General features: G+C 31.9%; 5 protein-coding genes and 3 pseudogenes across 17 annotated transcripts; 3 read left to right on the top strand and 5 right to left on the bottom strand.

Annotated features, from left to right (window-relative positions):
- Positions 1–15921: 15921 nt before the first annotated feature.
- On the bottom strand, positions 15922–19341 carry LOC107624828 ((+)-neomenthol dehydrogenase). The gene is made up of 5 exons (XM_016327295.3): positions 19201–19341; positions 18383–18623; positions 17520–17594; positions 17069–17245; positions 15922–16462 (listed from the first exon to the last, which is right to left on the bottom strand). Exons 1-5 carry the CDS (start codon positions 19218–19220, stop codon positions 16085–16087), a joined length of 891 nt encoding a protein of 296 aa, XP_016182781.1. The 5' UTR covers positions 19221–19341; the 3' UTR covers positions 15922–16084.
- Positions 19342–22765: 3424 nt separating this feature from the next.
- LOC107628169 ((+)-neomenthol dehydrogenase) lies at positions 22766–34477 on the bottom strand. 2 transcript variants are annotated; one of them, XM_088504771.1, is made up of 6 exons: positions 34460–34477; positions 34205–34318; positions 24744–24984; positions 24155–24229; positions 23846–24025; positions 22766–23275 (listed from the first exon to the last, which is right to left on the bottom strand). In XM_088504771.1, the coding sequence occupies exons 2-6, from the start codon at positions 34231–34233 to the stop codon at positions 22901–22903; spliced, it is 900 nt and encodes a 299-aa protein (XP_088360897.1). In that variant the 5' UTR covers positions 34234–34318; positions 34460–34477; the 3' UTR covers positions 22766–22900. The 2 variants fall into 2 exon arrangements, with proteins under 2 accessions (XP_088360897.1, XP_016186447.1); XM_016330961.3 differs by lacking the exons at positions 34205–34318; positions 34460–34477 and adding an exon at positions 25177–25330.
- Positions 29993–32875, top strand: LOC107624831 (zinc finger CCCH domain-containing protein 48-like). The gene is made up of 7 exons (XM_016327298.3): positions 29993–30712; positions 31426–31611; positions 31695–31796; positions 31919–32065; positions 32156–32335; positions 32504–32601; positions 32734–32875. The coding sequence occupies exons 1-7, from the start codon at positions 30041–30043 to the stop codon at positions 32873–32875; spliced, it is 1527 nt and encodes a 508-aa protein (XP_016182784.2). The 5' UTR covers positions 29993–30040.
- LOC107624835 ((+)-neomenthol dehydrogenase-like) lies at positions 33006–37575 on the bottom strand (annotated as a pseudogene). The gene is made up of 7 exons (XR_015905121.1): positions 37434–37575; positions 37000–37240; positions 36423–36497; positions 36111–36290; positions 34930–35637; positions 34460–34502; positions 33006–34318 (listed from the first exon to the last, which is right to left on the bottom strand). The product of XR_015905121.1 is annotated as a (+)-neomenthol dehydrogenase-like (transcript).
- A 1371-nt stretch (positions 37576–38946) lies between these two features.
- LOC107624838 (type IV inositol polyphosphate 5-phosphatase 9-like) lies at positions 38947–49664 on the bottom strand. Of its 10 annotated transcripts, none has more exons than XM_088504774.1 (11): positions 48991–49664; positions 48528–48570; positions 48279–48392; positions 42311–42342; positions 41910–42017; positions 41525–41706; positions 40949–41001; positions 40724–40805; positions 40580–40636; positions 39678–39862; positions 38947–39413 (listed from the first exon to the last, which is right to left on the bottom strand). In XM_088504774.1, the coding sequence occupies exons 9-11, from the start codon at positions 40619–40621 to the stop codon at positions 39182–39184; spliced, it is 459 nt and encodes a 152-aa protein (XP_088360900.1). In that variant the 5' UTR covers positions 40622–40636; positions 40724–40805; positions 40949–41001; positions 41525–41706; positions 41910–42017; positions 42311–42342; positions 48279–48392; positions 48528–48570; positions 48991–49664; the 3' UTR covers positions 38947–39181. The 10 variants fall into 10 exon arrangements, with proteins under 10 accessions (XP_088360900.1, XP_088360905.1, XP_088360904.1 ...); XM_088504779.1 differs by lacking the exon at positions 42311–42342 and having other exon boundaries at positions 40949–41019; positions 48991–49124; positions 49241–49380; XM_088504778.1 differs by lacking the exon at positions 42311–42342 and having other exon boundaries at positions 40949–41019; positions 48528–48567.
- LOC148573007 (zinc finger CCCH domain-containing protein 48-like) lies at positions 43861–47727 on the top strand. The gene is made up of 7 exons (XM_088504782.1): positions 43861–44858; positions 45548–45733; positions 45825–45926; positions 46054–46200; positions 46291–46470; positions 46608–46705; positions 46807–47727. Exons 1-7 carry the CDS (start codon positions 44205–44207, stop codon positions 46946–46948), a joined length of 1509 nt encoding a protein of 502 aa, XP_088360908.1. The 5' UTR covers positions 43861–44204; the 3' UTR covers positions 46949–47727.
- Positions 49334–51486, bottom strand: LOC110262424 ((+)-neomenthol dehydrogenase-like; annotated as a pseudogene). Its single transcript, XR_015905122.1, has 4 exons — positions 51333–51486; positions 50498–50572; positions 50186–50365; positions 49334–49714 (listed from the first exon to the last, which is right to left on the bottom strand). The product of XR_015905122.1 is annotated as a (+)-neomenthol dehydrogenase-like (transcript).
- Positions 51487–53907: 2421 nt separating this feature from the next.
- Positions 53908–55309, top strand: LOC148573008 (uncharacterized; annotated as a pseudogene).
- Positions 55310–60948: the final 5639 nt, after the last annotated feature.

Genomic DNA, 60948 nt, shown 5'->3' on the forward strand with positions numbered 1-60948 from the left:
GAGAGGATGAAAGTCGCCAATCTGCTCCCCTAATTGCAGTGTGTTATAGCGGCCAGATATCCACATGTTAACCCATTGTTTGTTCCTCTCTCTCCAGTCATGGTTTTGTGCACCTGTCAACCGCCTGCAATGATCACGACCAAGGTCGAATGCCGGATTTGGTGCAAGTTGTTGCAACCCGAACTGTCGTTTAACTCAGTCTATCGGGTGCCACTCTATACACTCGAATGACACTAACGGCGACTTCGTGGAGCACATAAACAAATGTACAACGAGGTCATCCGGAACCATCACTCCCATATACGGCTGCCATATAAACAGCACATTAGTAATCACGAGGCCGATTAGATAAATTATTATTCTAAATAAAAACCTTGGACATAAATGGTTAAAACTTACATGGTTGACTCCCATGTCATCGAGTCCGCGCCTAAAATGCGCAGTAGGCTTCCGTATATATCTTATATGTCGGTGCCAATGACTCTACCTAAACAAAAATAGAATGATTGCAATAAGAACAATAATAATAATAATAATAATATAATAACAATAGTAAAAAATAATACCGTCGCGCAAGTGGAATACCAACATCACCGAGCTGATTGCGGGGAATAGGCTTTAGGATCGGCATACGCTCCCACGTCCAAACAAAAAGTAGTATGAGTAGCCCATCCATCTCTTTACAATTGTATTGTGATGCACGACACAACAATCTGTATAGATTTGCTAGACTGGCTGCCCCCCAACTGTATGTACCAATCTGGTCGAAATTCTGAAGTAGAGGCAGAAACTTCGAGTTCAATGAAGTGGTGGACTTATCCGGAAACACAACTATTCCAAGCACGCAGAAAATGTGAGCCCGGACGTACCGCTCAATGGACTCCTGCGTGTCACACGGTTCGGTATCTCTACACTGTTGGACCCATGCAAGATTCACCTTACCCAAGACGTGATCCTATGGACCTGGCTCCCGACCAAAACAAGCAATGCTGTTCTCCACCAGAAATTGGTGACTGCTGTCTATTCTACCCGTGACGGGCTCCCCATTAACCGGGAGGCCAAGTATATGTGTAACGTCTTTCAGCATCACTGTCACTTCGCCAACTAGAAGGTGAAACGTGTGAGTTTTCGGCCTCCATCGTTCCACCAATGTACTTAGCAGTGCAGAATGGCCTCTCATTTTGCCTACTCACGAAACGTGTTGAAACCCAGTAAATGCCAGTGACACTACAACTACTTCGTTTAAGGTATTTGGCGAATCTAGTTTTCCTGGACAACAAATTCTTGAGAGCCTGCAAAAAGAAAAATGATAATTATTAACAATAATAATAATAATAACCCTAATAATAACCATAACAACATTTTTAAAAACAATACTCTGTCAAAAATCTATTAATAATAACAGTTATTATTATATTTAAAAAAATAATAAGGACAACATAATGATAATTTATTAAACAGTATTATTATTATCTTAAAAAATAATAATAAATTATTAAAAATAATAAAAAATTATTAAATAGTATTATTTATTATTAGAAAATAATAACAATTTATTATTATTATCCTAAATAGTATTCTATTATTAAACAGTATTATTTATCATTAGAAAATATGAATAAATTATTAAAAAATAATAAAAATTTATTTAATAATAATAATAATAATAATAATAATAATAAAAATAATAAAATTACTAGTTAAAACACAAATACATAAAATACAAATAAATATATTTACTTATTGATCATAAAATTAAAAATAAAAAAACCTTAGCTATTGAGGATGATCCAAATATTCAATGATGTGTTCTCCAGGTTCAGTAAAATCACGCACCATTTTTTCTTCTTCCTTCGCTAAAACCCTAACCCTTCACCGTATTCTTCTTCCTCCATACTAACCCTCCCTTTCAACCCCCAACACAACCCTCGCCAATGTTTCACTCTTGCTTCTTCTTCACATAGACAAACACTTACCTGTGTTTGGGGTTTTAAAGACCGGATTCATCACCCATGTCAACACATGTCACATATGCAAGGATGGAGGCTGCCAATCGCAACCTGCGACTTGCCTTCTCCGCCTGCCAAACGCAAGCTGCATTTTGGGAACCCCAGGCTGGTCAAAGGCTACTCATGTCTGCATGCAGGGGGCCAAGGGACACGTTTCGAGACGTGGTTGCCCTTGCCTGCCAATCGCAGTCTGCGTTTTGCAGCAGGATGCAGATTTTTGGTATTCGCCCCCAGTAAAATGTTACCTACGTTTTGCAGGTGACTGAGCAACGCAGGTCCACATTTCTGGACAACACACCATGCACCCATATTCATGATTATCACCATTATTTTATCCATTACTAAATTAATTTTTAACATTCTATCTCCTTTTATTTATTTATTTATTTTTTATGGTGAATAGTGAACACGTGCAGAATTGGAAATCTTAGACATTCTTTCACAGAAATATTTGCTACCTTCTTTTGTTAGGAATACCATTAGGTAAGCAGGTCCGGTCAATTTCTGTCCATTTTTATTGAGCTGGATCCCAAAATTTATTATATCAAAAAACAATCATCTAATTATTTAAAGTAACTCTAATTCACCATAATTTAAGAATTATTGTTGATTTTTTATCAACTCCAATTTATACCATTTCACAGTTTATCTTTACCTTCCACCCACAACGGCGGTACCATCGAACGACGCCATTTTGTTGCTGCTGACAACACCGATTAGCGCCACCGCTGCTTTTGTTCGTGAGCAAATGCGCATCTTCAAAACTTAGCTTAGCGCCGTTGCTGCTTCCGACTCAGGTCACCCTCGTCGTGCCAAGTCATCCTCTCTAGAAACCAATGAAGTTGCGCCACCATCTCCATTCGACCGTTCGACCGTGCCTTCCCCTGTTCTGTCACATCCAAAAAAGACATATTTACTAAAGACATATCCAAAAAAATTTTAAACAAAAGACACATCTATTAAAAACCCATCCAAACAAATTCTAAACAGAAGATACATCCATTAAAAACACATCCAAATAAGTTTTAAATAGAAGAAACATCCTATATAGTTCGGTATAGAAGAACACGCAAAGTAAACCAATCGGAATTAACATGTAAACTAAACCACTACGTACCTTGTGAACACGTTGATTATCGTCACCAGTCAAACATCAATATTGATGGCTCCATCGACGAAGTAGGTTGGGATTCGGGGGCTGGGATGCAACCGGACTTGCGGGCGGGGCTTAGTGCAGGGATACGGGTGGAAGTGTGTGCGGGATTGATGGAAGCGTTGCACGCAACTATCCAGCAGACTGAGGAGGCCGTGGGTTGCGTTACAAAGGGCGTTGGGGGCGACATTCCAGGTGTACTGTAAACCCACAAAATTAGTAAATAATTAATTAATAAATTAATTATTATTTAAAGAAATTAGAAAATTAAAATTTATAGTTTAATGAGATAGAGCTAATTAAAATAAGAATTTTGACACTAATTTTAAAGAATTCGGCTCAAAATTGGGCCGAACCAGGCAAACCAAGCCTGTATTGGGATCAAGGCCCAACCTACTCCACCCACACTTAATGATTCAACACACTCTCTCTCCCTCCATTAGCATTTAATGCTGAAAATTTGAAGAGAGGAAGGGAGGCACAAAACATTATTCACTCCTCTCTTCCGGTAACCATAACTCGAGCTACAAAGCTCCAATCGCCACACCGTTTACGGCCACGCGATCACCATGAAGAGCTCTACAAAACCTACAACAAACTGGTGAGAAAATCTTGATTTCCCTTTCAGCCCTTTCTTCCATAAATTCGAAAATTTAGTGTTTGGGATTTTGAGATTTTGATGTTTTGATGTGTTTAGGATCAATCTAACTTGAGGAGATTATTGGGTTGAAATATAAAGCGGTATTAACTTGAAAGTAAAGAAATATTTGAAGTAATAAATTGTAGTTGAGGAAGTGCAGGATTGTTGATGATATATGATTAATGACAGGATTAAGAATGATAAGGTTTGTAATTATGATGTGATTGGGCCTAATGGGTCGAATCGTACGAACCAGGCCCGTATTGGGCCCAAGACCGAACCCACTCCACCCACACTTAATGATTCAGTACACTCTCTCTCCCTCCATTAGTATTTCACGCTGGAAATTTGAAGAGAGGAAGGGAGGCACAAAAACACTATTCACTCGTCTCTTTCGGTGACCATAACTCAAGCTACAGAGCTCTGATCGCCGCACTGTTTGTAGCCATGCGATCATCATGAAGAGCTCTACAAAACTCACCCAACAAATTGGTGAGAAAACCTTGATTTCTCTCTCAGCCCTTCCTTCCATAAATTTGAAATTTTAGTGTTTAGGATTTTGAGATTTTGATATTTTGATGTGTTTAGGATCAATCTAACTTGAGGAGATTATTGGGTTGAAATATGAAGGGATATTAACTTGGAAGTAAAGAAATGTTTGAAGTAATAAATTGTAGTTGAGGAAGTGTAGGATTGATGATGATGTATGATTAATGACAGGATTAAGAATGATAAGGTTTGTAATTGTGATGTGACTAAAGTGAGAGATGAATGATGAGATTGGCATTGATTGAGTATGGCCGGAATGGCTGAGATGGCAAGGTCTGGGTGTGATCTGGCCTGTGAGTTAATTGAAACCTTTATCGGGTGGCTAGCGGAGGATGGAGGATTCTCTCTCTTGTCGTGATGTGAATATCTGGCAAGTTGAGGATGGAGAATTCCCTCTCTTGTCGTGATGTGAATATGGAGAAGGTGAAAAAGCACTCTTCTTCGTTTTGTTTCTTCCACATTTTTCTCTAATTGCAAGGTGAAAAGACACACTCCTTCGATGTGGAAAGGCACTCTCCTTCATGATACCTCTAGGAGAAGGTGGAAAGGCACTCTCCTTCGTTAAAGTTCCTCTTGGGAATGCACAACCTAGAGACCATATCCGGGTTAGCTGCCGGATGTATTGGGTTCTGCCGATTTAACTGACACGTGAGCTCACGGCCAGTAGGATAGACATAAATCATATGTATATGTTTAAATTTCTTGCTTGTGCTTTAATTGGGAATGTTTATGTGAATTTAATATGCCTAATTGTTATACGTGCTATCTACATTACTTGTATTCTAATTGTGTTTGCCATTGTCTGCTTGCTTGTCTGTGTGGTTACACCAGAGTTGGAGGTTTAGGGGGAAATAGATGATGGAAGATTGGGTTTGAGTTTGGGTTAAGTTAGGAACCTTAGATTACCACCCCTTATTTATGGTTTTTTGTTTTAAATATTTAAGCTTTACAATTCAAATGTCGAAGTTCTAGGATTGCCTCTGCCTTTTCCAAGACCTTATATTTTATGTATGCGGTACCATTGCCATGTTGAGAACCCCCGATTCTCATTCCATATGGATATTTGTATTTTTCATATGTAGGTCTTGAGGCACCTCACTAGGCGTCTGGAGTCTCTGTAGCGAATTGGATCTTTTGGGACACTATGTTTTGTACTGTTTATATATGACAATATGTATAGAACTCTCCTATAGACTTGTTTTACTTTTGTACCTCATAGAGGTTTATGGAGAAATAAGGTTTCTATTATGTATTTTTGGGTTAAGGATCTTTATATATATATATATATTCTCTGGCCAGCTTTAGCTTTGCAGGTTGAGTTCGGAGCTTGAATATTTGTCTCCTTGACTTTTTACTCTCCTTGTGTGTGTGTGTGTACCTAAGCTTTCTTCATACGCAAGTAAACTTTATTCCCGAACGTTGCACTTTTAATTTTACAATTTTGATTTAATTATTCCTTCAAAGCTTCCCATATATTACATTCTTTCGATTATTATACGTATATATATTAGAGGTCATAATACCCCACCACCTCTCTTTTACGACTTAAGCGTAAATCTCTATGTGGTAGGATGTTACATTATGGTATCAGAGCAGTTCGTTCTTGTAGAGTCTGAGGGACTGACTGACTATGTTTCTGTGTATTCACTGTGTGTGTCTATGTGCTATTAGGATATCTAACTGATATATGTGGCATAAACCTTCATGAGCAAGCATTTGGGCCTTTGAAGCACTAGACATGCGATATTGAGACTGATCAACTTGATATCACTTGTTTGGTGTGTATAGGAACCAGATGGTGCCTCGTGAACACGATCGCGGGTGAGGCAGAGGTAGATTAAGCAATGCAAGCCCTGAACCGGCAGGGAATAATCCTATAGATCAGACTTTATGGCTGCCCTGAAAAATATGGTTGCGGCTATGCAGACAACAGCCGAAGCGCTAGGAAATCAGGCGAACCATGGAAATGGTAATAACGGGGATGATGGGTCGATGACATTTGCTGCTTTCCTAAAGGTGCATCCTCTGACCTTCGGGGGGACTACGAACCCTACAGAGGCTAACAACTGGCTCCAAGCAATGGAGCGGGCTCTTGAAGCTCAGCAGGTTCCCGAGGAACAGTGGGTGGAGTTTACGACCTACCAGTTACAAAGTGAAGCTCAATACTAATGGCAGGGAACACAGCGTATTCTACAACTAGATGGCACTGCGATATCGTGGGAGGTGTTTCAGACTGAATTCTATCAAAAATACTTCCCTAATTCAGTTAGGAATGCGAAGGAGCTTGAGCTGCTGTAGTTAAAACAGGGGAAAATGTCGGTTACTGAGTATACGAACAAATTTGAAGAACTGTGCCGATTTTTCCAAATCTGTCAAGGTGCTTCGGAGGACTTTGCCGAGTGAAAATGTATTAAGTACGAGGGAGGACTTTGGAGTGATATTCTGATCTCCGTTGGACCGATGGAGATTAGGTTTTTTTTTCTGAACTTGTGAAAGAGCCAAATCGCTGAAGAATGTGTGAGAAAGGTTATTGTGGTAGAGAATGGTAATCGGGAGTTCTACCGAAGAGACCACCATCAGAAATTGGCACCAAGGAGTCAAGAATTCAAGAGGACTGGGAACTACCGTTTGGATAGTCAGCATAAAAATGGACAAGGTCTGTGTTACCAGTGCGGATCACCAGGGCATCTGATTAGGAACTGTCCTAGTCCACGTGGGAAGACTCATGATGCAGATTGATCACAACCATAAGGTTAAGATAATTACAATAATCGAATTTAAAGAGCAATGTATCATTCTAGAATACCACAATTATTCATAGCCTAAGATAGGGAAGAAATCCTAAAACTGACATGTCAAGCTTAGTATTAGATTTAAAACCAAATCGAATCATTTCGAGTAGGGTATTTCCGTTGAAGTAAGCACAGTTTAGTGAGGCTTTTGGTTGGCATCAGACGAATGATCATGGTTCCTAAAAATAAACGAATTAGAGTGCGGCACTAAAAGCGCGTAAAATAGAAAGACCTTAGGACTACTATATATTGAATTAAAAGGAGGACTACCGACTATGCTCACGTACTCGTTGAGGCGGATAAAATTTTCGAGGGCGAAAATTTTTATTAGGGGGATAGGATGTAAAACCCACAAAATTAGTAAATAATTAACCAATAAATTAATTTTTATTTAAAGAAATTGAAAAATCAAATTTTATAGTTTAATGAGATAGAGCTACTTAAAATAAGAATTTTGATACTAATTTTAAAGAATTCGCCCCAAAGGCCAACCCACTCCACCCAAACTTAATTATTCACCACATTCTCTTTCCCTCCATTAGCATTTCACGCTAGAAATTTGAAGAGAGGAAGGGAGGCACAAAACACTATACGCTCCTCTCTTCCGGTGACCATAACTCGAGCTACAGAGCTCCGATCGCTGCACTGTTTGTGGCCACGCGATCACCATGAAGAGCTCTACAAAATTCACTCAAAAACTGGTGAGAAAACCTCGATTTCCCTATCATCTCTTCCTTTCATAAATTAGAAAATTTAGTGTTTAGAGTTTTGAGATTTTGATATTTTGATGTGTTTAGGATCAATCTAACTTGAAAAGATTATTGGGTTGAACTATGAAGGGGTATTAACTTGAAAGTAAAGAAATGTTTGAAGTAATAAATTGTGGTTGAGGAAGTGCAGGATTGATGATGATATATGATTAATGACAGGATTAAGAATGATAAGGTATGTAATTGTGATGTGATTAAAGTGAGAGATGAATGATGAGATTGGCGTTGATTGAGTTTGGCTGGAATGGCCGAGATGGCAAGGTCTGGGTGTGATCCGGCCTGCGAGTTAACTGAAACCTTTATTGGGTGGCAAGTTGAGGATGGAGGATTCCCTCTCTTGTCGTGATGTGAATGTGGAGAAGGTGGAAAGGCACTCTCCTTCGTTTTATTTTTCCCATATTCTTCTCTAGTTGCAAGGTGAAAAGGCACACTCCTTCGATGTGGAAAGGCACTCTCCTTCGTGATACCTCCAGGAGAAGATGGAAAGGTACTCTCCTTCATTAAAGTTCCTCTTGGGGATGCGCAACCTAGAGACCATATCCAGGTTAGCTACCGGATGTGTCGAGTTCTGCAGATTTAACTGACACGTGAGCTCACGTGAGGCACCTCATTAGGCGTCTGGAGCCTCTGCAGCGAAGTGGATCTTTTGGGATATGTATAGAACTCTCCTATAGACTTGTTTTACTTTTGTACTTCATAGAGGTTTATGGAGAACTAAGATTTCTGTTATGTATTTTGAGTTCGGAGCTTGAATATTTGTCTCATTGACTCTCTGCTCTCCTTGTATATATATATATATATACCTAAGCTTTCTTCATACGCAAATAAACCTTATTCTCGAGCGTTGTGCTTTTAATTTTACGATTTTGATTTAATTATTCCTTCATAGCTCCTCGTATATTACATTCTTTCGATTATTTTATATATATATATATATATATATATATATATATATATATATATATATATATATATATATATTATTTTAGTGGTCGCAATACCTTACCATTTCTATTTTACGACTTAAGCGTAAATCTTTGTGAGGTAGGGTGTTATATACATATATGGACAGAGATGCAGATGGGGTAGATGTCAGTGTCCGATGGTCTGAGGATAGGGGGTCGCGTGGGCAATTGAACAAAAACACGGTACCGTAAAAAAAATGGGGGACACGGTAATTAGAATCCTAATTTTTTAAATTTTTATTAATTAACAATTATTTAAATTTTATTTTTTAAAAATATAAAATTATTAATTATTAATTGCATAAAGTTTGCTTATTTTTAATTGGAAAAGTATAGGGTACCAACATATTATCTGCCAACTTATTACCAACAATAATTAATTATTATATTTTAAATATATATATAAAGAGACACATCCAAAAAATATATCGATAAAGACACTTTTATTAAATATAGCCATAAAAAAGACATTTTTATTAGACACATCCACGAAGACACTTCCATTAAACACAATTATAAATAAGAGTTGGTAGAAGTTGGTAGAAATGTTGTTGGTAACGTAGCGGGACCGTTTTTAATTTTACTTTTCCTTTTTTATGATACACCATCATTTAATGTTTATAATTTATTATTGAATTGGAATGAATTTAACTGAATCCACATTTAATCGATGATAAATAATTGATGAGTCGATATTGCGTTATGAATAAGTGTATAACTCAAATGAATGAATAAGTTTAGAGAATTAATTTTTAATTAGTTATATACTTAATTTTTTATTATAATATTTTTATTTTTATTTTTAGAGGAGTTAAAGTTTAGAATTAAAATTAATAATTTAAAATTTAAAATTTAAAATAAAAAATTAATTTAAAAAAGTTACTAAGATTAACCGAAAAAAAATTAATTTTTTAATTAAACTCTAAATGAATGAATGTGTGTCTAGCATAACTTTTTTATAGATACTTAGTTACATATTTCTTACCTGAGTAATACCTATTGTTGAAATTGTTCTTTAAGAAGGCATGTGAATGTTAAATTAGCTATTTTGTTTGATAATTATAATTAAATCAACTTGCACTATATTATCGCCATTGAAATTATCATGAATGATGACTAAATAAGCAAATAGTTAGAGTTGTATGGATACAAGAATTAAGAAACAACTAGAATATATGAGTCCAGAGCAACATGATTAATAGTCCAAATATATGTGCTGAAAAGTGTGAAAAAGTCAAAAGAATTAGAATTCAAATTGAAGAAGGCATGCAAGTGATATATCCACAAACTTTCTGTCGCCAACACTTAAGATAGTTTATTATGTTAGAAAGTACTTTAGTTACAAGTGTAATATAAAATCACAGCCTATAAACATCTATAAATAGGTGGTATCATAGTTTTGTAATGGGTGTTTTTCTTGAAATGAAAAAATATGATTATGTGAAGTTCTTCTTTTTATTATTTTATATGAGTATTGGTGAGTTTGAGAGATGAAAAATTTGATAGTATTATTTATGTGAGTGAGTGATTTTGGGGCCAACATAGTGTGGGTATTTTACTTTCATTTGGTATCAGAACTGGTTAATCTAATGTCTGGTGTTTGAGAGTTTGTAAGGTGTGGGAGAGTTCTCACATAGTTGTTGATTCATAGAGTCGGTATGGCAAACACTTTTAATATTGTGTGGTTCGATCCCAAGTTAGATGGAAAACTCGATTATAGTTATTGGGAGACTTTGATGTCTACCTATTTGAAGGCCTAGAACCTATGGAATTTCATTGAACCAGGTTTGCAAGAAGGAGCAGATGCTGCCCAACAGAGTAGAGATCAATTGGCGCTATCTCAAATTCATCAAGGTGTAGATTATACTGTGTTTGGCAAAATAACAAATGCCAAAAGTGCAAAAGAAGCATGGAACACGTTGAAGTTGTCATATAAAGGTGTAGATAAAGTTCAGAAAGCAAAACTACAGTCTTTGAGAAGAGAATATGAAAGATACAAGATGTCTAGCTCAGAAACTGTTGAGTAATATTTTACTCGTGTCACAGATTTTGTAAATAAGATGAGAGTCTATGGAGAAGATATGCCCGATAGCAAAGTGGTGGAGAAAATTCTTCGCACCATGCCGATGAAGTATGACCATGTGGTGACTACGATACTAGAGTCAAACGATATGGATACCATGACGATTGCAGAGTTGCAAGGAACCATGGAAAGCCACATCAGCAGAATATTAGAGAAGTCAGAAAAATCAACCGAGAAAGCCCTGAAAAGCCGAGTGAATTTAAACAATGTTGCAGAATCAAGCCGTACACAAGAAGGACGAGGTCATGGTTTTGATTTTCAAAGTAGAGGCAGAGAAAGTAACAGAGGTAGAGGTCATGGCAATTACAACCAAGAAAGTTACAATAATTTTGCACCACCTAATCAAGGAAGAAGTGGAACGAATTTCAAGCCTGTCAACAGAAGAAGAGGTCGAGGCAATTTTTATCAATAAAGAACCAATTTCAACTGTTTTTGTTGTGAAAAGTATGGACACAAAGTAGCAGATTATAGATTCAAAATAGTGAATAACAATCAAGCACGCGTTGCAGAAAATCAGCATTAAAATACTGATGATAATCTGGGTACTCAGACTTTATTTTTTACAAGTAATTCATGTGCTGAAGGTGAAAATATATAGTACTTGGATAATGCTTGTAGTAATCATATGTCTGGTAGAAAGGAGCTATTTTCTTCATTAGATGATTCAATTAAACTATTATTGAAGTTTGGTAATAGTACAAAGATCCCTATTAAAGGAAAAGGGCACATACCAATTAGATTGAAGGATGGATCTCTGAGTTATATTTCTGATATTTTCTATGCTCCTGAACTTGATTACAATTTACTGAGTATGTGGCAATTATCTGAGAAGAGATATAAGATGATAACTTATCATAGATATTGTACTGTGTTTGACAACAATGGAAGGTTCATAGATAAAGCAAAGATGACTTCAAACAGAATGTTTCCATTAAAAATTCAACATGTTAATCCCTCTTATATGAGTTCTCTGATACTTGATGATAACTGGTTGTGGCACATGCGGTTTGGACATTTTTATTTTTCTGGCCTAAACTACCTATAAAGAAAAGGACTTGTTTTTTGTCTACCACGGGTTCATATTCCCAATTGTGTTTGTGAGATTTGTCAACTGAAAAAGAAGCACAGAGATCCATTCCCTACAGAAAAGTCATGGAGAGCCAGAAAATTACTTGGAAATTATGCATTCAGATCTCTGTTCTATAGAAGTTCCAAGTAATGGTGGTAGCAGGTACTTTATCACTTTTATTGATGATTTTAGTAGATATATATGGGTATACTTTCTGAAGCAGAAATCAGAAGCATATGATGTCTTTAAGGCATTCAAGGCATTTGTCAAAAAATAAAGTGGCTGTAAAATTAAATTCTTAGAATAGACAGAAGAACAGAATATCTTGCGTGTTCAGATTAATTTAAGCAACGTGGAATTCAATACCAACTAGTAACTAGATACACTCCTCAACAAAATAGAGTTGCTGAAAGAAAGAATAGAACCATCATGGATATGGTCAGATGCATGCTCAAGTCAAAACAAATGCCTAAAGAGTTTTGGACAGAAGCAGTCACAACAGAAGTTCATATTTTAAACAGGTGTCTAACAAAAAATGTTCGTGATAAAACTCTAGAGAAAGCTTGGAGTGGAAAGTGGTCTCCCATTCATCATTTCAGAGTCTTTGGGTGTATTAATTATGCCCACATACCAGATCAATTAAGGAAGAAGTTAGATGACAAAGGCGAGAAGTGTATCTTTATCGGCTATAGCATAAACTCAAAAGCATACAAGTTGTACAATCAAGAAACAAAGAAAGTAATCATCAGTAGAGACGTGACGTTTGACGAGAAAGCCATGTGGGACTGGGACACAAAGATAGAAAAGCAACCGATTGTAATTTCAAATACATGTGATGATGAAAAAGAAAGACAACCGGACGCAACCAAATAACCAGAATCATCTAGAAGACCTCAAAGAGAGCGGAGACTGCCTGCTAGATTAGCAGATTATGAAGCTGGCAATGACAACGATCCGTCTGATGAAGAAATCATAAATTTTGTTCTATTTTCAAATTGTGAGCCGTTGAACTTTGAAGAAGCCTCTAAAGACAATAATTGGAAGAAAGCAATAGATGAGGAGATTCATGCCATTGAGAAGAATGACACATGGGAGTTAACAGATTTACCAACAGATAAGAAGCCGATTGGAGTAAAGTGGGTTTACAAGACTAAGTACAAACCCAGTGGTGAAGTTGATCATTTCAAAGCAAGATTAGTTGCTAAGAGATACAAATAAAAGCCAGGTATCAACTACTTTGAAGTATTTGCTCCTGTTGTTAGATTAGATACTATTCGTATTGATTATTTTACTTTCGACCCAAAATAAGTGGAAGATACATCAGATGGATGTTAAATCAGTATTTCTAAATGGCACTTTAGAAGAAGAAGTGTATGTTGAGTAACCTGCAGGATATGAAGTTTCTGGAGAAGAAGATAAAATTTACAAGTTGAAGAAAGCCTTGTACAGGTTAAAGCAAGTACCAAGAACATGGTATAAGAAGATTGATTCTTATTTCACTCAAAATGGTTTCAAAAGATGTCCATTTGAACATACTCTTTATATCAAGTTTGTTGAAAATGGAGATATCTTGATCGTGTGTCTTTATGTTGATGATTTGATCTTTACTGGCAACAATTTGAAAATAATTACAGAATTCAGGGAGGCTATGATAAAGCACTTTGAAATGACAGATATGGGCTTCATGTCTTATTTTCTTGGCATCGAAGTTCTTCAAAAAGATTATGGAATTTTCATTTCTCAAAGAAAATATGCAAATGATATTTTGAAGAAATTTCAGATGGAACATTCAAAGCCAGTTCTAACTCCAGTCGAAGAGAAGTTCAAGTTATTGAGAGAAGATAAAGGAAGAGCAGTAAATTCCACACACTACAAAAACTTGATTGGAAGTCTGAGATACTTAATTGCAACCAGACCAGATATTGTGTTTGGAGTTGGTTTACTTAGCAGATTTATGGAGGAGCCTTGTACCAACCATTTGCAAGCGGCAAAAAGAATTCTTCGATATATCAAAGGTACTTTAAATGATGGAATTTATTATGAAAATACTACTAAAGTGAATCTTGTTGGTTACGCGGATGGTGATTGGGTCGGAGATATAGAAACAAGAAAAAGTATTTCAGGGTTTGTATTTCATCTTGGTTCCGGTGTAATTTTATGGTCATCAAAGAAATAACCAGTAGTAACACTTTCTACAGCAGAAGCAGAATATATAGCAGCAACAAGTTGTGCAACACAAGTAGTTTGGCTAAGAAGAATTCTTGAAGAATTGAACGAGAAACAAAGTACTCCAACAATAATATTTTGCGATAACAAGTCAGCTATTGCACTTTACAAAAATTTAGTATTTCATGGAAGATCGAAGCATATTGATATTCGGGTTCATAAAATTAGAGAGTTAGGTAAATAAAAAAAAAAGTTGTAATCGAGTACTGTCCAATTGAAGAACAAATTGCAGGTATATTTACAAAGCCATTAAAAACATAATTATTTTACAAGTTGAAGAAGATGTTTGAAATGATTAATTCTACAAACTTAATTTAAGAGAAGCAATATTTGATAATTAAATCAACTTGCACTATATCACTGCCATTGGAATTACCATGAATGATGACTAAATAAGCAAATAGCTAGAGTTGCATAAATACAAAAATCAAGAAACAACTAGAATATATGAGTCAAGAGCAATATGATTAATTTTTTTTGAATATGATTAATAGTCTAAATATATGTGCTGAAAAGTGTGAAAAAGTCAAAAGAACTAGAGTTCAAATTGAAGAAGGCATGCAAGTGATATATCCATAAACTTCCTGCCGCCAACACTTAAGATAGTTTATTATGTTAGAAAGTACTTTAGTTACAAATATAATATGAAATCACCGCCTATAAACATCTATAAATAGGTGGTATTATAGTTTTGTAATATGTGTATTTCTTGAAATGAGAAAATATGATTATCTAAAATTCTTATTTTTATTATTTTATATAAGTATTAGTGAGATTGAGAGATAAAAAATTTGATAGCGTTATTTATGTAAATGAATGATCTTGGGACTAACATAGTGTGAGTTTTTTATTTTTATATTTTCTTAACTTTAATTTTGTCTTTTATAAATAAATATATTTTAAAAGTTAAAATTTATGTTTGTTTATGCATCGTCTAATCTTCCGATGAAATAGAAAATTACGCTGGCCTAAACTATTCACGGAATTAATTCATGTTCTAAATTTTAAAAAAGCAAAAACTGAAGGTTATACTTTTTTTTTTACTATCGTTTATGTTAAAGACACCAGTCATCTACCAGAATCTAAGGAATGCAACCCTAAACTCTACACCAGTCTAAAGGTTCCGGTAATAACAAAGAAGGAATCTTTGTGTTGTATAGGATCGGATCAGACATAAATATACACATCATTATGGTTAGTTGATATTCTAGTTGGTTTTTTATATTTTTTTCTCTCTTAATTATATCAACAATGAATAATATAATATCATAAGTTTTTTTTTTTTCAAATTATGTATTTTTTACGACAAAAATTAAACTATGGCTACTATCACCATTACCATTAAACGCCACAATTAACTTAACTAAATTAATTAAGTTAGTCGAGTAATCAATTCATTTATTCGTGAAAATAAGTGTCTGCAATTTGATGTTTTCTATCTTATATATATAGCAATTTAATATTAATTAATGAATAATTTTTAAATAAAATTTAAATTTACGACAGATTCATCTTTTACTATTATCAAATTAAAAATATAATAAAAAATCAGAATTATTTCTAATTTTTACAAAACGCTATATGATTGATAGTTATTCTTAATTGTCCCATTACTTTATTAAGAATACACAACATATCATGTAATTAATGTCATGAATGAAGCAATTTTTGTGTTGGTTGAAATCTTAAAATACCTACATAACAATATCACACAAGCATAAGTTATTACAGCAATGCATATATAATATTACATTCCCTCTATTCTTTCTTATTTGTATCAATATTATTAATCCAAAGACATAAAATTAAAAGTCCATAATAGCTTGAATTAATAGAAAGAGATTTGACTCCGATCATAAAAGAAGCCAGAAGGACTACCATTTGGAAGTAGTGCCAACCTCACAGGACTAGCAGCACCTTCTTCCACAGTTATGAAGCCAGTATTTGCAGTCATATCAGTTTTAACATAACCAGGACACACACTATTGATGCAAAATGTAGGGAACTTCTTAGCAAGAATTCTTGTATATGCATTCAAAGCAGCTTTCGAGAGAATGTAAGCACTAGCAGCCTTAGGCCATCCTTTGCTTTCTAATCTCCCTTCTTTGAAATCTTTTAGAAACTCATTCAATACCATATCTATTTTCTCTTCTGTAAGGTTATCAGCGTCATTGAACACCCCTTTAGCCCATTCATTTAATACACACTAAATTTAGAAAAAAGAAAAATATAATATCAGGTCATGATATAACATATACAACTATATGAAGAAAACCACTCTTTTATTTATTAAATAATAATAATAATAATAATAATAATAATAATAATAATAATAATAATAATAATAATAATAATGAATATGATATTAATTAAAACAATAAGTACTTTATATTCTAACTAAGAAATTTTAGATTTAAATTTATCTAAATAACAAAAATGTATTTTTTATGAATTATATATAATAAAATTAAGAGTTTAATTTTAATACACTTTATACTGTCGTACAATCACAACCGTTCTCTTATATGACTATTCATGAGATCAATATAAAAAGTAATTATTTTTACTAATATGACGTTATGTAATTGGATATACGTGTAAAACAATTTTTTTCTGATAATGCATCAAAATCAAATTCTAAAATTAATGGTTTTTTTTAAAAAAATTATGCATAAGCTTTTGTGCGCTACTCTCTCATAGTACCTTTTTGTTCTAAATGATTTTGATTTACTCACAAGTTATACAAAATTTAAACAAAGAAAAAGTAATTTAAAAATATTTAATAACTTAAATTAATAGGTAATAAACGTACCTTTAACTTTCCCAAAAAAGATGATACATTCACGATTTTTGGTGAATCAGATAACTGGAGCAGGGAAAGAAGAGATTCGGAAGTTCTTTTAGCACCATAATAATTTATTTGAAAACAATCTTGTGCTAATTCATATGTTTGACTCCTTGTCTTTTCTATTTCATCCTCAGATAATTCCTACAAATAAAGAATAATATTAATAATAACTCAATAATAATCATAATCAAACATTATACTTGAAGCTGTAATATTTAATTTGTTTATTAGAAAAAAAATGTTTAATAAACAAAAAAAATAAACTAAAAATAATTAAAATTATTTTATTTAATATTTATTAATTTTAACAATAATTAATAAATATTAAATAAAATATTTTTTTTTATCTCTTTAACATTACCGTTAAAAAAATGAGAGAGAGAGAGACGCTTCATAATTTGATATGCGTGCTTACCTCGCCTTTCATTATTAATGAAGGGAGTAAATCAGTGTCTTTAATCACAACTCCACTAACCCCTGCATTGTTAACCTACAAAATGCAACTTTTTTTCTTGAAGAAATATCCCAGCATCATTAACATGAGAAATTGAAAGGTATCAACACCATCAATTATTACAGATATTGAACCTTGCCTAATGTAGAAATTTTTTTTTTCAACTTTCAATTATTCGTCTCACGAAACACTCCTAACAAAACGAATCCAAAGCAAAAATCATTCAGATTTGGCAGCAAGAATGGGATCCACAGCTGCTGCCGTGACCAATCAGATTGTTACAACTCTATTCAATTAGATCTATATCTTATAAAATAAAAAAATAATAATACAAAATTTTTAGCCAAATATTTCAATTTTTAATAAATTTTAATTACTAAAATTAAAGTAAAGTCGTGTGGATCGCAGACAAGTTGATTATTAGTAAAGTAGGGAAGACCATCAAGCCATATCTACCTAAATTATTGCAAGGAAGATGCGTTTCACATCACATTTCTTATCTATGTTCCCACCTGTGTACTTTAATTCTTTTTTATATAAATAATTATAAATTTTGGTTTAGCTCTCTTTTAAAAGTTTTATTTTAATTTTTTATTATAAAATTATTTTTTAATCGTTTTTCAAATTTTAATCTAGCTAGCTCTATTCTTATATTTCTTCCTATTAATTTATATTTAGTGAGTAGTAGTCATAAAATATATAAATGACTGATTTAATGATTAGCTCTTTTTATCTACCGTTCTAATCATATCATTATAGAAAACTGTTTTTTTTTTTTTAGTTAGAAAAAGAAAGACTTAAAATCAAAGTAGCCATGTTATTACCAGAATATCAAGTTTGCCAAATTTGGATTTGATGAAATCTGCAAGAGAAGCAACACTTGCAGGATCAGCAACATCAAGCTGGTGAAAAAGCACAAAATCAGAGAGATCTTTGAGTGTCTCCAATGCATGAAGGCCTCTCTTTTCATCTCTTGAAGTCAACACAACCTTCACTCCATTTGAAGCCAATTGCCTTACTATTTCTAATCCAATTCCTTTATTTGCTCCGGTCACAACTGCATACCTGCTTATCAACTAACTCAAATTACTTTACACCAATAATAATAATAATAATAATAATAATAATAAGAGTAAAATATTTTTTTTGTTCCTGAAGTTTGATAAAAATTTTAAAAATACTTCTAAGTTTTATTTTGTTTTAATTTTGTCCTAAAAGTTTTCGATTTGCATCAACTATACTCCTCACGGCTAATTTTTTCAAAAAATTTAAGACCGATTCAACAACAATTTCATAATAATAACCCCTCAACACAAGTAAATCAAACATAATTTTCATGTATTATTGTTAGATTGATCTTAAATTTTTTGAAAATTTAGCTGTCAAGAGTATATTTGATGCAAATCGAAAATTTTTAGGATAAAATTAAAACAAAATAAAACTTAGGAATATTTTTAAAACTTTTACCAAACTTTAAGAACAAAAAATACATTTTACCTTAATAATAATAATAATAATAATAATAATAATAATAATAATAATAATAATAATAAACATTCAGAGTGAAGAAAGTTGGAAATGTAAGATATTATTAACTGTATATATATATGGTGTTGGAAGTTTGAAGCTAGATTAACTTTACCTTTGTGAAGAATCTTCCATCTTAGTTTGATGAGCTTTGAGCAGTTCACAGAGAGAGAACAAGGCTTTGCCTTAGCTATCTATATATAGCACATACAGCTGAATGTATTGGAAGAGTTTCAAGTGTATTGGAAATATGGTATTTCAGTTGTTTTAACTTTTAATCGTTGATTTAAATTATAAAAAATATATATAATATATTAATTGAAATCAACTGTTAAAATAACTGGAACACCGATATTTTTAGTATACTTAAAATTTTTCCTAATGTATATACTTTAGTAAGAATTTCAAATGTTTCTGGAATATGAATATTCTAATAATTTTAATTATAAAAAATATATATTTTTATAAGATAATAATATAGATATGTTATATAAATAATAATATAATTTTAAAATATATATCTATCAAGAAATCAAAACGGAGTGACTGTGACCGATGGCTGACTTGTCAACGGTAAATATCGGGTTGAGAAATTATATTTGTCTTGTTTGGATTTAGTTATTTTTTTAAAAGATATATTTTAATAATTTTAAATTTTAGATGTATGACATTATAAAATATTATCTTTTCAAAAAATTTTGAAATTATGTGTTTAAAATATCAATATTAACACTACTTTTTATAGTAAGATTGACAAATTTTTATTTTCTTTAATTTTTCAATATTTAAAATAATAATAATAATCATTGGTGGCATGTATAAAGTGTGAAATCAAATTAAACCATTAATTTAATGCAAAGTGAAAGAAACAAAAAAACAGACGCTCAGAGAGCACATGCCTGCATTTGAAAGGGGATGAGGAGCACAACATTATTATTATTATTATTATTATTATTATTATTATTATTATTATTATTATTATAGAGTTCAAATTCATGCATTCAACAATGACAGGTGGTAGATTAGTCTCCATCCTCAAATTAGTGGAGAGTGACTCGGTATGGCTTAAGCATGGTTCCACATAGTCATAGTCATAGTCACGTGCATAATTCAATTTGGATTAGCCATAGCAAAGTTGGCAACCTAAAAGTATACCCAAGAATCAATTCATCTACCAAAAACAGAGGAAGCTGATTCACATCACAAAAAATAATAAATGATATTTTACATCTGATGTTCCACACAACTACACAACATATGTGGTAATAATTTAGCCAACTCTACTCCCTATAACATATTTAATTATTAAATTGTTATTGATAAAATTTAATTGTGTTATTATACTTATTGATTAATGTTAATTTTAATTTTAATTTTAAAAACTAAATCACTAAACTATGGTAAAATTTATTTTACAAATTATAATAATTTTCAAAAAGACTCATTTCGTAATTTTACCAAATTGTTATCACAAACAAAAAATCAAAAGGGTTAAAAAGTTCAAAATACAAAAAACAAAATGAAAAAGATAAGGAAGCATATGCTGAAAAGGAAAAACATGGGATAAGAGAAATTGAAACATTTGCATCCCTTGTAAATTGTAATCTCCTAATTACAAAGGTTGTGCTCTCCTTGTAAATCCATTTATTCTGGATATTGTTCTCTTTTTTTTTGTTTTTTTGGATAGTTGTCACTCACCAGTTTCATATATCTGGGTAGGGTGTCCCCGGATCGGATCGGATTGGATATGGCCGAAAATTTGATTACATCCGCACAATTTCCATCGGATCGGATCGGATATGATATCCGCACTTTTTAGTGCCGGATCCGATCTGATCCGCACATTTGCGGATCGGATATCGGATATCGGATATATCCGCATAATTAAACCTTCTCTTTTTAATCATATTTCTATGTAAAAGAATTCGATAAAAATATTTCTTTCATACTTTTAAACTTATTTATTCCTAAAATATTTTTAATCAAACTCTCTCTAAATAACAAAAATAAAATAATACAATATATGAATAATAATTACTAACTAAAACATACAAACAAGTAAATATAATACCAAACATATATATTTATTTATTTTTTAATTATTATTGTGCGGATCTGCGGATCCGCAGATCGGATACGTGGTTGTAGAGCAGATATCCGCCATCCGATCCGCAAAGGGTGCGGATTGGATCCGATCCGATCCGGTGCAGATCGGATCCGATCCAATCCGATCAATTTGCGGATCAGATCGTATTCGCAATTTTCGGATCGGATGCGGATATTTACCGCGGATCTGCGGATATTTACAGCGAATCTGCGGATACGATCTGATCCATGGACACCCCTATATAGGGGTGTGTAAGGGATCAATGACTTGGTGAATAAGAGAAATCAAAGTGCAGTGAAAGCTGGTAGAAGAGCAGAGAGAACAAAGAGAGGAGTGAAGAAGAGAAGAAAGCTATTCAGCAGTGTCTATTGAAGGTGAACAGGTTTACAAAAATTGAATTGGGATTATTACAGCATTAGTTTATATATGTACAGAAGTTAGATGATTGTGTCAAGAGTGTGAAGGTACGTGTTGGAAAGTTCAAGAGTTCGATATTTAGTGAATTTTAATAAAGTAAAAAAAAAAATAGCAAATCAAGCAAATCCAAAAAAGAGATTCTTACTTAAAGAGAAATATTAGATATATATTATTAGTGTTACTTTTTCTTATCAACTTAAATTTTTAAAATGAGTAAATTCATATCAGGTGAGAGAATACAAAAAAACTGTTAAACATAAAAAGTATACTAATAGAACACCACATCAACATATATCCAACTTAAATTCTACTATATTAAGCATAATCAATTAAGATAACATTATTAAATTTCAAAATATTTTTATGAGCCTCATGCAGGATTATACAGTAGCAATGCATATACACCATTATTTTTACTGTTTGTTTTTTTTTTTTTTTGGTCAAAACTAATTTATAAATTGGATGATTTAAAAAATAAAATTTAAAAATTACAAATTGACACTTATTTGGAAATTCTTTTAATTTGAAAAAAAGTTTCACTATAGTTGAGTTATTTAATTTTTAAAAGTAAGGAGGAAGAGATGGTTAATGTTAATTAATTATAGTGACACAATTAAATTCTACTAAAGACAATTGAATACATCATAGAGAGTAACTACCTCTGTTTATAAAAAGGTTGGCTAAAAATCACCTAATTTCTTTTATTCATAACAATTCCGCTAAGTAGAGTCACCAAAAAAAAAATTGGTTAGATAGACAATAGAATTTATGGAATTTATGAACAACGTAAACAGTAGACTGAAAATTTGACAAAATGAAGTTAAAAAAAAAATCACTCCACCCAAAATACCCAAGCAAAAATCTCCCTTCAGTAATGTAAAAATTTTTAACTATTCATTATACCCTAATTTACCAAAGCACCAACTAATTTACCAAACCGTCTGCCGTCGCCGCCTCACCAACTAGCCCCTTTCGCTGGCGTCGGACATCATCGTCACCTCCTAGGTTCTTCAAGCCATCGCTTGATCGCCAACCAGCCCCCAACGTCATTGTTTACAATCATCATTGTTTCCCTATCCCTTCTCATATTCATAATAGTCTTATTAGTATACTAATAATAAGTAGTTGCACACGAAGATTCATTACGAGACTTATGTTTGTAGATTTGGATGTCATGATCTTCGCAATTGAATTATGAAATACGAGACTTATGTTTGTAGATTTGGATGTCATACCCCATATTCAATGGTACAAGAAAATGAGAATGCATACATAACCCAACTCAATTGGATTAGAATGAAGAAACTTCATTCTGAGAATAGAAAAGGCCAGAAGAGGCATTTGAAAGCAATGCTAATTTGACAGGACTAGCAGCACCTTCTTCTGCCGTTAAAAATCCAGTATTGGCAGTTATATCAGTTTTAACATAACCTGGACACACACTATTGATGCATATAGTAGGGTACTTTTTAGCAACAATTCTTGTATATGCATTCATTGCAGCTTTTGAGATAATATAGGCACCAAGAACCTTAGGCCATCCTTTTCTTTCTAAACACCCTTCTTTGAAATCTTTCAGAAATTCATTCAACACTTCATCAACTCTCTCTTCTGTAAGGTTTTCAGCATCACCCAAGATTCCTTTAGCCCATTCATTTGACACACGCTGAATTATTAGACATGGAAAGCAATAATAATAAGAGTGACAAAACAGAATCATAAAATAGTAATGGAGAATAAAAAGTAATAAAATAAGCCTATTAGTAGAGCAACAACCAAATTTAGCAAAGCAATCTAAGATCTACTAACTTTTTTTTTAAAAAAAAAGCTAAGGTTTAATTTTTTTGTTAGTTTCCATAATTTCATCAAAATTTTAATTAAATCTTTATAGTTTAAAAGTCTGTATTGATTATTGAGTCTCTATATTAGATAAAAACTTTCTATTCGGTCTTTTTTAACTACTTTTTGTTTAAAAAAATCAATTTTATTTTAAATATTTGATTTTGTGTTTGATGTAGAATGAATATGGAATATTCTAAAAGCAGATATTTTAGCATTAGCATGTTTTTTTCTGAAAAATAATCATTAGTAAAGATTTAATTACAAATTTTTACCTAATATAAAGATCTAATTATAAATTTTTAAACAATAAAAATCTAATCACATAATTGGTAAAACTATAGAGATTATTAGATAATTAAACCTTAAAAAAACACAAACAAAGAGAGTATCCTACCTTTAACTTTCCTAGGGAGGATGATACATTCACAATTCTTGGTGATTCAGATAATTGGAGAAGAGGGAGAAGGGCTTCAGATGTTCTTTTAGCACCATAATAATTTATTTGCAAGCATTCTTCAGCTAGCTCGAATGTTTGAATGATTCCGGCTTTCTCTATTACATCATTGGATAATTCCTAAAAATTTCACCCAATTCAATATACTAAGAAAACATCTTAGCTTGTGTTTGGTTTATATTTTTTAAATTCTAAAATAGAAAATGTTGAAAAAAAAAATATGAATCAAACTGGGTGTAAAGTTCTTACCCTGCTTTTCAATAACACTTGAGGGACCCAATCATTGTCCTTAATCACAAGTCCACCAATCCCTGCATTGTTGATCTACAAAATGCAATTCTTTTCTTCAAGAATAATATTCAAATATCAATATATATGACAAGGAAAAAGATAGAATCCATTTCAATTGAAAGCTACCAAGTCAAGGTTATTAATTAAGGCAATGAACTCATTCCTGGTTGGTATCCAAAATGAATAACATAAACCCTAAACATGACTTGATAGTAAACCCTGGTTAGCATGCAGAGCTTCATACGAGAAGTTTAATTTATTACATTCAGAACAAATTAGTCAATTTCATTTTTTTAGTGGAATTGTAAGAAAAAAAAAATCCTTAACATGCAACTAACAAACATGAAAATAAATGAGAAAATCCCAAATCATACAATAGAAAATTTATATATATATAGTTGACTAAATCAACGAAACTTATTTCTGAGTAGAAAAATGCAAACATGGAAATTTTATTTTCACATAATTCATCTTGTATCCCCTTCCATGCAAACAAAAAAGAAAAAGAAAGTGCTATATATATATGGAATTTAATTTGTCAAGTTACCAAAATGTGGAGTTTTCCAAATTCGGATTTGATGAAATTTGCAAGAGAATCCACACTAGCAGGATCAGCAACATCAAGCTGGTGAAAGAGGATAAGATGAGAGAGATCTTTGAGAGTTTCCAAAGCATGAAGGCCTCTCTTCTCATCTCTTGAAGTCAACACAACCTTCACTCCATTTGAAGCTAATTGCCTTACTATTTCTATTCCAATTCCTTTGTTTGCTCCACTCACAACTGCATATCTGATTAATTTGGAAAATAATGTAACTTTATTTTTCTTAGAAAAAAAATACTGAAAATAAAAACTAAAACGAAACAGATCCTGTTTAACATCAAATAGGGTTTGAAGTGGGATGAAGTATATAAAAAAAAGAGCATTGAAAATGGTAGTGTCTCCAGCAAGAATACTACAAGAAAATGGTGTTGTACTTTACTTTTGTTGTGCTTGTTCCATCTTTAATTTGAGGCTTTGTCGACTGTTCGTTTCTAACGGAGAAATCAGAGAAGAAGATATGATGAGCACTATTTCCATGCATGTATGCCACTTGCCATGATTTCCCTCTTACAAGTTTGCTGAGATAACAATCAATTTTGAGTATAGTTTGTTTCGAGTTTTAAGTTGATTAATTTGTTTCAGTTTTATAACCGTTAATTAAGAAGTTAGCTTAGCCTTCGGCGATTTTTTTATTGTTTTTAAGAAATTAATTTTATTTTTTTGGTTAATATACCATTTATTCTTTAAATTTATTAAATAAATAATTTTTTATTTTAATGTTGATGTAATTTTATTTATATTATATTTTATTAAAATTAAAATTACTATAAACTAAAATATATTCAAAAAATAATGATAATATTATTATTCTGAATTTAAAAAGAGTATATATAAACAAAAATACATATTTTGGTTCCTGTCTCCTTAAAACTCAAGGATACAGATGTACGAGCCTATAAGCCTATAGAACAGATCCTGTTCAAGTAAGGTCGTAACAAAAATACATATTAGTTATTTATAAAAGATAATTTTTATTTAAATATCATAGATATTCATATTTATTTTCATCTTTTTTAAGTGATAGGCCAAAATATAAATTTAAATATGGAGAGACCTTCACTTTTTTTATAAATAATAAAAAAATAGAACAAATGAGAATGCTTATTTTTTTGTTTTTAAATATCAAACTATAAGAATAATTAATAAATAAAATAGGAGAGTATAAAAATTATGTATCTGAAAAAAATCCTTCTTAATTTATCATACATCTCCTTATCAATAACTTCTTTAAGTCTTGAAAAACTGTCAGATTTATTGATTATAAAAATAAATATATCAACGCTTCAAGATTATTCAATTAAAAATTATATGTAACAAAATGAAAATAAAAATTTAGAAACATTATTTATAAATTAACTATTTATAAACGTTATTAAATTTAATTATTTATTTTTAATAGTATTTAATTTGAAATCGAGATAAAAATTTATATTCAAAGCACTCTTTATCTTTATGCATGATTTCAATTGATAAAAAATATTTTTTTAATTTTATATTTAATTTTTTAAATTTTTTTAAATTTTATTATTTTTTAAAATTATTAATTTATCATTTTTATTATATCCCCTTATCATATCAAACACTGTTCTTTCTCTTATTATTATTCTCTATACACATGTCATCGTCTTATTGCCATTATTATATTACTTTATTTTTTTCGTTTTTTTTTTCTTCTCCTTTCACTTTCTCTTTACCCTATTGTAATTATACATCTTTTATATGTTAATCAAATAACCAGTGCTATATGTCAAATAAATGATATTATAGAAGTCAAAATAAATTATGTTTTGTAATATAATTCATTTATTTTAATTTAATTTAAAAATAAATATTTATATACACAAATTTTAAATATAATACTCTGTATAATTAATAATTTAAAAATTAAAAAAATAATATTATTCCATGTGAAGTAATTTAAAAAAGAAAAACAATGGATTTAACAAAATTTTAGACTTTTTCAATTGATCATTGATAGGTACAAACATATTTAAACAAATTATTGGTAGGTGCAATTTTTTTTGTTGCGTCTTTTTTATGTCAATCAAATAATAAGAATTTAATTTTAATATTCTATTAGTGTAAAATAGTTTCACGTGCATCTAATTACGTAACACCATCAAAATTAAACTTATCAAATAATCAAGTTGTATATTAAACAATATTGTGAAATACAAAATCATTAAATTTTTTGTTATATAATTTATTTAATTTAATTTAAAAATAAATATTTATGTACTCAAATTTTGATTACAATACTTTACATAATCAATAATTTAAAAAATAAAAAAATAATATCATTCAATACAAAACAATTTTTAAAAAAATGAGATTTAACTGAAAGGTAATAATTACATAATTTGTAATTGTAATGAATGGAGGCGAGAGAAAAATGGAGACGATACAATCACGATGTTGAAAGAAAGAAAATGATGGCAATAGTAAAAATACAAAGAAGTGCATCTAGTTCGTAAGAGAAAAAGCACTACGAATCAAATAATGAGATTAAAAAAAAATTATAACAGAAGAATGAGATCCAAAGGTTGGTATAAAGTACTCACATAAAGAATATACCCAAAACAAAATGATAAGATCTATAAAAAATTATTTATCACCGCTAATGATTCTTTTCCTTCTTTCATACATGGCATCGAAAATCAACATTTGGCATTATCATTATCTAGTTCAAAAAACCACAAAAACTCATCCATTTAATTGTTATAAACAAAGGAGCACATTTAGAATAGAGAAGAGAATTAAGAAAAATTGAAAAGGATAAATTATTGGAATGAAGAATTGAAGAAGAGGTTATGCATTTCTACGGTTATTAGTGGAAACACAGAATGAAAATGAGATAGAAGAATATGTGTTGTTAATAATGGTGAAAGTTTTTGTATTTAAAGTAACTGATGCATGTATGTACGGAGAACTTCTATCGTTAAGGGCAATATTAGAACATAAAGTTGGACACCAAAAACTCAGTATTGGCATTATATATTGTTATAGATATTGTTATAGATATAGATTATAGTGAAAATAAGGTGAGATGTGAAATTGATAATTAAAAATTATTAAATAAAAAATTAATTAAATTAGTATTATTATATTTTATTTGATAATAAATTAAAATAAATTATAAAACTTTAATTTATTTTTATTTTTTAATTTAAAAATTTTGAAAAAAAATATAATTATAAAATATTAATAAAAATAATTAAAAAAATAAAAAATAAATTGTGTCTTTTATTATTAATGTTTATTATGTATATTTTTGTTTTAGTGTTTTATATCTATAAATAAACACAATCTTAAAATATGTTATCTAATTATAATTTTTATATTTCTTGAATCTAGAGTATTTTGATCGTTAAAATCTCTTATAAGTATCATTTTCATCCAACTCAAAAATTGTAATTGATTAAAAGTCTCGATCCACATTTAGAAAATCATACTAAATAGATACTGCTAAGCATATGTCATTCGATACACTTGTCATAAATATCTACTTACTATATATTAAATAATAATGACAAAGTTAATTAACCATTAATCAAATTTACCACTAAATTGAAACCTCGCCCAAAAAATTGTGCGCTATTAGTCATGAAGTGAGAATTTGTTCTACATACACACTTTATTTTCCGTCTCCACTTCTTTTACTTTTTTTTTTGGGCAAAATCCCTATGATCTTTTCATAACTATTCTTGCCAACTAGCAAAATAAAGACAAATGAAGACTCAACGACGTAAATATAAAACATATTTAAAATATTATTTGGATAAAAAATAAAATTACATTGATTCGTTTAAAAATATATGAAAATTTTTAAGCAAGTAAAAAAACTGCTATTAAAAAAAATATGTTATAGAGTATTATATTATATTATTATTCATAAGTGATGTTGTAAAAATATCAATAATGTACTAAATTCTTGTTATTTAATCTAAACGTTAAGAATTAAAATAATATTTTATTTTATTTTATATTAAATTATATTATATTATTTTTTTAAACACTAATGATATTCCTTTATTTTTTTACACCAATTAATAATTTAAATATAGTTTACATTCATCTTATAATGATCTCTATTTATTTTATTTATTTTATCCATGTAAACGTAAGAGTAAATTGCTAGTATGAATAAAAAAAGAGTAACAAGTTTAAAAAAATATCAATAATAAAGTGGTTAATTTAAGAGTAATATGTATGTTGTTATTAAAAACTTCTTCTCTAAAATAAAAAGCATATAATACTTTATCTTTTATATTTGTATCATGGAATATTGAATAATTGTTATTTGTATAAAATTTAAATAATTAAATAGAATTATAATAGAGAAAATATATAAAATACAAATTTTTTATTAGATTGAAGAAACAAAAAAACAACTTAGTTGTTTCATTATCAAATTGTCAGTTATTGTTTTAGAATAGGATTTCGATCACGAGTAAATTAACTAATTAAGTGCACTTGAATTTTGTTAGGATTGGATAGTGTAGATTTGAAAAAGAGAATGTTTAGTTTAAATTTAAAATATTTTTTAATATAAACTCATTTTTATCGGTGTAAAAATGACAAAAACATAAAAAAATGCTAAAATTAAAGTATTATAAAAAAAAATATACGATGAATGATTGAACCAAGATATTTTTATTATATTTATATCATTAAATGTACATGTCGCAGTAACTATGTAACGAAAAATCAGTTAGAGAACAAAATATGTAACAGAATTAGTTTTGAGCTATAAATGAATTTCATAATGATACTATTTAATATTTATTGATGATTTTTTCTCGGTTTAATTTAATTTCTGATCTTATGAAATATTTTTCTTCCCACCGTCAACGAAACCTATAAATAAAGGACCTCATATGGTTTCCAATTTTTCTTTACACTACTATACAAACACTCTCTTCTTCGCTGAATCTCTCCGACTCTGATTCAGCGATTCTAATCCTTATTAGTTTTATTGCACTTTCCGAACTCAATTCTACTCTTAATTCAGGTTTGCTTCTTCTTTGGAATTTCTTTATTTTCTTCCTTAGTGTTCATATTGTATTTTACTTAAGTGGTGTTAAGTTGGGTTGATGGAGAACTGGGGTAACAGAATTTGGGTTTTGATGAGGGAATGGATTCTGCAGCTTCTTCTAATTGGGTTGTTGTTTAAGTTTTGGAAGAGATTAATAAGCAATGAAAGGTCTTATTGATGGGAATACTGTGTTTTATTTGGTAGTATCATGGCTATTATAACAACAACAAAGAGGACTGAACGGTTCCGTCGTACAACACCACCAACATGCAAGTATTGGCTGGCTGGGAGATGCAACAGAAATCCTTGTCAATTTTCACATAGCTTACCAACCTCGCCATCCAATGTATACTATAATGCCAATACGACATATAAGTATTCGAAGAAGCCCGATTCGTCCGTTGAGAAGATCGCCAGTTCCTCTGCTAAGAAGGCAATAAATTGCACACCCAAGGCCTTCAAGAAGCCAGAAAATTGTGCACTAAAGGCTGTTGAGTGCAGACCAGAAGCTATATCTGTTGGCTTGGCCAGTTCCTCTGCTAAGAAGGCAATAAATTGCGCACCCAAGGCCTTGAAGAAGCCAGAAAATTGTGCACCAAAGGCTGTTGAGTGCAGACCAGAAGCAGAAGCTATATCTGTTGAGAAGCCAACCAAGTGTGAAGAAAAGGCTGTATTGATTGAAAAGACTGCAGACGTGGAAGATGTGGCCACTATTGCTAAGGCTTCCACTATTGCTAAGGCTTCTGTGGATAAATCACACAGTATTTGCAAATCTTGGATGACTGACAATTGTGTGCATGGTGACTTGTGTCAGAATTTGCATTCATGGTTTTATGGTGATGGGTTTTCTACGCTTGCAAAGCTTCATGAACACAACAAGGTATATACATGTCTGATTCCACCTTTTATTATTTGAAAGTACATTCAGTTTAGTGTATTTTGTCTTGGTTTAATTTAAAAGTTAAGTGAATATTGCAATTGAAATAAGTTTGAGGGCAAGGAAATTTGAATATAAGCAAAAAGTGAAAAACTACAGAGATGCCATAACTAAGTTGCAATAAATTAAAAAAAATTCAACACGAAGCATAGGTGTCTATATTGTATTAGTTATAAACTTATAATCCCAATATTTGTTTCTAAAATCTAAAGAATCCATTCTATAGAAGCAACCATGATAAGAGACATTAAGAACTAACTTTGGAAAATTGAGCCGTAATTTTTTAGGCCAGTGCTTAGCACCTGCTTCACATAAAAATAACCGTGTTTGCCTAGCTTAGAATAAATTAGAATAGAAGATCCTTAGTTTAAAATTGATATGGAAATGGAATCTAATACATTTTACATACACTGCATTTATTTTATTGTCATTCAAGTATTAAGCAAGACAGCAAGACAGCATTTATTTTATTGCCATCAACACGCATATTATATCAAATTCACTTAGAAAATGTATATTAGAAATCTTACCCACCTTGCCGAAGAGTATCAAATCTAATCTAGGACACGCTTTTACATAAGAGCAACATTCTACTAATATTTAAAAGTGCCATTGAGTTGGATTCGTTTATGCTAATATTCAAATTTTGTTTATAGGCAATCACTGGCATTGCACTGCCGGCTGGTTCAAACAAACTTATTTCTGGTAGCACTGACGGCACAGTTCGGGCATGGGACTGCAACACTGGCCATTGTGTTAACATGATCCAACTTGATTCTCAAGTTACCTCACTCATATCTGAGGGCCCATGGATTTTTGCCGGTGTGAAAAATGCTGTGAAGGTATGTTTTATTGTAATAATGGTATCTTATGTATAGGAGCTTTAACTGTAAACTTATAATTTGATTGTGGTTGTTTTGTTCAGGCATGGAATATTCAGACGGGTGCAGATGTTATTCTTGATGGACCTAAAGGGCAAGTCCTTTCCTTGAATGTTGGCAATGATATCCTCCTTGCTGGAGCAGAGGTAAATTACCTTAGCTTGCAGTGATTTAAGATTTGTTTATAGTTAGCCATTTGCTACTGATTAGAACTATGACAGCTACTTCTGTTGTCCATTAGTTTTTAAAAAATCCATTTAAATTGCAGGATGGTGTTATTTATGCTTGGAGATGCAGCTTTGAGTCTCCTTTCAAAATGGTTGCAACACTAAGTGGACATAGCAAACCAGTGGTTTGTCTTGCTATTGGATGTCACAAGATGCTTTACTCTGGATCCATGGACCATAGCATTAAGGTAGTGTTTTTGTTTATTTATTTATATGCTTCATGTAATTTGCACACTATTCCCCTTTAGCTAAGCAATTTCTTACCCTGCTATCTACAGGTTTGGGACCTTGATACATTCCAGTGCACAATGACACTTAACGGACATACCGACGTTGTCACATCACTTATTTGCTGGGAGAATTACTTGTTATCGGGTTCATCTGATTGCACAGTCAATGTTTGGGTGTGCACCAAGGAGGGAACTCTAGAAGTGACATACACTCACACTCACGAAAATGTAAGTTGTTCAACCGCTAACGTTTATTCACAAATATGTTTATTCACAAATATGTCTTTAAGCTGATGTTTTGATTTTGTTTAAGAAGGAGGTGATTGGTTTGTCCAATTCATTTTTTTTATTTTTATTTTATTTTATTTGTTATTTTTATTTTATTTGTTATTATAGGCTGTTCTTGGACTGTATGGGATGACTGATGCAGAGGCCAAGCCAATATTGTTCTGCTCGTGCAAAGATAATTCAGTTCGTATGTATGAATTGCCGACGTGAGTGATGATTAATCTTTCATCTACTTGTCTTGCTACTTTTACTGGGCTTGTTTTTTTTAATATTGTAGCTACTTACTGTGGGCTTGTTTTTTTTACTATTGTAGCTACTTACTGTGTCTGCTTCTACAGGTTCCTAGAGAGAGGTCGACTATTTACAAGACAAGAAGTTCGATCCTTTCATATAGGCCCTAGCGGACTCTTCTTCACTGGAGATGGGACTGGTTTGCTGAATGTGTGGAAATGGTTAGAAGAGGCCAAGGTGCCAACATAGGAAAATACATCTTGAGTTACATGATGAGTTATTCTAATTACTTTAATGTGGTGACCTTATCTTTATTCTCTGAATGTATGAATTAACTGAGCATACTTGATGTTGGGGTTGGGCACATTGGTTCTTGAGATACAAGAATTTAGAGAAGTATTATTAATTCTCTGAAATATCAAAAAGATTGATTCTTGAAAGAAACAGCAAAAAAAAAAAAAAATCGAAAAAAAAAAAGTCCAAGGCTTTGAGCATCAATGGTTATGAGGGTCAAAATTGGCCTAAAAAGCTCAAAAGAGTTGTTCTCCCTAACTATATGCTTGTGGTGTGAAAGTGTCAAGTAATCCTTGAGACTGAACATTTAAAGTCGTGACCCAAAGCTATTAAAGAGTACGCTTAAGGCTCTGAGCACCACTGTTTGGGAATTTAAGCAAAGCTAAATTCGAATCCAAAGGGTTCCCCCAATTAAGTGCTTGTGGTGTTTATGTATCAGGTGGTAATACTTGAAAACAAAACACTTAGAGTCACGGCTAGGCTCAAAGGTGCAAAACACCAAAAGAAATAAAAGCTGTATTCAAGAATCAAGAAAAACTTAAAAGAAGAGAGTCAATAATATGATCCGAATTCTAGTTCTAAGGGATACCAATATTGCTGAACTTCAAAGGAAAGAGAGATGCCAAAGCTATTCAGAAATAGAGAGTTAATAGCCCCATTAAGTAATTAGACCTAGCTTCATCTGACAACTCTAACTTCCAATGTATAATGTAACATTCTATGTATTATACAATTCTCAATAAGACCATCAGTTTTGAAAAGCATGCTTGTTGTTTTAAATTCTTCATTTAACTTTTGAAATTATAATATCGGTTTTAATTTTTTTTAAGGAGAAAGAAAGAAAAAAGTGACCAATTGAAAAACTACATAATAATAGGCAACATAATTTTAGACTGTTAGAACTTTTCTGCAGCATTTAGGTCCCTTGGTAGAAAGCAGTACACCCTTACTTTTTTTAATTACAAGCTTCAAAAAGTTATTTGTAAGTATAAACCCTTTTGGTCATAGGATATTTCCAAGATGGAAAATTTGACTCTTAGTTGGAAATGCACTCAAGCTTTAAGTTCATGGTTGAAAAAATGTAAGGATGAAAATCTTGAGAGTTTGAATAAACTTTACCGTTTTAATGATGATGAGCATAATAAGTCTAATGTGCCAATTGAATTATTTGAGAAGACACCCAACTTGGAAACAATGGAAGTAAGGTATTACTATGATGAAACCCTCAAAAATAGATGAAGCTAGTAATAAGGAGATTATTGGAAACTTAAAAAAGAATTGTACCTCTTCAAATTATGTGTGTTGCAATCCATCAATGGGTTAGAATAGTATACTTGTCAAAGCAGCTGTGTCGAATGTCTGAAATTGATAACACTAGTACTATAGCCTTCCTCCAATCTGAAAGAATTGCACATAGAATCATGTGAGGCAGAGGCAGAGGCAGAGGCATTGCTACGTCAGCGAAAATATTAATACGCCCTGAGGAGTTGCAAGTTGAGTATTGCGAATCAAGTTTCTAGAAGGATTCAAGTTTCTTACAACTCGAGTGATGATTCGGTCTTCCACCATGATCTTAATGCTGCTGCAGTATGACAGTTTATAAGTCAGGTAATAAATAAATAAAGATCCTTCTCCAAATAAAATTTTATTATGTCCAAGAGAAATAATTTCTACACTTGGTTGTATCAACTGAAGTGATGAACAATTTATATTCAGTGATTTCAACTTTAAGCAACAGGATGGAATATTGATTAGTCTCAGGCATGGAATAATGACAGTTTCTAAGTCAGTTTCTAGAGGTGGTTTCAGGCTTCCATTTCTAAAAAAGTCATTGTTAATGAATGTAAATGCATGACAAGTTTGTTTCCCGCATCAGTTTTCAAAAACAAGATACGAAAATTAGATGTGAGAAACTGTGTCAAGTTAGAGGAAATTTTTGGAAAATATGAAGTCATAACTGCAGGGAAAGAAAATAATAAAGAGCTTTTGATGTTCCCTTGCTTAACCACCTTGACTCTTTGGGAATCGCCAGCTCTAAGGTGCATTTGGTCAGGGATGCAAATTCTAGATTGGCCTGAGTTAAAAGAGATGGATGTTTATCATTGTCCCGAGCTGAAGATGTTTGCAGATGATCTTGAAAATTCTACATATTCAAACACAGGATCTTCAAAATTCTACATATTCTTCACTTTGGACTACTTCAAGTGGACCTCCAAAACATCTTATTCCTCAAACTGTTGAGTTTCCATGATGACTTACATTCATTTCCAGATAATTTCGTCTCAACGATTCAACTAGCTGCTATAGAACAGATTGCAGTGGTCGAATTAGAATGAGTATACATAACCCAACTCACTTGAATTCGAATGAAGAAACATCACTCTGAAATTAGAAAAGGCCAGAAGAGGCATTTGAAAGCAATGCTAATTTGACAGCAGTAGCAGCACCTTCTTCTGGGTTCTGCCGTTAAAAGTCCAGTATTGGCAGTTATATCGGTTTTAACATAACCGGGACACACTTTTTAGCAACAATTTTGTATATGCATTCATAGCAGCTTTTGAGAGAATATAGGCACCAAGAACCTTAGGCGATCCTTTTCTTTCTAAACACCCTTCTTTGAAATCTTTCAGAAATTCATTCAACACTTCATCAACTCTCTCTTCTGTAAGGTTTTCAGCATCACCCAAGATTCCTTTAGCCCATTCATTTTATACACGCTGAATTATTAGACATGAAAAGCAATAATAATGAGAGTTACAAAACAGAATCATAAAATAGTAATGGAGAATAAAAAGTAATAAAATACGCTTATTAGTAGAGCAACAACCAAATTTAGCGAAACAATCTAAGATCTACTAATTTTTTTAAAAGAAAGTTTAATTATTCTGTTGGTTTCCATAATTTCATCAAAATTTTAATTAGATCCTTATAGTTTAAAAGTTTGTATTGACTATTGAGTCTCTATATTAGATAAAAAATTTTCATTCGGTCTTTTTTTAGCATTAGCGTGTTTTTTTCTAAAAAATAATCATTAGTAAAGATTTAATTACAAATTTTTACCTAATATAATGATCTAATCACAAATTTTTAAACTATAAGAATCTAATCACATAATTAGTAAAATTATAGAGATTATTAGAATAATTAACTTTAAAAAAAAAAACACAAACAAACAAAGAGAGTATCCTACCTTTAACTTTCCTAGGGAGGATGATACATTCATAATTCTTGGTGATTCAGATAATTGGAGAAGAGGGAGAAGGGCTTCAGATATTCTTTTAGCACCATAATAATTTATTTGCAAGCATTCTTCATCTAGCTCGAATGTTTGAACGATTCCGGCTTTCTCTATTACATCATCTGATAATTCCTAAAAATTTCACCCAATTCAATATACTAAGAAAACATCTTAGCTTGTGTTTGGTTTATATTTTTTAAATTCTAAAATAGAAAATGTTGAAAAATGAAAAAATATGAACCAAACTGGGTGTAAAATTCTTACCCTGCTTTTCAATAACACTTGAGGGACCAAATCATTGTCCTTAATCACAAGTCCACCAATCCCTGCATTGTTGATCTACGAAATGCAATTCTTTTCTTCAAGAATAATATTCAAATATCAATATATATGACAAGGAAAAAGATAGAATCCATTTCAATTGAAAGCTACCAAGTCAAGGCTATTAATTAAGGCAATGAACTCATTCCTGGTTAGTATCCAAAATTAATAACATAAACCCTAAACATGACTCGATAGTAATTAAACCTCTTAGCATGCAGAGCTTCATACGAGAAGTTTAATTTATTAATTCAGAACAAATTCGTCAATTACATTTTTTTAGTGGAATTGTAAGGGAAAAAAATCCTTAACATGCAACTAACAAACATGAAAATAAATAAGAAAATCCCAAATATATATATAGTTGACTAAGTCAATGAAACTTATGTCTGAGTAGAAAAATGCAAACATGGAAAATTTATTTTCACATAATTCATTTTGTATCCCCTTTCATGCAAACAAAAAAAAAAAGAAAAAGAAAGTGATATATATATATATGGAATTTAATTTGTCAAGTTACCAAAATGTGGAGTTTTCCAAATTCGGATTTGATGAAATTTGCAAGAGAATCCACACTAGCAGGAACAGCAACATCAAGGTGGTGAAAGAGGACAAGATGAGAGAGATCTTTGAGAGTTTCCAAAGCATGAAGGCCTCTCTTCTCATCTCTTGAAGTCAACACAACCTTCACTCCATTTGAAGCTAATTGCCTTACTATTTCTATTCCAATTCCTTTGTTTGCTCCACTCACAACTGCATATCTGATTAATTTGGAAACTAATGTAACTCTATTTTTCTTAGAAAAAAAATACTGAAAATAAAAACTAAAACGAAACAGATCCTGTTTAACACCAAATAGGGTTTGAAGTGGGATAAAGTATATAAAAAAAAAGAGCATTGAAAATGGTAGTGTCTCCAGCAAGAATACTACAAGAAAATGGTGTTGTACTTTACTTTTGTTGTGCTTGTTCCATCTTTAATTTGAGGCTTTGTTCGTTTCTAACGGAGAAATCAGAGAAGAAGATATCATGAGCACTATTTCCATGCATGTATGCCACTTGCCATGATTTCCGTCTTACAAGTTTGCTGAGATAACATTCAATTTGAGTATAGTTTGTTTCGAGTTTTTAAGTTGATTAATTTGTTTCAGTTTTATAACCTTTAATTAAGAAGTTAGCCTTTTATATAGATTATAGTGAAAATCAGGTGAGATGTTAAATTGATAATTAAAAATTATTAAATAAAAATTTAATTAAATTATTTAATAATTTTTTATTATTAATTTTATGTAAAATTAACTCTACTTATATTTTTATTATAAATTATTTCTTAGCATGAATTACTACTAATAAGAAGTTGACTAGAGATTATTGCCAACAGTTAATGCTATTTGACATGTTAATTTGGTCTGATAATGATGCATATAAATAGTTCGTTAATATGTTAGTTATTGCGCATTTTTTAGAGGGTACCAAGGCTATGTATGCCGCTCTTGGGAAAAATTATAAAATAAATTTATAAATCTAATTTATTCTTTTTTTTAATTTAAAAATTTTGAGAAAAAATATAATAATAAAAAATATAAAATTAATTAAAAAAATAAAAAATAAATTGTATCTCTTATTATTAATATTTATTATGTATTTTTTTGTCAGAATAGACACAAAATATACTAATTCAAAATTTCTGAATATAATATTTTTATTCATATTTTATCTACTAAATATAATTTTATATTTTTATTTTAGTGTTTCATATCTATAAATAAACACGATCTTAAAATATGTTATCTAATCTTGAATCTAGAGTAATTTGATCGTTAAAATCTCTTATAAGTATTATTTCCATCCGACTCAAAAATTGTAATTGATTAAAAGTCTCGGTCCACATTTAGAAAATCATACCAAATAGATACTGCTAAGCATATGTCATACAGATAGATTTAGTCTTTATTACAAACGGATTTTTGGTTACCGACGAAATTATTGACATATTTTGTCCCTCTGTAAGAGCTTCGTTGGAAATTATTTACCGACAAATTTTTACCAGTTACCGACGGATTTTTCCTCTATAAATTCTCCATCCATTTCCCTAAAACGTCAAACTTTCAGACAGATTTTTCGTCGGTAATTATAGACGAATTTTCCGACGGATTTTCGCTTTGTAATTACAAACAGATTTTCCATCGGTAATTACAGACAGATTTTCCGACAAATTTTACATCTGTAATTTGAATCTTGGAAAATCATCCCACACTCTGAATACAGACAGAAAATCTATCTGTAAATCCGTTAGTAAGGTAAAATAGAATTTTTTTAGATTTTTTCATTGCAAAATAAACTTGTTTTCATACAAAATAAATATAAATTTAATGAATACAAATTTTTTTCTAACTTATATTCGAATATTTATAATATTTCAAAAAATAAACAAGTTTATCGTATTATCAAACTAAAAGAAAAGTACTATAATAAACAAGCAAGTCAATATAATTCAAAGCATAAAGAAAATGTATTGGTACATCAACTATAATCCTAAATGTTTTTTCAATCATACTAAAACTATCAACCATACTAAAAGAAGTGTTATTCTCCATACTAAAACAGAAATTGGAAAATGCCAAAAATCTCCATATCAGTTTAGACCTCAGTTACAACAATCTCTCAGGTGAAATCTCAGCTTCTCTTGGGAATCTATTGAAATTAGAAGCACTTGATCTTTCCCACAATCAACTCACCGGAGAAATCCCTCCACAAGTTGGTGACATGAGCAGCTTGGGAGTCCTTGATCTCTCCTACAACAACCTTCAAGAAAAATTGGACAGAAAATTCTCTCATTGGCCGAATGAGGCATTTGAAGGGAACCAACAGCTTTGTGGAAGCCCTCTTGATCACTGCAACCGTGATGATGCTTCCAGCAGAGATGGGATTAATCCTAAAGAATTTAATATTTCTTCAAATTAGACTTTACTTGCATGGATTATAGGACATATAGCCAAGTTTTATAAAACATGATGACTTTATTTATATAATATATAGGCAGAGTTACATAACTAAATCTTATATTATGGTGATTCTTTTATCATACAATCCAATTCATAAAATCATTTAGTCAATCATACATTTTGTGATAGTCTCTTGCTTTTTGGAAGTTCAAAGTGACGGTATCAAATTACTTTCAGCATGAAATAAGACTTACTCATGAGATGGGATTGTCTGGGGTTGATCTGAATCAAGGACAGCCGAGAAGCATGTGTGTCGCGGAATTTCATTAACATCTGCATCTCGTCTTTGCTCAGCCCCATCTTTCTGGCCTGAAGTCAGATGGGAACAAACAAAACATAGGCATGAATGGAAGAGAGACATATTAACTGAAACAGATCCCTGCATCGGGGACAATGTTATCAACACCAATAAGGTCAGAATAAGAAAGTTCAGAGGTGTAATAAAGTCTTATGAAACAACAATCTTATCTACTTTAAGTGTTTAGATTTGTTCAATCACTTCTTACTCCATTTTCTGATAATTGACAAATTTTTTGCTTCTGGTAAACTCTTATTTATTTTGCTGTGAAGTCGTCTTCAACAGAAAAATCTGGCATTGTTATTAGCATGGATATTAGATTTGCATCCATGATAAAGCATTCTATGCTACTATTATAGATTTGTCCACAACTCCACATGAAGCATCCATTTAAGTGCATCTAATTGTGCATACCTAACTAAATAGACAGTCATCTATTCATATATAACTCGGTCATTGAAATTATTTGACTCTTAAGTCTTATCCCCACTATCTTAAAAGTTATATAACAAACAAGATTTAATTGCCTAATAGTGTATATGCATTATCAGCATCAAAATTGATCTCATTACTAAAATTAAGACCAATAGAGAATGCTAATATTTTTCTTCAATTTTTCATAGTCACCACCTGAAGATTCTATTGTCAATTAACATGAACATTCTCAAATAGTATAATACAACAGAACCTCAAACTCTTAACAAGCTCAAGAAAGTCCAATGCAATGAAAATTGATTGAAAAGCATTATTAATTTGTAATAACTAATAACCATAACCAAAATAAAAGAAAGAACACACCTTCTGGTCATCTCTGGGAACACCATAACCACTATAATACATCTGACCTACCAAGACCTGCATGTTTATGTCCCCAGCTTTAGCTTCTTTCAGTTAGCAGAACTCAAATATATATATATATAATCAGGGTTCGACCAATTTTACCAACTGCCACTGAACCGGTTGCTTGTTCCAGCTGCTTCACCACATCTTCCAACTCACCAGGGCAACTCCTATGTATTTTAATCTGCAAATGCCATTCAAAATTGCAATTACAAATTATTAGAATTCAAGTGTTTGTACAGAAACTGATAATTTTTACCATAACTATTATAACTTTTAAAAGCCAAGAAAGTTCAAAAATGTTTGAACAGCATAACAAATACTAACCTCATTCTGAATAAGTTCTTAGCACAGTAGACACATGGTATAAAGTATAAACCCTACAAATATTACCCTCTCTGCAGTCAAATAATTAATCACAATAAGCATGCAAAGTAGCTCAATTCCCACTTCCCAACCACTCAATAATCCGACCAATTTAAGCAGTACATGGAAAACCAAAGAGACAAAGGAAAGCTGTCCAACACAGTTTATCCATGTTTTGCATGCAATGCCATGATATAATAACATTACGTGCCATAGTCCTTTTAAGCATTTCCTTTGATGGTTTTACATGGTTTAATAATAACTAACAACTTCAAGCAAGGAAAAATACTACCAATCACAAATGCAAAACATGAGAAAACTTACACCCAATTTCATAAGCAATCCAAGAGGAAAAGTACCTAAATCTTGTGAATTGGGAAAAGGAAACACAGAAAACAAGTTCCGCTCTTTTCCATCTCTCACAGGAAATTCATCAAACACATGGCAAGCATAACAATACTGAAGCGAGACAATCTCTCAAGCATGTTCCTCCAAAAACAATAACAACACAATTAACAGGGAAATTGAAATTGATACCTTGAGAAGCTCATTGGCTTCAAGTGTCTCAATGAAAGAGGTTGCAACATTGGGGGTAACACCGGACTTTCCCACCAACTGGGTCTTGAGAAGCTCTTTCCTTTCAGTTAGCAGAACTCAAATATATATATCAGAAAGCTGTCTCTAGCACTTTTTCCATGAGGCTTCAATATATTGATTCCCTATAATAATGGTGAACCAAAAAAAAAGGACAGAGGATAAAATCCAGAGAATGGCCGTGATAATTAAAGCACGTAAAGGCAAGATTTAACTAATTGAAGTACACATCACAGATTCTCAACACATGCTGAAAATAGAATGTTTTAGTTTCACCTAGGAGCAAGCCATATAAACAATAAGATGAAAAGGAATTCGAAAAACCAACCTTGATTGGGTATTTAACTTCAAACATACCAAGTTGGCAAAGAAGTCGGTGTCACCAGCTATCAACTTTGACGACATGCTGGTCTTGGCACAGTCCAAGCTTGTCAACCTAAAGTCAATAGAGAAATCCGATTTAGTAACAAATAAGATATACCAGAGCTAGTAACTGCATCGCACTTATGGCAAGAGAAGCAAGCTCTGATCAATACAAAAATGCAGAATGGGAAACCTGTATTAGTAGGCAATCGATACCTTGACGGAGAGAATTTTACCATTGTATTACAAGAAACATTCAATTCATCCCAACACGAGTTAAGAAATAACTAATAAACAGTATCTCACAGAATTATACCACAAAGAAAAGAGTAACAAGATCACATAAGTCATCAAAATGTTTCATACCTTGCATTTATCAAGACCTCTTGCATTTAGAGCTGCAATTTAAAGAATCAGACTTTATTCGAATATCTGCTTACTATATATTAAATAATAGTGACAAAGTTAATTAACCATTAATCAAATTTACCACTAAATTGAAACCTCGCCGAAAAAATTGTGCGCTATTAGTCATGAAGTGAGAATTTGTTTTACATACACACTTTATTTTTCGTCTCCGCTTCTTTTTCTCACTTTTTTTTTTTTTTTGGCAAAACCCCTCTGATCTCTTCATAACTATTCTTGCCAACTAGCGAGATAAAGACAAATAAAGACTCAATGACGTAAATATAAACATATTTAAAATATTATTTGGATAAAAAATAAAGACACATTGATATTGTTTAAAAATATATGAAAAATTTTAAGCAAGTAAAAAAACTGCTATTAAAAAAAATATGTTATAGAGTATTATATTATATTATTATTCATAAGGGATGTTGTAAAAATATCAATAATGTACTAAATTCTTGTTATTTAATCTAAACGTTAAGAATTAAAATAATATTTTATTTTATATTAAATTATATTATATTACTTTTTTAAACACTAATGATATTCCTTTATTTTTTACACCAATTAATAATTTAAATATAGTTTACATTCCCCTTATAATGATCTCTATTTATTTTATCCATGTAAACGTAAGAGTAAATTGCTAGTATGAATAAAAAAAGAGTAACACGTTTAAAAAAAATATCAATAATAAAAGTGGTTAATTTAAAAGTAATATGTATGTTGTTATTAAAAACTTTTTCTCTAAAATAAAAAGCATATAATACTTTATCTTTTATATTTATATCATAGAATATTGAATAATTGTTACTTGTATGAAATTTAAATCATTAAATAAAACTATAATAGAGAAAATATATAAAATACAATTTTTTATTAGATTGAAAAAACAAAAAAACAACTTAGTTGTTTCATTATCAAATTGTCAGTTATTGTTTTAGAATAGGATTTCGATCACGAGTAAATTAACTAATTAATTGCACTTGAATTTTGTTAGGATTGGATAGTGTAGATTTGAAAAAGAGAATGTTTAGTTTAAATTTAAAATATTTTTTAATATAAACTCATTTTTATCGGTGTAAAAATGACAAAAACATAAAAAAAAAATGCTAAAATTAAAGTATTATAAAAAAAAAAATACGATGAATGATTGAACCAAGATACTTTTATTATATTTATATCATTAAATGTATATGTGGCAGTAACTATGTATTGAAAAACCAGTTAGAAAAAAAAAAGGGATTGTAACAGAATCAATTACGAGTTATAAATGAGTTTCATAAATGTATATGTGGCAGTAACTGTGTATTGAAAAATCAGTTAGAAAACAAAATATGTAACAGAATTAGTTTTGAGCTATAAATGAATTTCATAATGATACTATTTAATATTTATTGATGATTGATTTTTCTCCAAATATTTTTCTGCCCACCGTCAACGAAACCTATAAATAAAGGACCTCATATGGTTTCCAATTTTCCGTTACACTATTATACAAACACTCTCTTCTTCGCTGAATCTCTCCGACTCTGATTCAGTGATTCTAATCCTTATTAGTTTTATTGAACTTTCCGAACTCAATTCTACTCTTAATTCAGGTTTGCTTCTTAGCACGTTACCTTCTTTGGAATTTCTTTTTTTTCTTCGTTAGTGTTCATATTGTATTTTACTTAAGTGGTGGTGTTAAGTTGGGTTGATGGAGAAGTGGAGTAACAGAATTTGGGTTTTGATGAGGGAATGGAATCTGCAGCTTCTTCTAATTGGGTTGTTGTTTAAGTTTTGGAAGAGATTAATGAGCAATGAAGGGTCTTATTGATGGGAATACTGTGTTTTATTTCGTAGTATCATGGCTATTATAACAACAACAAAGAGGACTGAACGGCTCCGTCGTACAACACCACAAACATGCAAGTATTGGCTAGCTGGGAGATGCAACAGAAATCCTTGTGGATTTTCACATAGCTTACCAACCTCGCCATCCAATGTATACTATAATGCCAATACGACATATAAGTATTCGAAGAAGCCCGATTCGTCCGTTGAGAAGATCGCCAGTTCCTCTGCTAAGAAGGCAATAAATTGCACACCCAAGGCCTTCAAGAAGCCAGAAAATTGTGCACTAAAGGCTGTTGAGTGCAGACCAGAAGCTATATCTGTTGGCTTGGCCAGTTCCTCTGCTAAGAAGGCAATAAATTGCGCACCCAAGGCCTTGAAGAAGCCAGAAAATTGTGCACCAAAGGCTGTTGAGTGCAGACCAGAAGCAGAAGCTATATCTGTTGAGAAGCCAACCAAGTGTGAAGAAAAGGCTGTATTGATTGAAAAGACTGCAGACGTGGAAGATGTGGCCACTGTTGCTAAGGCTTCTGTGGATAAATCACGCAGTATTTGCAAATCTTGGATGACTGACAATTGTGTGGACGGTGACTTGTGTCAGAATTTGCATTCATGGTTTTATGGTGATGGGTTTTCTACGCTTGCAAAGCTTCATGAACACAACAAGGTATATACATGTCTGATTCCACCTTTTATTATTTGAAAGTACATTCAGTTTAGTGTATTTTGTCTTGGTTTAATTTGAAAGTTAAGTGAATATTGCAATTGAAATAAGTTTGAGGGATAAGCAAAAAGTGAAAAACTAAAGAGATGCCATAACTAAGTTGCAATAAATTAAAAAAAATTCAACACGAAGCATAGGTGTATTAGTTATAAACTTATAATCCCAATATTTGTTTCTAAAATCTAAAGAATCCATTCTATAGAAGCAACCATGATAAGAGACATTAAGAACTAACTTTGAAAAATAGAGCTGTAATTTTTTAGGCCAGTGCTTAGCACCTGCTTCACATAAAAATAACCGTGTTTGCCTAGCTTAGAATAAATCAGAATAGAAGATCCTTAGTTTAAAATTGATATGGAAATGGAATCTAATACATTTTACATACACTGCATTTATTTTATTGTCATTCAAGTATTAAGCAAGACAGCAAGACAGCATTTATTTTATTGCCATCAACACGCATATTATATCAAATTCACGTAGAAAATGTATATTATAAATCTTACCCACCTTGCCGAAGAGTATCAAATCTAATCTAGGACAAGCTTTTACATAAGAGCAACATTCTACTAATATTTAAAAGTGCCATCGAGTTGGATTCGTTTATGCTAATATTCAAATTTTGTTTACAGGAAATCACTGGCATTGCACTGCCGGCTGGTTCAAACAAGCTTATTTCTGGTAGCACTGACGGCACAGTTCGAGCATGGGACTGCAACACTGGCCGTTGTGTTAACATGATCCATCTTAATTCTCCAGTTACCTCACTTATATCTGAGGGCCCATGGATCTTTGCCGGTGTGAAAAATGCTGTGAAGGTAAGCTCTTTTGTTTAATTGTAATAATGGTATCTTATGTATAGGAGCTTTAACTGTAAACTTATAATTTGATTGTGGTTGTTTTGTTAAGGCATGGAATATTCAGACGGGTGCAGATGTTACTCTTGATGGACCTAAAGGGCAAGTCCTTTCCTTGAATGTTGGCAATGATATCCTCCTTGCTGGAGCAGAGGTAAATTACCTTGGCTTGCAGTGATTTAAGATTTGTTTATAATTAGCCATTTGCTACTGATTAGAACTATGACATGTCAACTACTTCTGTTGTCCATTAGTTTTTAAATAATCCATTTAAATTGCAGGATGGTGTTATTTATGCTTGGAGATGCAGCTTTGAGTCTCCTTTCAAAACGGTTGCAACACTAAGTGGTCATAGCAAACCAGTGGTTTGTCTTGCTATTGGATGTCACAAGATGCTTTACTCTGGATCCATGGACCATAGCATTAAGGTAGTGTTTTTGTTTATTTATTTATATGCTTCATGTAATTTGCACACTATTCCCCTTTAGCTAAGCAATTTCTTACCCTGCTATCTACAGGTTTGGGACCTTGATACATTACAGTGCACAATGACACTTAACGGACATACCGACGTTGTCACATCACTTATTTGCTGGGAGAATTACTTGTTATCGGGTTCATCTGATTGCACAGTCAATGTTTGGGTGTGCACCGAGGAGGGAACTCTAGAAGTGACATACACTCACACTCACGAAAATGTAAGTTGTTCAACCACTAATGTTTGTTCACAAATATGTCTTTAAGCTGGTATTTTGATTTTGTTTAAGAGGGAGGTGATTGGTTTGTCCAATTCATTTTTTTTTATTTGTTATTTTTATTTTATTTGTTATTATAGGCTGTTCTTGGACTGTATGGGATGACTGATGTAGAGGCCAAGTCAATATTGTTCTGCTCGTGCAAAGATAATTCAGTTCGTATGTATGAATTGCCGACGTGAGTGATGATAAATCTTTCATCTACTTGTCTTGCTACTATTACTGGGCTTGTTTTTTTTTTTTTACTATTTTAGCTACTTACTGTCTCTGCTTCTACAGGTTTCTAGAGAGAGGTCGACTATTTACAAGACAAGAAGTTCGATCCTTTCAGATAGGCCCTAGTGGACTCTTCTTCACTGGAGATGGGACTGGTTTGCTGAATGTGTGGAAATGGTTAGAAGAGGCCAAGGTGCCAACATAGGAAACTACATCTTGAGTTACATGATGAGTTATTCTAATTACTTTAATGTGGTGACCTTATCTTTATTCTCTGAATGTATGAATTAACTGAGCATACTTGATGTTGGGGTTGGGCACATTGGTTCTTGAGATACAAGAATTTAGAGAAGTATTATTAATTCTCTGAAATATCAAAAAGATTGATTCTTGAAAGAAACAGCAAAAAAAAAAATCGAAAAAAAAAAGTCCAAGGCTTTGAGCATCAATGGTTAGGAGGGTCAAAATTGGCCTAAAAAGCTCAAAAGAGTTGTTTTCCCTAACTATATGCTTGTGGTGTAAAAGTGTCAAGTAATCCTTGATACTAAACATTTAAAGTCGTGACCCAAAGGTATTAAATAGTACGCTTAAGGCTCTGAGCACCACTGTCTGGGAATTTAAGCAAAGCTAAATTCGAATCCAAAGGGTTCCCCAATTAAGTGCTTGTGGTGTTTATGTATCAGGTGGTAATACTTGAAAACAAAACACTTAGAGTCACGGCTAGACTCAAAAGTGCAAAGCACCAAAAGAAATAAAAGCTGTGTTCAAGAATCAAGAAAAACTTAAAAGAAGAGAGTCAATAATATGATCTGAATTCTAGTTCTAAGGGATACCAATATTGCTGAACTTCAAAGGAAAGAGAGATGCAAAGCTATTCAGAAATAAAGAGTTAATAGCCCCATTCAGTAATTAGACCTAGCTTCATCTGACAACTCTTAACTTCCAATGTATAATGTAACATTCTATGTATTATACAATTCTCAATAAGACCATCAGTTTTATAAAGTATGTGTGTTGTTTTAAATTCTTCATTTAACTTCTGAAATTATAATATCGGTTTTGATCTTCTTTTAAGGAGAAAGAAAGAAAAAAGTGACCGATTGAAAAACTACATAATAATAGGCAACATAATTTTAGACTCTTAGAACTTTTCTGCAGCATTTAGTTCCCTTCGTAGAACCTGAAAGCAGTACACCCTTACTTTTTTTAATTACAAGCTTCAAAAAGTTATTTATAAGTATAAACCCTTTGGTCATAAGATATTTCCAAGATGGAAAATTTGACTCTTAATTGGAAATGCACTCGAGCTTTAAGTTCATGGTTGAAAAAACGTAAGGATGAAAATCTTGAGAGTTTGAATAAACTTTACCGTTTTAATGATGATGAGCAAAAAAAAGTCTAAAGTGCCAATTGAATTATTTGAGAAGACACCCAACTTGGAAACAATGGAAGTAAGCTATTACTATGATGAAACCCTCAAAAATAGATGAAGCTAGTAATTAGGAGATTATTGGAAACTTAAAAAAGAATTGTACCTCTTCAAATTATGTGTGTTGCAATCCATCAATGGGTTAGAATAGTATACTTGTCAAAGCAGCTGTGTCGAATGTCCAAAATTGATAACACTAGTACTATAGCCTTCCTCCAATCTGAAAGAATTGCACATAGAATCATGTGAGGCAGAGGCAGAGGCATTGCTACGTCAGCGAAAATATTAATACGCCCTGAGGAGTTGCAAGTTGAGTATTGCGAATCAAGTTTCTAGAAGGATTCAAGTTTCTTACAACTCGAGTGATGATTCGGTCTTCCACCATGATCTTAATGCTGCTGCAGTATGACAGTTTATAAGTCAGGTAATAAATAAATAAATAAAGATCCTTCTCCAAATAAAATTTTATTATGTCCAAGAGAAATAATTTCTACACTTGGTTGTATCAACTGAAGTGATGAACAATTTATATTCAGTGATTTCAACTTTAAGCAACTGGATGGAATATTGATTAGTTTCAGGCATGGAATAATGTCAGTTTCTAGAGGTGGTTTCAGGCTTCCATTTCTAAAAGAAGTCATTGTTAATGAATGTAAATGCATGACAAGTTTGTTTCCCGCATCAGTTTTCAAAAACAATATACGAAAATTAGATGTGAGAAACTGTGTGAAGTTAGAGGAAATTTTTGGAAAATATGAAGTCATAACTGCAGGGAAAGAAAATAATAAAGAGCTTTTGATGTTCCCTTGCTTAACCACCTTGACTCTTTGGGAATCGCCAGCTCTAAGGTGCATTTGGTCAGGGATGCAAATTCTAGATTGGCCTGAGTTAAAAGAGATGGATGTTTATCATTGTCCCGAGCTGAAGATGTTTGCAGATGATCTTGAAAATTCTACATATTCAAACACAGGATCTTCAAAATTCTACATATTCTTCACTTTGGACTACTTCAAGTGGACCTCCAAAACATCTTATTCCTCAAATTGTTGAGTTTCCATGATGACTTACATTCATTTCCAGATAATTTCGTCTCAACGATTCAACTAGCTGCTATAGAACAGATTGCAGTGGTCGAATTAGAATGAGTATACATAACCCAACTCACTTGAATTCGAATGAAGAAACATCACTCTGAAATTAGAAAAGGCCAGAAGAGGCATTTGAAAGCAATGCTAATTTGACAGCACTAGCAGCACCTTCTGCCGTTAAAAGTCGAGTATTGGCAGTTATATCAGTTTTAACATAGCCAGGGCACACACTATTGATGCATATAGTAGGGTACTTTTTAGCAACAATTCTTGTATATGCATTCATAGCAGCTTTTGAGATAATATAGGCACCAAGAACCTTAGGCGATCCTTTTCTTTCTAAACACCCTTCTTTGATATCTTTCACAAATTCATTCAACACTTCATCAACTCTCTCTTCTGTAAGGTTTTCAGCATCGCCCAAGATTCCTTTAGCCCATTCATTTTATACACGCTGAATTATTAGAAATGAAAAGCAATAATAATGAGAGTTACAAAACAGAATCATAAAATAGTAATGGAGAATAAAAAGTAATAAAATACGCTTATTAGTAGAGCAACAACCAAATTTAGCGAAACAATCTAAGATCTACTAATTTTTTAAAAAAAAAAGTTCAATTATTCTGTTGGTTTCCATAATTTCATCAAAATTTTAATTAGATCCTTATAGTTTAAAAGTTTGTATTGACTATTGAGTCTCTATATTAGATAAAAACTTTCCATTCGGTCTTTTTTTAGCATTAGCGTGTTTTTTTCTAAAAAATAATCATTAGTAAAGATTTAATTACAAATTTTTACCTAATATAAAGATCTAATCACAAATTTTTAAACTATAAGAATCTAATTACATAATTAGTAAAATTATAGAGATTATTAGAATAATTAAACCTTAAAAAAACACAAACAAATAAAGAGAGTATCCTACCTTTAACTTTCATAGGGAGGATGATACATTCACAATTCTTGGTGATTCAGATCATTGGAGAAGAGGGAGAAGGGCTTCAGATATTCTTTTAGCACTATAATAATTTATTTGCAAGCATTCTTCAGCTAGTTCGAATGTTTCAACGATTCCGGCTTTCTCTATTACATCATCTGATAATTCCTAAAAATTTCACCCAATTCAATATCCTAAGAAAACTTCTTAGCTTGTCTTTGGTTTATATTTTTTAAATTCTAAAATAGAAAATGTTGAAAAATGAAAAAATATGAACCAAACTGGCTGTAAAATTCTTACCCTGCTATTCAATAACACTTGAGGGACCAAATCATTGTCCTTAATCACAAGTCCACCAATCACTGCATTGTTGATCTACAAAATGCAATTCTTTTCTTCAAGAATAATATTAATCTACCAAGTCAAGGTTATTAATTAAGGCAATGAACTCATTCCTGGTTAGTATCCAAAATTAATAACATAAACCCTAAACATGACTTGATAGTAATTAAACCTCTTAGCATGCAGAGCTTCATACGAGAAGTTTAATTTATTACATTCAGAACAAATTAGTCAATTACATTTTTTTAGTGGAATTGTAAGGAAAAAAAAAACCTTAACATGCAACTAACAAACATGAAAATAAATGAGAAAATCCCAAATCATACAATAGAAATTTATATAGTCAATGAAACTTATTTCTGAGTAGAAAAATGCAAACATGGAAATTTTATTTTCACATAATTCATCTTGTATCCCCTTTCGAAATTCGGATTTGATGAAATTTGCAAGAGAATCCACACTAGCAGGAACAGCAACATGAAGGTGGTGAAAGAGCACAAGATGAGAGAGATGTTTGAGAGTTTCCAAAGCATGAAGGCCTCTCTTCTCATCTCTGGAAGTCAACACAACCTTACTATTTCTATTCCAATTCCTTTGTTTGCATCAGTCACAACTGCATATCTGATTAATTTGGAAAATAATGTAACTTCATTTTTTCTTAGAAAAAAAATACTGAAAATAGAAACAAACAGATCCAATTCCTTTGTTTGCTTCAGATAGGGTTTGAAGTGGAATGAAGTATGTATATAAAAGAAAATGCTAGTGTCTCAAGCAAAAAAGTGGTGTACTTTACCTCTGGCGCTTGTTCCATCTTTAATTTGAGGCTTTGTTGGTTTCTAACGAAGATAAGTTAAGGCTTCAGTTCATGAGCACTGTTTCCATGCATGTATGCCACTTGCCATGATTTCCGCCTTACAAGTTTGCTGAGATAACATTCAATTTGAGTTTAGTTCGGTGAGATAATACTCAATTTCGTCCATGAATTTGTATATGAGTCTCTTAAGTCTCAATTTAGTTTTTAAAGTTTCAATTGTCTTTATTTAGTTCCCAAATTTTGCGAATATGACTCATGTTAGTCCTTGAAACAATTTTTAATGTATAAACGTTAATAGAATGCTGTCATGGATAGGCGAACGCTAAGTTAGACTCTCTAAAATAATGTCGTTTTGGTTTTGACACTCAAATAACCCAAAAACAATATCATAAGTGGTATTTATTGAAATTTTACCTAACAAAACAAGTGATGCGACATCATTTTTGAGTTATTTGAATACCAAAACTAAAATTACATCATTTTACAGGTTTCAGTATGACATTTGATTATTCATTTCAACGGCATTAAAGTTTTTGAACTAAAAATCATCTCAAAGACTAATGTGAGGCACGTTTATAAAATTTGGAGACTAAATAGAGAAAATTAAAATTTCGGGACTAAATTAAGACTCACGTGCAAGTTCAGGGACCAAATTAAGTATTATCTCATAGTTTGGTTTGAGTTTTTAAGTTGATTAATTTGTTTCAGTTTTATAACCGTTAATCAAGAAGTTAGCCTTTTACATAAATTATGGTAAAAATTTAAAATTTAGTCAAATTAATTAAACTAGAGTGAGATTCGCGCAATATGCGGAGAGATTGATTATTTATACTATATAGTATATTTTAATAAATATTATATTAAAAATTTTTAGAGAACATATTATAAATAGATTTTAAATTTATTTATTTTTAAAAAACACATAGATTATTTATATTAAAGTTATACAAAACTGCATCTTTATTTTTTATTTTCATTTTTTGATTTGCATTAATTACTACACTTTGTCTTTTCTTGTGTTTTTTTTTTTTGTAAATAATTAAAACAATGAATGAATGAGAATGAAAAACATATAAAAATGTTATATTAAATTTAAAAAATTTTTGATAATTAGTATGAAAGATTAAGAAATGAAGAGTAGTAAGTCTTAATATGTATAAGTTGTAGAATTTGAATATTTATAACTGAAATTTTTTATAATTATTATTATGATGACACTTTTAATGTATGTTTATTGTATTTAATTAGTACTTGATGTTTCAATTGAATAATAATAGATAAGAGTTTTTTGTTTTAATTTTTTTAAAATATTTTACTAAATAGTGATTGGTTGATTTTTATCTTTTGTCAAGTCATTAGAATTGTTGATGTGGCATCATTAGCAAAAAAAAATAGCTTAAACTCATTACAAAAAAAGTTAGTATTAACTTTTATATATTATAAATAGATAGATAGATTATTTAATAATTTTTTATTATTAATTTTATGTAAAATTGACTGTATTTAAAATTTTATTATAAATTATATTTTAGAATGAATTATTAATAATAGGACATTTACTAGAAATTATTATCAACAGTTAATGCTACTTGACATGTTAACTTGGTCTGATAATGGTACATATAAATGATACAAAAAAATAAAAATATAAAAATTATTATTTTTATATTTTATTTAATAATAAATTAGAATATATTATAAAAAATTAATTTATTTTTATTTTTTAGTTTAAAAAATTAAAAAATATAATTATAAATATTAATAAAAATAAAAAATAAATTATATCTCTTATTATTAATGTTTATATATTTTTAAATATAATATATCTATTTATATTTCATCTATTAAATATAATTTTATATTTTTATATTTTTTTATTTTTGTTTTAATGTTTCATATCTATAAACACACAATCATAAAATATGTTATCTAATTATAATTTTTATATCTCTTGAATCTAGACTCATGTGATTCTTAAAATTTCTTAGAAGTACTATTTTCATCCGACTTAAAAATAGTAATTGATGAAAAATCTCGGTCCACAATTAGAAAATCATACCAAATAGATACTGCTAAGCATATGTCCTTTGACACACTTGTCATGAATATCTGTCTACTATATATTAAATAATAGTGACAAAGTTAATTATCTATTAATCAAATTTACCATTAAATTGAAACCTCATCGAAAATTGTGTGTTATTAGTCAAAGAAAATGATCCTCTCAATTATAAAAAAAATTGAGGAAGTAAAGTGTGATTTTTAACTTTTTATTACTCTTTTTTGTTTTATTTATAAAATTAATAATGAGAGATCATACTTTACTTCTTCGAGTAAGAGAGAATTCATTCCGTCATGAAGTGAGAATTTGTTCTATAAAGATCTAACTACATACACACTTTAATTTATTTTCTGTCACCACTTCTTTAATTTTACTCATTCTATTTTTTTTTTTTTTTGGAAAAATCCTTCTCTTCATAACTCTTGTTGTCAACTAACAAGATACCCGTCCTATGTACGTACTCCGTACTCTGTACAATTTTGAAAATCGAAGATGAGCGCTGGAGTGAGCGGGGAAGAGACTTTGAGGGTGAAACACGGTGAGGCAGCCGATAATGTCGGCAGAAGAGATAAGGGGGAGAGTGGGGGAGGGATTGCATCAGGGGAAAAGGAGGATCATATTTTGGGAGGGGTTTCTAAGCCTTTGAAGGTTTCTTTCAGGGACAAAGTTGTAGGTTCCAAGATTGCTAAAGCTTTTTCACTTGTTGAAACTTTATCGGGAGATAACATTGCGGTAGTTTCTGGGAAGCAAGGAGATCTCTTGCCACCGAGTGTCACGTTTACCCAAGAAGCTAAGAATTGCTTGGCAGAACCTTATAAGGATGCTATAGTAATTAAGGTGCTAGGTAAACATTATAGCTACACTGCATTGTCTCATAAACTCCGAACGGTATGGAGGATTAAGGGAGGTTTTGGTTTATTGGACGTGGGATTTGACTACTTTCTTGTGAAGTTTGATGTAGCTGAGGAGCGAGAAAAAGTTCTCTTAGGAGGTCCATGGATGATCGAGGGAAATTATGTGGCTGTGAAGCCTTGGGATCAAGAGTTTAGATCAAGTGAAAACTGTTTTGGAGCAACTTTAGTGTGGATTAGAATTTCTGGATTACCAATCTGGTGCTACCAAGAAGATGCAATGCTCCGTGTTGCAGCTGCAGTTGGCATTCCCGTTAAGGTTGATTTGGCAACAAAATTAGCTGAAAGAGGACGATATGCTCGAGCATGTGTTCAGATAGATTTAGGATTGCCAGTGACTAAGAAGATTCTTGTTGAAGGTGTTGAATATGAGGTTGAATATGAAAGTCTTCACCTTATTTGTGGCTCCTGTCTCAAGTTTGGTCATGATATGAAGGTGTGCAAGACTGACAGCAATGCAGGAGGAGGAACTAATGCCAAGGTGATCAGCGATGTAGCAAAGCAGCCAGAAAGCTCAAATTCAAAAAATCCAGTACATGTAGAAAAGGCAAGTTTTCATTTTGGCAAGAATCTTGGAGATGAGACTGTAAAAGTTACTGTCCCGGATTTGGTGGAGAGTGATTTGCATGCTGTTCATGTAGACCATGCACAACATGAGGATTTGGAAGGCTGGACTCAAGTGATTAGGAAAGGAAAGTATAAAATGGGTCAAAAGCCTTCTCTTAGCACCCATCAGGTCCAACCAAAAGTAAAGAAGACTCCTAACAAGGCTACCAATACTTGGACAAGGCCTAATCACCAACGTACAACACATGCTACTGGATCCAAAGCAAAATTAAGCAGGGGCATCAATATTGGAAAACCGGTTAGTGTGGCTTCTTCGGGGACCCGGCACAATGTTCATCATCAGCAGCAAGGTGAGACAACAAATGGCACTGTGCGAAAGCGTCCTCGCCCAAACTCTTTGCAGAATTCACCAGTAGATAAGGATGGAGCATCGACGGCGGGTATGGTGCAAGTTTCGACGGAGAAAATTGGGCTGCAACTTGAGAGTCCATTAAAGGCAGGATCGTCGAAGACAGGGACATCATGTTGAGTCTCGAGTTTGTTATTGGAGCTCCCTTTTTGCTATTTTATGGATAGTTTCAATATCATAGCCTGGAATGTGAGGGGTGCGTCTAACAAGATGGCCCGTGTGCATTGCAAAAATTTGGTGAGAATATATAAACCATCTTTTTTCTTTCTCTTTGAGACTCATACCATGTTTAATAATTTGAAGAATTTTTGGGATAAGTTGGGTTTTCATTGTGTTGGTATTGAGGAAGCAGTAGGACACAGGGGTGGCATTTGGTTTCTATCTTCTATTGCTAATGCTTCTTGTGTGGTTATTGATCAAATTGACCAATGTATCACAGTGAAAGTGAGTGTGGGTAACTTAGTTTGGCTTTGTAGTGCAGTATATGGGAGTCCTCAATTCGAAAAAAGATGTATGCTTTGGGATCATTTGCGTTCTATTAATTCAGACCATAATAGACCATGGATGGCAGTTGGTGATTTTAATGAGATTGTGGCACCAGATGAGAGTACAGGTGCTTATTTTTCTTCTCACAGAGCTAGTCTATTAGCTACTACTCTAGATGAATGTGAGCTCTTTGATCTTAAAGTGACTGGTAGGAGATATACTTGGTATAGAGCAGTTCAGGCTGGCAGGGACTTGGCTAAAAGGTTGGATAGAGCTATAGTTAATGAGGCGTGGATGACAATGTTTCCTGAGGGTTATTCTGAAATTCTTAGCAGGCTTCATTCTGATCATTGTCCTATTTTAGTTCGTTGTCATGGTAGCCCCAGAGTGAAAGGTTCACGTCCTTTTAGGTTCCAAGCTGCGTGGGCAACACATCCTTCTTATAAACATGTTATTAGTAAGGCTTGGAATCAAGAGTTTGGAGGCGTTACCGAAAGGCTTAAGATGGTTCAACAGGCTTTTTTGGACTTCAACTCAAAGATTTTTGGAAATATTTTTGTGCGAAAAAATAAGTTGGAATATCAGATTGATCAGATTCAACAGCGTTTAGAGGTTACCGATGTGTTATCTCTGAGAATTAAAGAAGCTGAACTGAGGGAAGATTACAATAGGCTTTTGTTGCAAGAGAAACTTTTTTGGTACCAAAAATCTAGAGAGCAGTGGGTCAAGTATGGGGATAGAAACACTAAATTCTTTCATCTTCAGACTTTGGTGCGTAGAAACCATAATAGAGTACATGGATTATATGTTAAAGATGGGTCTTGGTCTACTGATCCAGATATTCTCCAGGAAGAAGCCCTCTCTTTTTACAAGAATCTCTTTGGTACAACGGAAGAGGTTGAGGTTGATTGTTTAGGGGATGTTCCGATGCCCACTCTAAGCACTGAGGCTTGTGCTAGGTTAATTGACCCTGTCTCTTTTGCGGAAGTCAAGTCAGCAGTATTCAGTATGAGCCCTTTTAAGGCTCCTGGTCCAGATGGCTTTCAAGCTTATTTTTTTAAAGAATATTGGGAGATAGTAGGCACTGAGATTTGGAATATTGTCCGGAGCGCTTTTTTGGGAGAGTTCTTAAATCCTAGCATCATGGAAACTCTGATTGTGCTTATTCCTAAAATTGATAACCCTACCTTTATGAAGGATTTCAGGCCTATTAGCTTGTGTAATGTTGTTTATAAAATTATCACCAAAGTATTGACTAACCGACTTCGGCCTTTTCTTCCAGATATTGTTAGTCCTTTACAAGGAGGTTTTATTCCAGGTCGTGGTGCTCCTGATAATATTATTGTGGCCCAAGAAATTCTGAATTTCATGAAGCACACAAAATCCAAGAAAGGTACTCTTGCTTTTAAAATTGATCTTGAAAAAGCTTATGATAGGGTGGATTGGAGGTTTTTGGAGAGTACTCTCATTGCTTTTGGTTTTCCTATCATCACTGTTAATTTGATTATGACTTGTGTCCGTGCATCATCTCTTTCTATTATGTGGAATGGGAATAGATTGGATAATTTTGCTCCTAGAAGGGGGCTTAGACAGGGCGATCCAATGTCTCCTTACTTATTTGTGCTTTGTATGGAAAGACTTGCTTGCTATATATCTCATAAGGTGGTTGAGGGTGTGTGGAAACCAGTTTCTGTCACTAGGGGTGGCCCAAAATTTTCTCATTTGATGTTTGCAGATGATCTCTTACTCTTCTGTCAGGCTACAAAGAATCAGGTCCAAATGGTCATGCATTCTCTTAACATTTTTTGCAAGGCATCTGGCATGAAAGTGAATCTTGAAAAGTCTAAAGCTTTTTGTTCTAAAAATGTGACTGCTCGTAGAAGAGATATTTTTACTAGTGTTTCTTCAATACGTTTTGCTTTGGACTTAGGAAGATATCTTGGAGTTAACCTTAATCATTCCCGTACCAGTAGGGCTTCTTTTCATTCGGTGATTGAAAAGGTGAGGGGAAGATTAGCTAATTGGAAAGGAAGGCTTCTAAATAAAGCAGGGAGACTTTGCTTGATCAATTCTGTTGCAGCATCCATTCCTGTCTATCATATGCAGGTATCTTTTTTTTCAAATTGGGTTTGCGATAAATTATCTTCTATGATGAGACAGTTCCTTTGGAAGGGTCAAGTTGATGGTAAAGGTCTTTCTCTTGTTAATTGGAGGACCGTGATCACTCCAAAAAAATTTGGTGGCCTGGGTGTTAGAGATCCTGCGTGTGTTAATATATCTTTACTTGGTAAATTGGTGTGGCAACTTTTTCATTGTCAGGACAAGCCTTGGGTTGCTCTATTGAGGGCGAAGTATCTGAGGAATGAGGGAGTTTTAGATGGCCCTGTCCCTTGCAATGCTTCTCATGTTTGGAAGAGTATCTCAAAGGCTTTTGGTGCTCTTAAGGATGCCTTCTCTTGGTGCGTTGGGTCACTTGATCAATCTTTTTGGTTTGACAATTGGAGTATTGAGGGCCCAATTGCTCAAGATGTCCCTTTTGTACATATATCTGACTCTAATTTAACTATTAGAGACGTTTGGAAAGATGGTCAATGGAATCTCCATGATATTTTCTCTACCATTCCAGAAGATGTCAAACAGCGTTTGAATGCTTATAATCCGGATTTGAATGCTGGAGAGAGTTCGGGTTGGTCGTGGGGTGTGGCATCTTCTAGACTTTACTCAGCTAGGAGTGGGTACAGTTGGCTAGCCAAAAGAAAGTTTGACTGGAATGAGCATGATAATTGGTTGTGGGTATGGCGACTGCATATTCCTGAGAAGTACAAGTTCTTGATTTGGCTCAGTCTTCATAATGCTATTCCTACGGCAGAGTTTCGTTTGGGTCGTGGTTTAGCTTTATCTAGCACCTGTCATCGGTGTCAGAATGGTTCTGAATCAATTCTTCATTGTCTTCGGGAGTGCCCTAGTGCCAAGGAGATCTGGAACCTTTTAGGCCTGTATTCAAATAACTCGAATTTACATGATTGGCTCTACAGAGGTGCAAGGAGTGAAAATGTTTTTCTTTTCTTTTCGACCATCTGGTGGATTTGGAGAAGCAGGAATCAGGACTTATTTAATATAGATGATTCATGGAGTGCTAGTAAAGTGGTGAGTTTGATTCGTAGTTCAGTAAGGGAGTTTCACACTATTTTTGCTATGCATCAATCTCTGTCTCCTCCTTCACTTTGTTTGCATTGGGTTCCACCTCCAGTTTATTCTGTTAAATTGAATTGTGATGCTAGTTGGTTTGCTCCTTCTGGCTATGCTGGTTTTGGTTGTATCATTCGCAATCCTGATGGATGTTGGTTGAAAGGTTGCACTGGAAAAGTCGAAGTGTGCAGTGTTCTTTTTGCTGAATTGTATGCAATTTGGAGAGGTTTACTTCTTGCTTGGGAGAGTGGATTTCGTGAGGTTATTTGTGAAACAGACTGTTTAGAAGCTCTTTTCTTGGTAAACCAAAGAATGCTTGGTAAGGATATTCCGGAATGGGATTTGGCAAAGCATATACAGGAGGTTATGAATTGGAATTGGAGAGTCTCTATTCTTTTAATTCAGAGGACTGCAAATAGTGTTGCAGATTGTATGGCTAAAGCAGCTGCTTCTGTCGCGGACATTCACTCGAATTGGAGCCAACCATGGAGTGAGCTTCAACATCTAATAGATTTAGATATGACCCTAGCCAATTAATTTGGTTTTGTATCTTTTTTTTTCTTTCTTTTCTATTTAGTCACCAAAAAAAAAAAAAAATACCCGTCCTATCTATGAGCAAGATAAATGAAGATTATAATAACGTAAATATAAAACATATTTAAAATATTATTTGATGTAAAAAATAAAGATACATTGATATTATTTTAAAATATATAAAAAATTCTAAACAAACGAAAAAAATGCTATTAAAAAACCGTTATAGAATATTATATTATGTTATTATTCCTAAGTAATGTTGTGAAAATATAAATAATGTATTAAATTCTTGTTATTTAATCTAAATATAAAAAATTAAAATAATATTTTACTGTATATTAAATTACATTACATTATTTTTTTAAACACTAATGGTGTTCCTTTATTTTTTATACTAATTAATAATTTTAGTTTATATTCATCTCATAATTATCTCTATTTATTTTACTTGCGCAGACATATGAATAAATTATTAATATATTTTTGTTAAAGTTACGAGTAAGACTTGAAATTACGACCTTTAGCCTCTAAGTAATTATGAAAAAATTTTGTCATTTAAATTATAGTTTGTTAGCAGAATAATATGTTATGTTATTATTGAAAACTTTTGCGCTAAAATAAAAAGTATACAATACTTTGTCTTTTATATTTGTATCAAAAGAATATCGAGTAATTGCTAACTTGGATGAAATGTAAATAATTAAATAGGGCTATAATAAAAGGAATATATAAAACAAAAAAAAAACTTATTAGATTGAAAAAGGGAGAAAAAATTGTAGTTGCTTCATTATCAAATTGTCAATTATTGTTTTTAGAATAGGATTTTGGCCATGAGTAGATCAAGTGCACTTGAATTTTAGAGAAAAGGATAAATAGGTCTTGACCTTTTGCTCCACAGACATTTTTGTCCCTGACCATTGAAAAATACTTTTAAGTTCCTGACCTTTACAAAATTTGGACGGATCAGTCCCTGATGGAGGCATTTGGACGGATCAGTCCCTGATGGAGGCATTTGGACGGAGGGACTGATCCGTCCAAGTTTTGTGAAGGTCAGGGACTTAAAAGTATTTTTCAATTGTCAGGGACGACAATGTCCGCAGGACAAAAGGTCAGGGATCTATTTGTCCTTTTCTCTGAATCTTATTATCGACAAAAAATGCTCTCAAATAATTTAAAAATGCGACAAAAAATCCAACATTAAATATGTATTTTCAAAAATGCCTTAGAGATTGAATTATTTCGATGCGGTTTTTTGCAAGTATGATTAGAAAAATGAGATATTTTTATCCTTAAAATTTGGTGATTTTTTCGCTATATATATATATATATATATATTGTGATTTTTTTTCAACAACCAATAATACTTTTAAAAAATCACAAAAAATATATACTTAGCAAAAAATTATCAAATTTTAAGAATAAAAATATCTCATT

This window comes from Arachis ipaensis, chromosome B2 (assembly GCF_059453495.1).
Source record: "Arachis ipaensis isolate K30076 ecotype BB chromosome B2, ASM5945349v1, whole genome shotgun sequence".
NCBI classification, from domain to species: domain Eukaryota; kingdom Viridiplantae; phylum Streptophyta; class Magnoliopsida; order Fabales; family Fabaceae; genus Arachis; species Arachis ipaensis.

What these genes read in the sequence shown, in the direction of transcription:
- LOC148573007 (XM_088504782.1), top strand. Translation starts at nt 44,205, where the DNA reads ATGGCTATTATAACAACAACAAAGAGGACTGAACGGCTCCGTCGTACA. An exon ending in CCATGGACCATAGCATTAAG is followed by an intron (nt 46,201 to 46,290) that starts GTAGTGTTTTTG and finishes TGCTATCTACAG; the next exon opens with GTTTGGGACCTTGATACATT. An exon ending in CGTATGTATGAATTGCCGAC is followed by an intron (nt 46,706 to 46,806) that starts GTGAGTGATGAT and finishes CTGCTTCTACAG; the next exon opens with GTTTCTAGAGAGAGGTCGAC.
- LOC107624838 (XM_088504778.1), bottom strand. Translation starts at nt 40,621, where the DNA reads ATGTATTATAGTGGTTATGGTGTTCCCAGAGATGACCAGAAG. An exon ending in TTCCCAGAGATGACCAGAAG is followed by an intron (nt 39,863 to 40,579) that starts GTGTGTTCTTTC and finishes TCCCCGATGCAG; the next exon opens with GGATCTGTTTCAGTTAATAT. An exon ending in CAGACAATCCCATCTCATGA is followed by an intron (nt 39,414 to 39,677) that starts GTAAGTCTTATT and finishes TAAATTCTTTAG; the next exon opens with GATTAATCCCATCTCTGCTG.
- LOC107628169 (XM_016330961.3), bottom strand. Translation starts at nt 25,274, where the DNA reads ATGGAAATAGTGCTCATCATATCTTCTTCTCTGATTTCTCCGTTAGAA. An exon ending in AAGTGTTATTGAAAAGCAGG is followed by an intron (nt 24,026 to 24,154) that starts GTAAGAACTTTA and finishes TGAAATTTTTAG; the next exon opens with GAATTATCCAATGATGTAAT. An exon ending in CCTCCCTAGGAAAGTTAAAG is followed by an intron (nt 23,276 to 23,845) that starts GTAGGATACTCT and finishes CTAATAATTCAG; the next exon opens with CGTGTGTCAAATGAATGGGC.
- LOC107624828 (XM_016327295.3), bottom strand. Translation starts at nt 19,220, where the DNA reads ATGGAAGATTCTTCACAAAG. An exon ending in TTGGCAAACTTGATATTCTG is followed by an intron (nt 17,595 to 18,382) that starts GTAATAACATGG and finishes TGCATTTTGTAG; the next exon opens with GTTAACAATGCAGGGGTTAG. An exon ending in CTTTTTTGGGAAAGTTAAAG is followed by an intron (nt 16,463 to 17,068) that starts GTACGTTTATTA and finishes TTCTAAATTTAG; the next exon opens with TGTGTATTAAATGAATGGGC.
- LOC107624831 (XM_016327298.3), top strand. Translation starts at nt 30,041, where the DNA reads ATGGCTATTATAACAACAACAAAGAGGACTGAACGGTTCCGTCGTACA. An exon ending in GTGTGAAAAATGCTGTGAAG is followed by an intron (nt 31,612 to 31,694) that starts GTATGTTTTATT and finishes TGTTTTGTTCAG; the next exon opens with GCATGGAATATTCAGACGGG. An exon ending in ACACTCACACTCACGAAAAT is followed by an intron (nt 32,336 to 32,503) that starts GTAAGTTGTTCA and finishes TTGTTATTATAG; the next exon opens with GCTGTTCTTGGACTGTATGG.